The sequence below is a fragment of the Durio zibethinus genome, chromosome 1 (assembly GCF_047325235.1).
Source record: "Durio zibethinus cultivar Kanyao isolate XHJ-2024 chromosome 1, ASM4732523v1, whole genome shotgun sequence".
In the NCBI taxonomy this organism is placed as follows: domain Eukaryota; kingdom Viridiplantae; phylum Streptophyta; class Magnoliopsida; order Malvales; family Malvaceae; genus Durio; species Durio zibethinus.
Window position 1 is genome coordinate 30900581 of NC_143162.1, and position 72089 is coordinate 30972669.

The window sequence follows — 72089 nt, forward strand, 5'->3', positions numbered from 1 at the left end:
AAACAAAAAATTACAATCACATAATTAAAATTCATAAATACTAGGAAAAAAATTTCAAATATCCACACTTCACTAAGATTCATTTTTGCAATTAAACATTGTAAACTAATATAAAATATAAGAATGAACATATTGATTTTACGATTCAATTCAACAGTCCAATTCTTCAATTCAAGATTAGTAAATATGTATTTAAGAATGCAAATCACTGTAAGAGTATACAGTATCAATCCTAAAAATTGTGAATCATCAACGATCCATTAAGTCACAAGATCACTCTAAAATCTATCTAAATCTATCAATATGAAGTGGTCTACGACTGACCCTAAACCATTGCTGACCTCTAATCTTATCATTATAATATTTAATTTTTATTTTATCTTGATTTTCCATCCCATCAAATCCTCTAATGCGTTTGTGTAAAATATGCAGCCTTAGCAAACAAATATTACGCCGGCGTACTTTATTCTTGGATGCTGACTATACACACCACCATAAACGCTTGCGACTCGAGTGGGGGATTCAATTTATTGTAGCATTGAAATTTCAAAATTATTATTACAAAAACCAAAACCACAAAAAAAAAAAAAAAAACAAAAATTGAAAACATAAGATAAACGATTGAGGATTCGAGATGCTTTCATGTCATCGAAAAAGTAAGCATACGGCAATTATTAAATTACTACGAATGCAGGGCTGCTTTTAACTTTGCTTCAATCCGAAGAAAACAAAGTTAAAAAGAAACAAAGCCTAACAGACACACGAAAACGACAGAAAAAAAACCAAGAAAGTTGCCTCTTTAACAACGTTTGAAGATCAAAATTCTATGGTTTTGAATAAAAAACAATTTTTTCTGCGCCGCCACAAGATTGCGATAAACATATTAATAATCTTTTATAAAATAATGGATGTCTAGATCTTGCATGTGGGGCAAAGACTTTTTCACAAATGAAAAAAATATATTTATAAAATATTATATTTTCTTAGATAAATTTTTTAATACAGTTAAGGGATGTCTCCCAATTAATTTTATTTGGATATTTTTAAGTGATTTTGCTATACAATGCTCTTCAGTCTTCATAAATATCGAGCAGATCAACATTAGTTAATAAAAAATATGTATCCCTAAATCTCTTTATAAATCAGAAAGTTTTAGATAAATTTTTTAGTTTTGTTAATGAGTGTTTTACAAACATTTTAATTATTGCATTTAAAATAAAAAATAATTTATAAATAATATCACAAATAATCTTTAAAAATATTTTAAAGACACTTTATAGAAAAATCTCTTTTTTTTTTTTAATGAATTGAGATAAAAATACAAAAAAATTAGACCGGCACATAAAAAATGGTGATAGCAACAATTGGGGGAGGTTTTGGTGTGGAGTTGAGATACATTGAACTTTGTCAGGAGTGAAAAATTTAGTACCACATGCCGACATATTCGTTTGTTGTGGGCGCCGCCATCAAAGCACAGAACAGCACAGCCGAAATTGTCTCCGTTGCTACCGCGTGTGTTTGTCTTTTAATTCTTACTCGTTAATCTTTGTGCACGTTGCCCACAAGAACAAAATTAAAATCCAAATATGTGCTAGTTTTTCTCTTTTTTTTTTTTCTTTTTTGGTTTCATTTTGATATACTGAATCACTCAGATCTGAGTGTGTATAAATAGGCAAGCGATGCAAATTTTAATTAATATCAATGTTGGAAGAGAAAAGTTTAGACTTCGTCTGTTAAATGTTTTTATTTTTTTGTAAAAATATAAAATTTGAATATAAAACTTGTAAATTGGAGACTTAACCAAGTAGTAAGGGAGAGTGGAGTTTTAAGTACTATAATTTCTTGCAAAATTTGACTCTAAATATTTGGTACAACCATTTATACTCTTTTATATAAAAATATTCCGTAATAGTAAAAACACAGAAGTTGATCATAAGCCACTATTTGAAATTGGAGTTGAATCATCACATCTTCAAAAACATTGTAATTTTGGTGATAATTAAAAGCAATAAATTATGCAAAAAAAAAAAAAGAAAAAATGTAAAAGGATTAAAATATTGGAAAGTTTTTCTTACCCATTGTGAACTGATTAATTGAAAAACTTTAGCATATTCTCAAACTATGGACCAATTGTTGAAACCATTTTTGACAAATTGGCGGCTTAGAAATTTAGAGAAATTCCTAGTCAAAACAATTGAAAAATAACAATACTAAAAACGGGTTCATTTCATCTGGACAAGATGACAAAATGCTTTGATCTTCTTTTCAAGCAAAAATAAAATAATTTCATAGAAGAATATTAAAAAATAGAAATAAATTAAAAGTCAAGCCAACCCACTTGTCTTATTGATCAAAAAGTTGAGATTAGATGATTTATGAGCAAAATTCTTGCTTTCAGACCTGATTAAAGTTATTATTCTTTACCTTAATTTATAAATTATGATTATGCCCTACTAATTAAAATTCTTAGAAAATTGACAAAGTATACGCCTTCAACTCCAAAAAAGAAAAATAATTAGTCTTAAGTTGTTTCACATCAAAAATTGATATGGTGCCAAAGGGGATTGACTTAGCGGTTAAGTTCGTTTGCCTCGTTATGAGACAGATTCAATTGGACACTTTAGCTATTTTTTTTTTCAAATATAGTCAATGAAATTTTTTTTATATGCATATCTTATCTTGACAGAAAAAAAGCTAATATAGATGAGAGCTTGTTAATTTGTCCAATTGAGCATGGTCCCATGCAACTATAGCTAGGAGGCATCTTATGCCTTAAGAAATTTTAGTTGGTTTCGCCAAGTTCAAAAATGAAAGCCACCACTCTAAAACTACTTTTGTGTAGCATCTCTACCTAACCCAATTTCGTTTTTACTTTTTGTTTTGTTAATAAAGTCACGTTAGAGATAAAAATAATAATTTTGATGTGTGAAAAAAGAAAAGGAAACTGAAGAGCGCATATGACAAGAGTTTTATATATTTTAGAGAAATTTTACTGTTTCATTTTTTTTTACTCTTTGATTACTCAAATGATTTTGGATAACAATTAACGATTTTGTGAGTGTTTATTTTATGTAAATAATTAAAACTGTCAAACTTCTTTTTATTTTCTTTTTTGTAATTTACCAAACATACAAAAAATATAAAATCACTTCATCTTTCAAAATATGAGAAGATATATTATATTTCTTGAAAGTCATGCATTTAAGATTAATATTAATAAATAGACTTAATCCCTTTAAATATAGAATATTCTTCCACTCAATTAAGAAGAAATTAAAGGAGGAGAAAGAAAGAATTTAAAAGCATGGAAGTCCTAAAGTTAAAGGAATTTGTTAATGAAATTTGGATTTAAATTTATTCGATTAAATTTGATTAATATATAAAAATAAATATAATTTTTATATTTGATAAAATTTTGATTATTTATATTCGAATTCGAAATATTTTATCAATTAAAATAATTAAAATATATTAAAATATAAAATTTTGATTAAGCTTATAAATAATTTGAGTTAGATATAAAAATATTTAAATTCGATTCGATTAATAAATTAAATTATTTGAATTCAAATTTAATTTAATAATAATCGAATCAAATTTAAATTTTATTTAAATTAAATTTAAATAATTTATGAATATTAATGTATTATTTATATATCTAATAGGAACAACACATAGGACATAGCCCTGAACTTCTAGATTCAACGTTGTCCTCTTTGGCCAATAAAAAAAAAAAAAGGGAAGCTCCAACGAAAAGCAAGGAATTTTCCGTTGTTTGTGTTCAATGGTCCTATATTCAAATGTTTTTGTGCGAATTTAGTTTAATCATATATTTAATTCATTTAGTTATATTTTAATTGTTAATTAATGGAAAAAACTTATATATATATATATAAATAAAATATTTGATTATATTTTTTTATTTATAATTTTATATAAAAAAAACTTGATTTAACTGTTGTTACTTTTTTTTATTTTTTTATTCATGAAAATTATTTCATTCACTATCACTTTAAAATTTTTAAATTTTATAAATAAAATTCAATAAATAAAATTAATAAAAACAATAAACTTTAGATTCAAAAGATATATAAAATTCAAATATTAGACCTTAATCATTTTCAAACTAAAGTCATTGAAAAGGCTCTCGAGATATATATAAGAAAACATTCAACAGCATCATTAATTAAATTAAATTAAATTGATTTACATGAAATATTTTAATTTTATTAATTTTTTTCAAAAATCAAGAAATTCAAAATAAAGTAACAAAATTCAAAATAAAATTGAAGTCCAATGAAAGTTATTTTTATTTTTATTCACCTTTTCCCATCTTCTCACGACGTTCTTTTATGGTAAAATAATAAAGAAACTTTAATGTACAATGAATAAATGAAAAAGTATATACACATGCAACTGAAAAAAAAAAAGTAAAAGAAATATATATAAAAACAAAGGAATATGCCGAAACTTTACTTTTTTGGAGAGCACTGAGATCTACCTTCTGAAAAAAATAATAATAATAATAATAAAAAGATAGGCAAACTGATTTATCGCAACATATTTGTATTTTTTAAATCTTGTATTTAATAATATGATTTTGGTTTAGACAAAAATATCATATGGTAGATAAAAATTTAATGCAATTCTGGTAACTATAAAGTTAGTTGAGGCTCGTGTTGTGGTGTCTGATAGAGCTCATCCATAACAATAAAGAAAGAATAAAAAATTGTAACACCATTAGACATTAAGATAATCAAGTACAAAAAACAATGAATCTAAATCAAACAGTGAGCACTAAGTGATTAATCGAAATCAATAAAATGATATTTATTCAATTTATTGGATTTTAATATTAATTGATTAAAAAATATTTATTTGATTAATTTGTTCTATTATCGATATTCAAAATAGATAATTAAATAAATCAAATTAATCGATCTTACTAATTTATTTATAATACAATTTTATGTATAACAAATAAAACATAATTTATATAATATTTTCTAATTATATAATATAAAATATCATTTATAAATAATATAAATATAAAATAATTTTTATATAATAATAATATATTTTTTGAATAATTAACCGATCTGATATAAGATTATTTCAGTTATTTCAATTAATTACTTTTAATTAATTTGATTTGATATTTTGATTGGATAGATTATTTTTAAAAAAAATCAGTTAATTTAATTTTTGAAATTTAAAAACCGAACCATCAGTCTGACCAAATGCTCTCATATACTTACCACTTAGCGTTGTTGGTGTGCTCTACATTTGTCCTTTTTACCAAATTGATCGCTAGTTTATCAACCCACCAATACCAACCTGCCATCTCACACGACAAAAGGACATTCACGACACCACTTAGCGTTGTTGGTTGTGTTGTCCTTTTTACTAAATTGATCGCTACTTTATCAACCCACCAATACCAACCTGCCATCTCACACGACAAAAGGACATTCAGACGCCAGGTGTCTAATTAGTGTCTTCAAAGTCAAGGTCACCTTTCTGTCGTGCCTGACGTGGGGACCGATCATCTAGCTATCCGGAAAGTTAGCCACCCGGTCCCAAGCAACTGACGAGACGGTGCTGACTACCATGGCGTGTTATATTTCTATTGGTCCGTCGCAAGGATTTAGCATCTTCGACTGTGACACAGAATTGAGTTTTCTTGCAACGGCCACCGAAAGTAAAGGTGATATAGCCACGTCGAAAAACCACTAACTCCACGATTGTAAGCAATTTATTTATTTAGTAATTTGGCAGAAGAGAGATTGTTTTATTATAAGAGCGTGGAAAAGTTGAGAAATAGGGTGGTTTCAGCGTTTGCCTAGCAACTTCGTTTATCCTTATCCAGGTAAACCGTTGACACGTCAAAGTTTGAAATGATGTCCTAAAGTTTTGCATTTTGGGTCTCCCCTTTATCTCCGTTTTCTCGTGGGGAGTTTAGTCCTTCGTCTACAAGCACGCTGAGCCACTGCCAGCTCACACCTCTTAGTTTTTTTTTGGCCCTTTCCCCGTCATTCAGTGATTGGAAATTTTGCCAACTAGTATTTACAGTTAGGGACGAGAAAAAAAATAGAAAAAAATGAAAAAATTATTTTTATTGTTTTTTTATGAAACTTAAAAAATAATAAAAAATCAAAACCAATCTAAATAAAATTATTAATTTAAGTGAAATAATTTGTTTCACGTTTAGAATGATTAAATTTGAAAAGAAAAAATAATGTAAATCTATCCATCTTTATTTCCCTCCTATTTCTCTATAACCACACAAAGAAAAGAATAATACTAATAATTAAATACTTTTAATTGGAGTTTATAGGCACCTATTAATCGGATAAAATTAATTATATTAATTTTTTTTGTTTCTTTTGCATTTAAGAATACCAAATGATGTATTAATTACTCTTCTTTTTTTGTTTATGGTCTTTTTTTTTTTTTACTACAATAAGAATATATACTATAAATTGCTGATTTTAGATTAGTCGAACTCAAGTTGTGTTGTTAAAGAAACCACCTAAATCAAGCTGGTGACCTGGTTGTTCAACCTTTTCATTAAGTATTTAGCTAAACAACTTTGTTGTCATGTTAATTAGGAATGATCTCCAAGTCAACATTAAATAATGCTTTTTATTACAGATGCAAAGTTTCACGTGTTGTAAGGATAAACATGATTCATGCTGCTCCTGTTCACATGTCATTCTACTTTAAATACATGCATCCACTTTTATCCTTTTTTTTTTTTTTTTTGAAGACTTTACTACATTATATTAATATATAATGAGAAAGTTATTCATTATTTAGTTTTTAAATAATCCTAATTTTAATTAAAATTATTAGAGATATTTAGTGATCTAAAAGGTATCGTAATCTTTTTACTTATTAGAAGCCTTTAGCAAACAATTAAGGATAATCCCGATATTTATGTCAAGTCGATCTAACACCTTCAATGCCATATTAGTTCGACATTGTCTTTATTGTCCTATAATGATCTTTCATTGCTTATCTATAAATATAAAATTCCATACAAACATTGAGACAAGTCCAATCTCCCCTTATTCCTCCTTATTATTTTCCTTTCGACCTTATCTATTTTAACTTGTGCGTCAAAATGCAAACGCAAGGAACACTTCCTGCCTTTGCCTCAACTGTCCTTATCTTCTGTTTTTTTAAAAATACCTTAAAGTCTGAGCTCAGCATAGACATTTGGCTAGGTAAGAAACCTTTCCATCCATTAGCAGAGCACGAGATAACATCACTAAGAAAAAGAACCTTAGAGGAAGGAAAGATAGCCATCATGGCTGAAACAGAAACGTATAATAGTCAACACTTAGAACGACCTCCCCACCAAAGACAAACCTGACCATGGAACAATTCTAGGCCTTGATTGAATAAATCCAGACCCTTAAATAGATGTTGCAAATCATAACCACCACAAGTTTCAAAAATGCCCTACTTAATCACCCCTAGCTGAGGAGCGGCAATAAAACAACCAAGTTATGCAGAGCTAGAAGCCTCTTTGACATCCAAAGTAAATGAGCATAACACTCCAATCCACCATTACCCCAGCCATAAACCAACACATGCCATAACTTAAAAATCTAAAACAGATGAACCCTGAACCATAACCAAATAAGGACTGAGAAGCTCGGACGCAAGCCATGGAGAAAAAACTAAAAACAAAATTAGTGGCATTCATGGACGAGCTCAAGTTCCTAAAGATCTCACCTTTATCAAAGAAATTGATAGAGCCATACCTCAAAAAAGATTTAAAATGTCGACTTTGAAAATCTACGATGGTATTTCTAACCCCTTCAATCACTTGAAACTTTATAAGATTAACATGATGATGTAGGCATAAATGAAGCTTTAATGTGTAAAGGCCTAACTACCACTCTGAAGGGTGCAACTCGATCCTAGTACAACAACATGGAATCAAGGTCAATTACAACATTCAAAGAACTCAGTCACTTTTTTTTATATAGATTTGTGAGTAGTTAAAAAATGAAAAAGATAAATCTGAGTTTGATGTCGATCCACCAAGGTCGTAATGAATCTTTGAAGAGCTATGTCACGCGTTTCAATGTGAAAGCTCTACAACTTAAAGACCTAAAGTAAATAGTTGTTGTAGCTACCTTAACGAGTGGACTCAATGATAAAGAGTACCACCTAAAGTTAACATTGCTACTAAAACCACCTAAAACTCTAGTCGATGTCCTACTGATGGCTGAAAAATATATAAATATCAAAGTTATAATGAAAAATAACTAAAGTGAGAGAGGCTCATCCTTTTTCCTAAATGGTTGAGGAGAGATAAGCTCATGCCCTCTCATCGATCATAAGAAAAGCAAAGATTTCTATAATCTTCCCTAAAAAAAGAGACAACATAGGGCTAGAAACCTTAGTGGAAAAAGGAACTACATTGCACTGAATACCTCTCGATAGAAAATTTTGATGCCAATTGAAAAAATCCAAACTTCATATGGCTAAAGCTATTGAGATAGAACACAATGAGAGATCTGACCAAAAAAATACTTTTCATAGAGACATAGGTCATAATATTGAAGATTGCATCTACCTGAAAGATGAGATCAAAGCTCTAATAAGGAAAAAATAGTTGAGGAGATTTGTAAAACAGTAAAAACACAGCCAACCTTGAACAGACTATAGATAAAACCGAAAAGAGTCCACCCATGGTAGAAAAAGAAGGCCAAAAAATGGAAAAATAAAAGTCTAATGAGACAAGCTAATTTAAGAAGAGGTCTGAACTAATAATAATAGGTCGATCGTATGGATTATTAATGTGATCATCAAAGATAGCTCTACCTCGATTAAAAAAATGTTCAATCCAGGCATGGTCATGACTGTAGGCACCTCAGCAAAGAGAAAAAAAGATTAAAAGGATAAACTGATCTCATTCATTTTAAAAGAGTTAAAAAATCTAACACTCATATAATGATGCCATAGTAATCATGATTGTAGATACAGCTATGTAGTCAAGAAAATCATGTTCAATAGTGAAAGCTTGACCAACGTCATGTACTATGGCACTATGAAAAAGATGAAAATTGGTTAAGATCAGTTATAGATGATCACCACAACATTAGTAAGATTTAGGAATAAATAGGTACTGATGAAAGAAACCATTAAGCCATTGATTTCATTAAGGATAAAATCGAAGACCATCACTTTAATCATAAAATTTATGGTTGTCGTTGTCCCATCAGCTTATAATATGATATTGGGCCAACTTAACCAATCTATTATGTGACTTATAGGCTCAACGCTCTATCTAAAAGTAAAATTTTTAACACCCAATGAGGTTAGAGAGGTCATTGGAGACCAGTTTATGACACAACAGTATTATGTCACAACAATGAAAGAAAATACTGGGAAGCAAATTGAGGGTTCAATAGAAAATAAAAGCACTAAGGAAGGGCATACAACGAAAGTAGACAAAAAGTAAAAAGTCATAAGTAAGAACATAGAACGTAAAACTGATCTGACAAAAAAGTGCTATTAAGCCACTTTGAACTCTTAACTTCTAACCAAAAAAAATATTTTATTTTATTTTTAAAATTTTTTTAGGTAATACTGAAGATGATTGAGCTCTTAAGTTGGCGTGAATAACTAAATATCATTTAGATCGATCTAATATACTTATCAAAATATAGTATGAAATGAAAAATACATACCAATTTCACTATTTATATAGTTAGCAAGTCATCAACAACATACTAATTATCATGTCAAGATCTATTTTTAAAAGAAATGATCCCGACCTAACCGAACAAAAAGAGATAATTGATCAAAGATTGGACTCGAATGAAAACCAACCTAAGCCTATTATGGTTCTTGTAGTAATTCCATTTTTGGATAGCATCAATGAAAAACATATGTAGATTGAAACCAAACTTCAACATAAGGATCAGTTAATTCAACTTCTGAGAAATAATGCTGACTTATTCGTTGGATAACATCCGATATGCCTAGAATTGATACTAAAGTAATGATCCATAAGCTGCATATTAATCTCGAGGTAATGCATATTAATCTCGAGGTAAAATTAATTCGACAAAAGATAAGAACCTTTACCTCAAAAAGATAAAAGGTCATCAAGTAAGAGGTCGACAAATTACTATAAACATGTTTTATCAGAGAAGTTTACTACTTTGAATGGATAGCCAATGTAGTCATGGTAAAAAAGCATAGTGAAAAATAAATGATATGCATTGATTTTACCAACCTAAAGAAAGTATGCCTAAAAAATTACTTTTCTCTCCCTAGCATAGATCAGCTAATGGATGATAGTGACAAGCATGACCTCTTCAGCTTTATAGATGCCTATTTTGATTATAATCAAATCAAAATGCTAAAGGATAGTAAGGAAAAGATAATCTTTATTATCGAAAAAGACCTTTACTGTTACAAAGTAATGCCTTTCAGATTAAAAAATATAGTGATGACTTATTAAAGGCTGGTAAATAAGGTGTTTAAAAACCAAATTAATCATAACTTGAAAGCATATATAAACGACATGATAGTCAAAAATAAAATCTTGATTGAGCATTTAAAAGACCTTAGAAAGACTTTTAACACCTTAAAAAAGTATAATATTAGGCTTAACCTGAACAAATGTGCCTTCGGGGTCACGTCGAGTAAGTCTCTCAATTACATGATCAATAAAAAAAAGGTAGAGGTGAATCCAAAAAAGGATCAAGCAATTTAAAACATGAAGCCACTGACCTTCGTAAAATAAGTATAAAGGTTAATTGACAAAATAGCCACCTTGGGTCGATTTATATTTAAGTCGATAGAACGATGTCTATCATTTTTTAAAATTTTAAAAAATGTCTCTAACTTCATATGGATCCCTTATTGTCAAAAAGCCTTTAAAAAACTTAAAGAGTTCTTATCCTTTTTGAGAAAATCTTGTACTTATACTTAGCCACCATGAACTAAGCCATTAATTCGATTTTGGTCCAAGAAGAAAAAGGGAAGCAAATATCGATGTATTTTATGAGTAAACTATTAACAGGGCAAAAAATTAATTACAGTGGTATATCAAAATTAACTTACATGGTTGTCACTTTGGCTATAAAACTCAGGCCATATTTCTAAGCCCATATGATCTATGTATTGACCAACCAACCATTTTGACAAGACTTACAAAAATTATAAATGTTAGGGAGGTTAATCAAATAGACAATAGAGCTCAGCGAATTCAACTTACATATCCTACCTAAATTGGCCTTGAAATCTTAGGTGCTAGCAAACTTCGTTGTTAAGTTCACCTTGGTATGTATTAAATATGACCCAAGAAAAAAAAACCCCAGACAAAAAAAATTAGAAGCTTTATGTTGATGAGTCAGCCATAAATCACAACAGTGGAGTCGACTTTATTTTAATAGCCTAAAAAGACTACAATATCCATATGCCTTAAGATTTAAGTTCATAGGATCTAATAATGAAGTAGAATATAAGGCATTGATAGCTAGTTTAAAGTTAGCAACCGAGTTGAATGTTCAACATATAACCACATATAACAACTTTCAACTAATAGTTGGCCAAATAAATATGGAGTTCGAAACTTGAGAAGTCAAAATTCAAAAATATCTAGATAAAACATTGGCCTTAGTGGTTGGCTTCAATAATACCAAGGTAGGGAAAATACCAAGGTCAAAAAATTTGGTGGTGGACTCCTTGTTTAAGTTAGCTTTATGAATAACAACTGAAAACTCGAACTAAGTCTTAGTAGAAAAACTTACATAAAAAAGCACTAAAAATAATCTTGTAGGACAGATTACAAAAAAAAAAATGGATGACATCGATTAAGGTATATCTAACCATGGAAACACTACTCAAAGATAGGATTCGAGTTAAAGCATTAATAAATAAGGCTCATCGATACACAATGATCAAAGAAAAATTATACAGAAGGTCTTTTAGCATGCCTCATCTAAGATGCATTGGTGAGGAAAAGGTAGACTACATCTTACGAGAAATTCATGAAAAAATATGTGGTAACCACCTCAGACCTTAGCCATTAGCCTACGAAATGCTTAGACAAGCCTATTACAGACCCACCATCAGAAGGGATGCAACTAAGCTAATCAAAAAATATGATAAATGTTAAAGGTTTACTCACATACAATATCTCTCATCAATCAAGCTTACCCTTATTATTAACCCATGGCTCTTCATTCAATGGGAAATGGATGTCCAATGATCATTCACCCTAGCCATAGTTCAAAGAAAATTTGTCTTAGTGGTAGTGGATTACTTTACGAAATGACTTGAAACCAAGTTCTTGGCCACTACACAAAAGCCCAAGTCAAGAAATTTGTATGAAAGAATATAGTCTATAGATTCGGCTTACCTTAGTTCATAATAACGGATAATGGAAAATAATTCAAAAACTCAAAGTTTGAGAAGTAGTGCTTAAACCTTCATATTGACTTGAAATTCACATCGATCGCCCACTCTCAGTCTAATGAATAAGCCAAAATAACGAACAAGATAATATTGAAAGCCTTGAAGAAGTTATTGGATGCAACAAATAGGAAGTGGGCTAATAAACTACTAGGAATGCTATAAGCTCTAAGGACGATCACAAATGTACTAACGGATGAAACCTCGTTTCACCTAGTATTTGGAATAGAGGCTGTGTTACCTGTTAAGATCAATCTTTCAGGTTTAAAAATAGAATTAAGGTAAAAAAAAATGAAAAAGCACTAAAGGTCGACCTAGACCTTATTAAAGAGTAGAGAGACATAGCCCTGACATGGATAGCAACTTATCAGCAAAAGGTATCTAACTATTATAACAAAAAGATTTAACATAAACACATCAAAAAATACGATCTGGTGCTTAAAAAAGTTAAAGCTTCAGGAGTAGATGATTGAGGTGGCAAGTTAGCCCTAGCCTAGAAAGAACCATATGTAGTTAAAAAGATTGTTTGTGACGCGACTTATAAACTATAAGATATGAATGGCAATGTCATCCCAAGGATATAGAATGTGAATAACTTGAAAGTTTATTATCAATAGCTCAAACTAAGTCTAGCTCACACTTGTATTTTGTACTCAAATGTATAAATCAAATTATGATTACACTAAGCTCATTGTCAGATCAACCTAACAAGATCCAACCTAAAACTTGGGTGGATTGTCAAGTTAATTTAATTTGAGGTACTCTTAAGCTAAGCGATTGAGTAAATCTTCAACCCGTTTTACCAAGCTTAAAGTGTGAACTTGATTAACCAAGTAAATTCGTAAAGTTCATATTATCATGATTAATCAAGCTTAAAGTGGATGTGAATAAAGAAAAAACAAAAATGCAAATGAATTGAAATTTGAGCTAAGCTAAACAAAATCTACATTTCATTTCTCATTGATCAGTACAAAGTTCTCGATAAAAAATTCCTATCTGAGATCACCATAAAAATCGACCTCATACATTAACAATTCTAAAATAAAAAATTTTACAAAAGTTATAAAAGTTAAAAAGAAAAATAATCATGTATCAATGACATCAGCAACAGCAGTAATGGTAACCTCATTAGTAAAAATAGTAGTAATGACCTCAGCCTCTTCAACTTCTTCCCTCTCGTACTTAGTCCCTAGAGTTACCTCAAGCTCAACATCCATGACCTCATCATCATCTTCCTTTTTTCTCGACCCAATGTGAAAGTGGCATCGATCTGATATTGTTGATTTCAATATAACAAAGATGTCGAGCTCATTTATTATCTCTTACGTCTCAACCTCAACAGCAACCCTTATATCTGACTCACCATCTTTATTTATTTTTTATTTTTTAAAGCAAAAAAAAATAGCTTTCAATTTATTGAGTTTAAGAAATAGATAAATATTTTTTAATTGGACCAAGCTATTATGTAGTATCAGCTATTATCACGGGGGTACTTTTTAAAGGAAAAAAATTCTCAAAATAAAAGCAGAGTGAAAAGAATGTTTAGATGTTAACAAAGACTAATGAAACCTACTAGGTACAATATAAAGTTAGAGTGAGCTGAATGATAGTAAAATCATAAGAATTAAAAATAAAAACAAATAAAGAATAAAGTGGGAACCTCAAATCGATCACAAAGGGATCCTAATATACATATAACATATGTGGTTATAGTTTATCAGTGATTTTATTTGAAAAGTTTAGCATTAATATGCTATGCCTCTTTCTGGAAAAAAAAAAAAGTTATCTCCAGAGCGTGGATATGATAAACTAAACACATATTAGGATAGTCTTCAAGATTAACCCTATCCTTTAATTTTCTCACCATATCTTTAAGAATCATATCAAGGCCACAATGAGTATATACAAGAACCTCGATTAAATCATCTTGCTCTATAAGATCTCCCTCTTCGTCATCATTTTTTCTAATCGAGGTGTTCTCTTCCCCTTGTTCCTTCTCAGAACCCTCCTCATTATTAGAGTCTTCACCACTAGAAAACTCTAACTCTTGAGCAGAAATAGGATTTTGAGGTTAAACCATGGTTAAGAGTAACTTGACTCTAAGAAAATAAGGACGAGGTAAAAAACTTTTAAAAGAAAAAGTAATCTCAACAAGAGTTGATCGAAATTGAATAAAAGTGACAACGAGAGTAGCAATTGGTGGAAGAGCAAAAGTAAAGAAAAATTGATGAAACTAAGCTCTAAAAAGGGAAACAATGAAAAATGAAGGAAGATCAACCATAAAAGATGGACCCATATGAGAGAGGGAGAAAAAATGGATTTTATAGGTCAAAATCTATCTAAGCACATAGTTTTTTTGTGCTCATGACCCGTTTTCCTTTTACCTGAGCATTGTCTTTATTATGCTACTATCTTTTCTTAGAAATCAAATTGAACCAAAAAGGCCATCCTTTGGTAATCACAACCTCTAATAACTGGCAAAATTAGGTTGTCATCATTTTGCTCGAGCTAACCTCTTATAGGTTCTACCCTGAAACTTTTCACCTCTTCAAAACTTAAACTAGAAGATATAATTAAGCGTACGTATTGAAAAAAGCATAAAAAGAACAATTTTAAGCCAACAAGCTTTGAGATCAAAAAATTTAGATCGAACTAAGAGTAAAGAAAGTAAAAAGTGTAAAACGAAAGCCCCTATTGCCCTTTATAAAGCCATGTCACATATCATATAAATAGCAAAGACTACGTTATGTGTTAGAGCAAAGATGGAAATATGTTTTTTCAATTTTTCTTTTTTAAGTTTTCCCATTCAAACTACCTGTCTCTTTATTTAATGTCATCAAATTAATCAAATTGATCAAATCGAATGAACCCCAAGTCAGACCAACCAAACTGGACATCTCTTTGGGACAGATTAAACTCTCAGTTCATCATCAGAGTTTAAAGTAATGAATCAAATCCAAACTCTTGAAATAAAACACAAGTCCCACGTTGACTAGACGAACTCTAATAATAATTTTAGATCATCCCAAACAATTAGCACGTTGGTAATCTACAAACCAACTATGCACTCAACCCAAGACATACGCCTAAGATCAGACCTCCATAAGGTCAAACCATAGCTTAGGGCTAGTTGTCTCCTAATATTAATCCCTTCTATGACGTCGACTTTGAAAAATCAAATTTCACGTCACTGTCTTTTGCCTATTTATCTTTTACCAACTGCGTTAATCATATATCCGGTAGTCTGATACTCAGATTGTTTGATGGGGGGTTAAATTACTAGGGGCATCTAATGGTCAAAAATGTATAATATTCTTTTTCTCTATTAGAAGTTTTCAGTAGACAAACAGGGATAATTTTAAAATTTGTGTCAACTTGACATGTTAAGTCAATCCGATACACCTAATGCCACATCAGTTCAGCACTGTCCTTATTGTCCTCTAATGGTCCCTTATCGTTTATCTATAAATATGAAAATTCGGACAAACATTGAAACAAGTCCAATCTACCTCTATTTCTCCTTATTACTTTACTTCCAACCTTATCTATTTTGACTTGAGTGTCAGAGTGCAAACACAAAGAATACTCCATGCCTTTGTCTCTAACCATCCTTATCTTTTATCTTTCCAAAAATACCCTGAGGTCTAAATTTGACACAAACAAAAATGTTTCAAGTATAAAATCTAAATGAAAACCTGGAGATAATATTAAAATATTCAAATAATTAGATTTAAACAACATTAATGTATGAAGTTGTATTTTGGAATGCATTTCAAGATAAAATCAATCAAATTTGAAGAAAAATAAGAGAGAAAACAAAAGAAAGCAAAAGTAAAGGGTAAATTTCATCATAAATCATTCAACTTATATTCAAATCTCATTTTAATTATTAAACTTTAATTTGTATTATCCAAGTCATTAAAGTTTATTAAGTATATCAAAATTGGTCATCCTAATAGATTATATCCAAATTTGACAAAAAAATGACACGACTGTCATATTGTCAACCACATTAGCTAATTAAACCCATATAATTTTATTAAAGGTTATTAAATTTGTGTCGACTTGTTATGCCAGGTCGATCTGACATATCTAGTGCCACATTAGCTCAACTTTGTCCTTATTGTCCCCTAATGGTCTCTTATCGCTTATTTATAAATATGAAGGTCCAGACAAATATTGAGGCAAGTCCAATCTACCTCTATTTCTCCTTATTACTTTCATTCCGACCTTATATATTCTGACTTGAATATCATAGTGCAAACGTAAGGAATACTTCCTATCTTTACCTCTAACCATCTTTGTTTTCTGTCTTTCCAAGAACACCCTAAGGTTTAAGCTCGGCATAAACAAAAATGTTTCAAGTATAAAATCTAAGTGGAAACTTGGAGATAATATTAAAATATTCAAATAATTAGTTTAAACAACATTAATGTATGAGGTTGTATTTTGGAATGCATTTCAAGAGTAACATCAATCAAATTTGAAGAGAAATAAGAGAGAAAATAAAAGAAAGCAAAAGTAACGAGTAAATTCCATCATAAATCATTCAACTTATATTCAAATCACATTTTAATTATTAAACTTTAATTTGTACTATCCAAATCATTAAAGTTTATTAAGCATATCAAAATTGGTCATCCTAATAGATTCTATCCAAATTTTGACAGAAAAATGACATGACTATCATATTATCAACCACATCAGCTAATTAAACCCATATAATTTCATTAAAAGTTATTAAATTTTCACCCAATTTCTAAATAGGTCATAGAATTTTAATTTGTCACTACCAAGTCACTAAAATTTATAAATATACCGAATTTGATCATTCTAATAAATTTCATCCAAAATAAAAATTAGATAAAATCTAAATATTAAACTCAACCAAATAACAGCCAAATTTTCTATGTAATCAAAAATTTTCTCATAACCTATAGAAAATCAAAAGAAAAAAATAATTAAATAGACCTAGAGCAAATAAAACTTTAATAAATATTTTTTTCATAAAGTATTACTACTTTTATTTAAATTAAAAACCATAAATATTTAAATAAAAAAAGTCCTTACAATTTAATTAAGTATTATTCATTAAATATTTACTTCATGAATGTAAAAAATTCTGATTGTTACAATTTTATTAATATTTATTTTAATTAAATATTTTAACTATTTAATAAAGAATGCTTTAATTAAATTTAAGGATCTTTTTCTTTTATTTAAATATTTATACTATTTAATTTAAATAAAAACAATAATACTTCAAAAAACAAATATTTATTAAAGGCCTATCTATTCTGAGTTTACTTAACTTTTTTCATTTGATTTTATATGGGGTATGAGAGGATTTTTTGTTATATAAAAAATCTAGATATTATAATTTTTTTCTTGTGATTTTATGTGGGTAAGATATTATTTTTTGTTATATAGAAAATCCGGATATTATTTGTTTGAATTTAATATTTAAATTTTATTTAACTTTTTAGTTTGGATGAAGTTTATTTATGTATTTTTTGTTGAGGGGTTAAATTTATTAAAATAACCAAATTTGGTATACTTAATAAATTTTATTAATCTTATAATAACTTATAATAACAAATTAAAATTCAATAATTTATTTAAAAATTTGATGAAAGTTTAATGATGTTTCATAAAATTATATAAGTTTAGTTAATTATATGGTAGATAAAGTAGTAGCTATTTTTCTATCAAAATTTGAATGAAAACTATTAGAATAATCAATTTTGATATACTTGTCATAACGTCTAGATCCGGGGATCTATCGCTAGACATTGACTTTAGGGAGTCGCCACTAATCTTTTTTGTCTAGGTGCGATTGGCCACCTAAAGAATCAGTCCTTTTAGGGAACACCTAAGCTTAAGGGTCCCTAAAAGAATAGGTTCAGGTCTGCTAACCAGAACAGGGTTCGGGAGTTCGGTTACGTGTGAGGAAGGTTATAGCACCCTCACAACGCCCATCAAAAGATGGTACCAGCTTAAATTTGTGTTATCCAAAAGCCTTAAAATTTCACCAAGTAATTAATTATTGAAAATTATTCTCAATTGACTCTAATACTTTTAGCAGAAAATTGAGAACATTCCCTCACCTCAGGAGTATGCAAGAAAAACTATTGTTTCACTTACAGAGGCTCCGTCGTCGGATTATTTAAAAGAAAAAAAATAAAATCAAAATTAAGATAGAAAGGAAGGAAAGAATGATTTTTTTTTGTAGGGAAAATTGATATTTTCAACTTTTCCCCAAAAATATTTTTTGAAAATTTTGATTTTCAAGGAAAATTGATACTTTCAACTTTTCCTCAAAAACCCTTTTTTTGAAAATTTATTTCTAAGGAAAATTGATACTTTCAACTTTTCCCCAAAAATATTTTTTTTGAAATTTTGATTTTCAAAGAAAATTGATACTTTCAACTTTTCCCCAAAAATACCTTTTTTTGGAAATTTATTTTTCTTTTAAGGAAAATTGATACTTTCAACTTTTCCCTAAAAATATTTTTTTTTTGGAAATTTATTTTTCTTTTAAGGAAAATTTATACTTTCAACTTTTCCCTAAAAATATTTTTTGGAAATTTATTCTTAAGGAAAATTGATACTTTCAACTTTTCCCTAAAAATATATTTTTTTTAAATTTATTTCTGAGGAAAATTGATACTTTCTACTTTCAACTTTTCCCCAAAAATATTTTTTGGAAATTTATTTATAAGGAAAATTGATACTTTCAACTTTTCCCTAAAAATATATTTTTTTGGAATTTTTTATTTTTTATTTGAAGAAAATAAAATAATAAAAAATAAATAAAAAGAATATTACATAAACCTAATCTAATAAATAAAAAATAAAATAAACAAACAAACAAAGAAATAAAAAAAATCAAAAAAAAAAAAAACCTGGAGCGGCTCGGATAGCGGCTCGGCTCGGCTCGGCTTGGCTCAAGGAAGAGAAAACGGCTCGGAGGAGCGGCTTGGCGGCTTGGATCGGCTCGGCTCGGCTCGGAGGGGGCTGGCACGCGCGGGTCAGAAAGCGGGTCGACGCCCGGGTCGGGTCGGGTTCGACAAAACGCGCGGATCCTCTGGGTTACTTAAGGCCAAAATGACGTCGTTTTGGGAGGGTATAAAAGGCAATCCCCTTCGTTTTTTCGGTAGAACGCTCCTCCCTCTCTCTCTCTTCTTCCCTTTTTCTCTCCCTTCTCTCTAAAAACTGAAGAACACCGGTGCCGGATTCTGGAAATTTTCGCCGGAATCTGGAAATTTCGCCGGAAGTTGGCAGGAAGATAGCCGGTTTCTGGGATTCTTCGTCGGAAACTGGGTAGGTCACCGGAAACTTCAAAGTTGGCCGGAATTGTAGCCGAAAAATTCAAGTTTCGCCGGAATTTTCGCCGGAATCTGGAAATTTCCCAGAAATTTCCAGAAAAATTTTTCGCCAAAATTTCTAGAAAAAATTCTCCTCACTCTCAGAACACTCCTAAACCTTTCCTAGCTTCCTATACGCCTTTTTCTCTCAAATCAGTAGCTTTGCTCACTGTTTTCTCTCTGTTTTGCATTCTGTTCCAGAGTCCCTTTTATAGGGATTGATCAGGAGTTCCTGATCAATCCCAATTCCTCTTTGGACGGGAATTCAGTCTTTGAATCCAACTGGACTCTTCTGATTGAATTCCCCTCCAGAGTGGGATTCTTCAACTTTGAATCTTAGCCATCCAGAATTAAAATCAAAATAAATAAATAAAAAAAATACTAGATAATCAAAAGATATGATAGTATAAAAATAAAATTAAAAAAAAAATAATATCAGATAATTCAGAAAAAAAAATCAGATAAAATTAACAGATAATAAAAAAAAATAACATAAGATAAACCCAAAAATATATTACAAATAATAATAATAATAATAATAATAATAATAATAATAATAATAATAATAAATATATAACTATATACATACAATACATATAAATATAATCTAAATAAAAATAAATACACAAAGATATACATAATAATAATAATAATAATAATAATAATAATAATAAAATACATAAAATACAAAAGAGGAAAAAGAAAAGAAAAAAAAAATACAGGATTGAAATGGGCCTTACCCATTTGGGCCAGGCTCAATTGATCTGGGCCCGGACCCAATTGGGTGTCTACAGCTGCCCCTCTTTGCACATTTTCTGTGAAACAGAAATTGCGCAAAGACGTAAACACCCAATCAAGACTCAACTCAACATTTTTATTTTTTGATTTTTTTTTTTTTAAAATTTTTGTTTTTTGTTTTCTGTTTTTTGTTTTTTGTTTTTTTTTTATTTTTGTTTTTTTGTTTTTTTTTTGTTTTTTTTTTTTGTTTTTTGTTTTTTGTTTTTTGTTTTTGCCGAAGTTCCTCTAAACAGAGGCACCACGACTTTGGAAAAATAAATTGCTCCTCTCAACAGAGGTACCACGACTTTGGAAAAATAAATTGCTCCTCTAAACAGAGGCACCACGACTTTGGAAAAGTAAATTGCTCCTCTAAACAGAGGCACCACGACTTTGAAAAGTAAATTGCTCCTCTAAACAGAGGCACCACGACTTTGGAAAGTAAATTGCTCCTCTAAATAGAGGCAACGAACTTTGAAAAGTAAATACTCCTAGACAATCATGTCCGAAGGAGTTGAAAGTTGTGTTTGAGGGAATTTCAGGAGATCATGCCTAAAGGTCTTATAAATCAATCCTGATACCAAGAGACATCCTATTTCAAGGATTAGGAACTTACCTGACAAGTTTCTTTTCCATCTTGCAAAATATCTTCATATTTATCTTCTCCATATGGGATGTTGGAACACCCCTGCTTCTTGAATTTGTACACTATACTTTCTTGAAAGTAGTGTATGCTATGCAAATGCATATGAATTTCAATGTATGCTATGCAAATGTTGGCCAATTAATTCCTGTTCAATGTATGGTACTCAAGTTTCTCAAGCTCTTTTTTTTTTTTCTTGGGTGTCAAGCCCTTTGATTCCTCAAGGATCCAATTGCACTGCTCTTCTAAGATCGAACCAGTGTAGCTCTTAATTATTTCTTTCACTCAAATTCTTCCTTGTTCTGTTTTTCAATACTTTGGAATAAGCTTCATCAATCGATCATCACTTGACCATCATTCAATGAATTTCTCAGCACTAACAAATTTCAAAACAAGTTTCATCCATCATCACTGGGTCATTACTCATAGGTGTCTCAGCATTAACCATTCCAAAACAGACTTTGTCCAGTGATTGTTCTCATCATTCAATCATAACTTGCAAGTCATATTGATCAATTCATCCTCGTACTCATCACTTGATTGTATCACTGCCCCATTTCTTCATCATATATCCTTCTAAATCATCTCCTCCAGGTTTCTACCATTTTTTCATTTTGTCTCCACCATCATCTTAGATTTCTTTTCAAATGAATGCAAGACTCTTTTAAGCACATATTCATTCATTCATTATCATTTCAAATCCTGACAAATACAATGCAATCAAGCATTTTCTCAATTCATTCTATAGGTGTAATGATAAGAGAACACAAGGTGAATTATGGTAAAGATAAATAATGAAGATCTGTTTTGGTACAAAACAAATGGGAAACGAAATAAATTGGATACATGTCATTGGGGTGAATGGTATGTCCAAATGATGAATATTCAGACAATTTTCAACATTAATCTAGGATTCTTTTTCAAAAACTCATTCATTTACTGTTGAAGTCATCTTGAGCTTGGCAAACTCTGCCCCAGTCTTTGAGGGATCTTCAGATGTCTTTGATCTTTCATTCATGTGAGCCATTTGACTTAATTTTTTTCTACTACGATCACCCTTTCAGGTTTTCAATTTGAATCTCTTTTTTTTCATTTTCTCATTTTTTTTTCTTTTTTTTTTCTCATTTTTTCTTTTTTTTTTCTTTTTTTTTTTCATCATCTTTTTTTCATCCATTGTTGATATCTTTCATACGTCCAACTTTAGAGCATGATTTCATTGCTTCCTCGTGAGCATACCTTTGTTCAACATATGATCATTCAAGTTGAGTATTCACACTTGATCTAAATGGACTTTTCAAGGCTGTAATGTAGGCCAAGGTGAAGGGTAAAAAAAAAATGGATATAATAGGCTCAAAACATATATTAAAAAGGTTCAAAACCAATGGATCATTTGATACAACTTGGCATTTTGCCCCACATCATTTCACTGCTTTTTCTTTCCTCGCACAAAGGATCTCATTACTTTGCCCCAAATCATGTGTGGCATTTATTTTTCTTTTTGCTTTTCTTTCTCTTTTCATCTTCGAGACCTTTTGTGGTGTTTTTTTTTCTTTTTTTTTTCAAAATTTACCCTCCAGTGTAGAGGGTGATCCTTGGTTGGGGTTCTTAAAAAAAAATGATGATTGGCTCAAAGGGGTAGCAATAAATGGTTTTTCCAATGGTAAAAGAAAAATGGTCATTTTTCATCTCAATTGTGAATACCTTTCTTGAACATCATCTATTGAACAAAGCTCATGAACTTGTATAAAATATTGCACCCCTTCAAGATATATCTATTTCATCTCTGGTGATGGCTTACCCTCTTTATTTTCGCTCAAATCATCTCCTCTGTAAATGAGTTCTCAAAATTAAATCCCAGAATTATTGTTATCATTGTCTAAATATTCATCATCTGAAATCTAAGAAAGGGAGTATAAAGTTATGAAAGGTAACAAAGCATGGAGTAATGGTCATGTGAAAGAGAAAAATGTAATGAAATGCATTGACTTGCCTTTATTAAAATGATAACAAGTGAAGTCATATTGCAAAAAAAAAGTCTAACATTGTTTGAAAAGAAATCCCAAAATGACGAAAAAAACCTTCAAGCAGCCTTATCTCCATTGACATCTTGCCCCTCAATTCATTGTGAATCTCCGGATCCTTTCTGTTCTTGACTTTCGCTCAGTACACTAACATTAGGTGCTGTTGCTTTTCCTTGATCAAAACTTACCATTCCATCATTGATCAACCGTTGCACCTTATACTTTAAAGCAGTGCAATTTTCAGTAGAATGGCCAGTAATTCCATAATGGTAGTCACAACGGGCTGTAGGATCATACCACTTTGGATAGGGTGGTTTAAGTGGTTCCACATGGCTGGGGGCAATCAAGTGGCTATTATAGAGTTCTCGATATAACTCTGTATAAGTCATAGGGATTGGATCAAATACAGGTTTTTCTCGAGTAGTTCTTTGTTCTCGTGAACCACTTGCTGGGTGAGTAGGACGAATTTGGGTTCTTACAGGAGCTTGAATGTTAAGGTGGTAAGTGGATGAATAAGATGGTTGTGGGGCTAGCTGGTAGGGGTAGGATGATGCATTATTCACAGCGGGATAGTATGGAGAGTAGCCTTGGGATGGATAGGGTTGATAACCCCTGAATTGTTGTCTATCAAAGCTCACAGCTTGAGCTTCAGTTTCTTTCTTTTCTGATGCCTTCTTGGTTTCTCCTCCTTTTAACTTGCCATTTTTTATGGCACTTTCAATAATTTCTCCAGAGATTACCATGTCAGCAAAATTCTTTGTTGCATTCCCTATCATCTTTTCATAATAGGGAGGTTTTAAAGTGCTAACAAACAGCACTGTGGTCTCTTTCTCTGTCAGTGGAGGTTGTACCTGTGAAGCTATATCTCTCCATCTTTGGGCGTACTCTTTAAAAGACTCGTTTGACTTTTTCTCCAGATTCTGCAAAGACAAACGATCAGGAGCCAAATCGATAATGTGTCGATATTGACTGATGAAGTCATGTGCCATATCACTCCAAGAGCGAATACGAGTCCTATCCAACTGAACATACCATCTGGCGGCAGAGCCAGTAAGACTGTCCTGAAAAACATGCATCAAGAGTTTTTCATCATGTGCATGAGCTGCCATCTTCCTGCAATACATGGTGATGTGGGTTTTGGGGCACTTGGTACCATCATATTTTTTAAATTTTGGTACTTTGAACTTATAAGGAATAACCACATCAGGGACTAGGCAGAGCCCAGCAGCATCTACTGACCCATAAAAGCTAAATCCTTCCACAGCCCTTAGCCTCTGCTCTAGCATACTAATCTTGGAACTTTCTTCAGCTTTCACCTTCATTTTTTCCTTCTCCTTCTCTTTTAGATCATCTAGGTTAGGAATTGGTTCTGCTATTTTTTCAGTGAAGACAGGATTTATACAGCTATTATACTGCCCCGGGTTGAAAGCTGATGGCATTTCAGAATATGGTGGGACCTCTTGAGCAAGCTGGGCCTGAGGTGGGCCAAAACCTAGAGGGTACAAAGGGTCAGCCACATCTTGCTGGCTTGTATTTCCTTCAACTCCTTTTCCTTTGTTCATGTTATTAAGAGCCTCCAAAATCTTGCTTAGTTCACTTTCAATCTTCTCCTGAGCTTTTTCTAGCTTTTCAAATCTATGAGAACTTTCTTCCTCCATTTGCCTTGCTCTGGATCTTGTGTTGTATGGATGAGCAGGGTTCTCGCTAGACGGAGCTATCCTTGGATCTTGAGTACCATATTTATGATTAGAAATGTTATGCTATGCTTTATATATGATGCTTTGATACACAAATGAAATGTACATTTTTTTGAATGAAATCTAGTATGAAATGAATGCAAATGATTATGTTAAAACATGATCATGAAAATAATACAGATGCATACAATCAGACAAACAACATAGTTAGTTCCATGGATGAAATGAAAGTGATGCTGATGCACAGTGTTACATATGATAAAAATAATACACAAAGTTAAGCAATCAAAATGATTAGATAAACACCCTTTTGTGTCTTAATTTCAGGGTATATCTATCATTGGGTAGAAAGGGCTCTATCCTAGGTGTAGGCACTCTTAAGGTTCACTACATGTGGTTTTAAAGTCAGAGTCTAAAGGTCCTCAAATTGTTCCTTACATCCTTGTCCATCACAGACTAGTAAGGCACCCTAATCCTCACCCATTACAGGCTACAAGCGAAAAAGGTTCAATTTGAGTGGGAGTATTTCGCTAGCCACTACGGAGGCATTAGACCTCACGAAAGTAATAGGTACTTTACTCCCTCCTAAAGGGACAGAGCTCGGGTGTAGAGCTCATGTTATGCACATGCACATGAATGACATAATTAACAGGTAAATAAAACATGAATGAATAATACACATATATACAAAAAGGTTCAATTTTATTAGGCTTTTGGATAACACAGATTATTTGCTGGCCTGACTCTCAAGGTCCCCAGTGGAGTCGTCAAGCTGTCATAACGTCTAGATCCGGGGATCTATCGCTAGATATTGACTTTAGGGAGTCGCCACCAATCTTTTTTGTCTAGGTGCGATTGGCCACCTAAAGAATCTGTCCTTTTAGGGAACACCTAAGCTTAAGGGTCCCTAAAAGAATAGGTTCAGGTCTGCTAACCAGAACAGGGTTCGGGAGTTCGGTTACGTGTGAGGAAGGTTATAGCACCCTCACAACGCCCATCAAAAGATGGTACCAGCTTAAATTTGTGTTATCCAAAAGCCTTAAAATTTCACCAAGTAATTAATTATTGAAAATTATTCTCAATTGACTCTAATACTTTTAGCAGAAAATTGAGAACATTCCCTCACCTCAGGAGTATGCAAGAAAAACTACTGTTTCACTTACAGAGGCTCCGTCGTCGGATTATTTAAAAGAAAAAAAATAAAATCAAAATTAAGATAGAAAGGAAGGAAAGAATGATTTTTTTTTGTAGGGAAAATTGATATTTTCAACTTTTCCCCAAAAATATTTTTTGAAAATTTTGATTTTCAAGGAAAATTGATACTTTCAACTTTTCCTCAAAAACCCTTTTTTTGAAAATTTATTTCTAAGGAAAATTGATACTTTCAACCTTTCCCCAAAAATATTTTTTTTGAAATTTTGATTTTCAAAGAAAATTGATACTTTCAACTTTTCCCCAAAAATACTTTTTTTTGGAAATTTATTTTTCTTTTAAGGAAAATTGATACTTTCAACTTTTCCCTAAAAATATTTTTTGGAAATTTATTCTTAAGGAAAATTGATACTTTCAACTTTTTCCTAAAAATATTTTTTTTTTGGAAATTTATTTTTCTTTTAAGGAAAATTGATACTTTCAACTTTTCCCTAAAAATATTTTTTGGAAATTTATTCTTAAGGAAAATTGATACTTTCAACTTTTCCCTAAAAATATATTTTTTTTAAATTTATTTCTGAGAAAAATTGATACTTTCAACTTTTCCCCAAAAATATTTTTTGGAAATTTATTTCTAAGAAAAATTGATACTTTCAACTTTTCCCTAAAAATATATTTTTTTGGAATTTTTTATTTTTTATTTGAAGAAAATAAAATAATAAAAAATAAATAAAAAGAATATTACATAAACCTAATCTAATAAATAAAAAATAAAATAAACAAATAAACAAAGAAATCAAAAAAAAATCAAAAAAAAAAAAACCTGGAGCGGCTCGGATAGCGGCTCGGCTCGGCTCGGCTCAAGGAAGAGAAAACGGCTCGGGGGAGCGGCTTGGCGGCTTGGATCGGCTCGGCTCGGCTCGGAGGGGGCTGGCACGCGCGGGTCAGAAAGCGGGTCGACGCTCGGGTCGGGTCGGGTTCGGCAAAACGCGCGGATCTTCTGGGTTACTTAAGGCCAAAACGACGTCGTTTTGGGAGGGTATAAAAGGCAATCCCCTTCGTTTTTTCGGCAGAACGCTCCTCTCTCTCTCTCTTCTTCCCTTTTTCTCTCCCTTCTCTCTAAAAACTGAAGAACACCGGTGCCAGATTCTGGAAATTTTCGCCGGAATCTGGAAATTTCGCCGGAAGTTGGCCGGAAGATGGCCGGTTTCTGGGATTATTCGCCGGAAACTTCAAAGTTGGCCGGAATTGTAGCCGAAAAATTCAAGTTTCGCCGAAATTTTCGCCGGAATCTGGAAATTTCCCAGAAATTTCCAGAAAAATTTTTCGCCAAAATTTCTAGAAAAAATTCTCCTCACTCTCAGAACACTCCTAAACCTTTCCTAGCTTCCTATACGCCTTTTTCTCTCAAATCAGTAGCTTTGCTCACTGTTTTCTCTCTGTTTTGCATTCTGTTCCAGAGTCCCTTTTATAGGGATTGATCAGGAGTTCCTGATCAATCCCAATTCCTCTTTGGACGGGAATTCAGTCTTTGAATCCAACTGGACTCTTCTGATTGAATTCCCCTCCAGAGTGGGATTCTTCAACTTTGAATCTTAGCCATCCAGAATTAAAATCAAAATAAATAAATAAAAAAAATACTAGATAATCAAAAGATATGATAGTATAAAAATAAAATAAAAAAAAAATAATATCAGATAATTCAGAAAAAAAAATCAGATAAAATTAACAGATAATAAAAAAAAATAACATAAGATAAACCCAAAAATATATTACAAAAAATAATAATAATAATAATAATAATAATAATAATAATAAATATATAACTATATACATACAATACATATAAATCTAATCTAAATAAAAATAAATACACAAAGATATACATAATAATAATAATAATAATAATAATAATAATAAAATACATAAAATACAAAAGAGGAAAAAGAAAAGAAAAAAAAAATACAGAATTGAAATGGGCCTTACCCATTTGGGCCAGGCTCAATTGATCTGGGCCCGGACCCAATTGGGTGTCTACAATACTTACAAACTTTATTAACTTAAATGAAATAAATTAAATTTCAATGAATGGAAAAGAATTTGATTATAAATTAAGTGACTTATTATGAAATTTTCTGGAAATAGTAAAGAGAATAAAGAAGGGATAAAATAGAAAATATATTTTTGGCTTAATTTTCTTTTTTTATACTAATTGGATAAATACTTGTACATTTTGAAATAATTTATAGACGCTAATGATACGATAATTAAGACATTGGTGATATGATCATTAAAATATAATAATTTTTTAAAAATAAATTGTTTATATTATATTTCATATCATATATAATATTATATTATAACATACATAAAAATTTAATAAGATTTATTTATATGTATGTTTAGGTGGATAACTTATATTATTGACACATAAGATATTTTTAAATAACTTTATTAAATCAATTATTTAATTTTTAAAAAATTTAAAATTTTACATTTATCAAAATCTTTCCAAATATAGAAAATTTATCTTAATTTAAATCTAATAAAATATATATTTTCATATTTCGCTCTTATCTAATTCAAATAATTTTTAAAGGTTAAATTCTTAATAATTATACACCGTCTAAATTAATATTCGTATAAATTTAAATTAATAAAATTTATGACTAAATCACTGTTATTTATTAATTTTTATCTTTATTTTTTTATAATTTAAAATAAAAAAAATATTTTATCTCAATTTAAAATTACACACATATCTAAATTTAAAATTATAATAAATTATTTTATCTTAATTTAAAATTAAATTTGGATAAACTAAATTTTTAAAACTTTAGATTTTTTTTAATTAAATAATTATTAAATATATATTTATAATTTTTTCTCATAATCTTTTTTTTATCGTAAAAATTTGACAAGATAAAATTTTAAACTTAAATATGAAAAAATCTTTCATAATATATCGAATGTGTAAATATTAGTTTTTATATTAAAATAATATATACTTTTAAAAAATTTATGTAATTGTAAATAAAAAATTAACTTTCTCATTGATATTTATATATAATTTTACTTTCATAATCTAAAACTTTCATAATACTTATTTAGATTTTTTCATAATAATTTATATATAGATAATTATTTTAATTTTAAACTACAAATTATAAATGGTTATGATATTTTTATTTATTTATATATAATATAAAAATTAATATAAATTAAAATTTTATACTATAAAAAATATAATAAAAAAATTCCGTGCCTGGCGCGGGTAAAGAAAACGAGTATATCTATAAAATACTAAACTTTTTTCAGATTTATCACATTAAAAATCTAATCTAATACTATAATTATATTTTTATTTTAGTAATAGTATTTCCGTTGATCACGTCCAACTTTACACAGTTCAAACACACTGAAACACTTGCAGCAGAGTATGCTTCCGAGTCACAGTAGCTACTGATGGTGATGACCGCACGAGAGCTGACGTGTAATCCTTATCCACCGTTAAACTGTCGGCTCAAATGTTAATAAAACCAAACAAAATTAGAATAATAAAAAAGTTTATTTTGAATATAAAATTGTTTTTAATAAAATATAAAGAAAAATGGAGAAAAAACCACGCCGACTCCACACGAATCCGGAGGACCATTTGGGATTCTTGTGTGTGTTCAGATTGGGGGCACCTCAGTCCAAAACAAATGTCGTAAGCAGTGACAAAATCACCCGCATTTGGGCAGTCGACACGCACGCACTTCACTTCCATGTCCTCCACGTGTCTCTTTCAACCCTCTCTCCAAAAAAGCCAACGAAAACCTTATCACCCACGTGGAATCCAGAAGTAGCCACCGTCTCTTCCCACCACGTGTCCCGTCCCTCTTTCTATAAATTTCTCGCTCCCCGTTGAGTTCTAAGTTTCAAGCGCCGTCACCGCATAGAAAGGGGAAAAATAAGAAAGCTAAAGGAAAAAAATCGGTGAGGGTGAAAGTATCTGAAAGTTAGAAAGGTAGAAAATGACCGCAACACAGCTGCAATTACCACCAGGCTTTCGGTTCCATCCGTCGGATGAGGAGCTCGTGAAGCACTATCTCTGCTGTAAATGTGCGTCGCAGCAAATCTCCGTCCCTATTATCGCCGAAATCGACCTTTACAAATTCGATCCATGGGACCTTCCTGGTAAACTGTCTTACTTTATTACTACTGTCTTTAATCTCTCTAAAACCTTTTCACTTTTTAATGCGTATTCATTTGTTTTGTGTTTTGGTTTGAATTTACAGATTTGGCGTTGTACGGAGAGAAAGAGTGGTATTTCTTTTCACCGAGGGACCGGAAATATCCCAACGGTTCAAGGCCGAACCGGGCTGCTGGGTCCGGGTATTGGAAGGCAACCGGAGCTGATAAGCCGATTGGGCAACCGAAACCGCTCGGTATTAAGAAGGCTTTGGTGTTTTATGCTGGGAAAGCACCTAAAGGAGAGAAAACTAATTGGATTATGCACGAGTATCGCTTAGCTGACGTGGACCGGTCGGCTCGCAAAAAGAACAGCTTAAGGGTATAAAAACTTCTCCTTACTGGTTCAAAATATTAGTGGGGTAAACCGGAGATTGTCTCATGATAGATGGTAGACTAGGACATAGAGGTCGAAATGACCCTTTTGTCCATGTCTTGAAATTGCCAGCTGGATTATCCCGCCCATCGTTTTTATTATTATTTCTATTTTCAGAATTGGCGGCCATAGAAAAGGCGTGATCCGTGAAGTGACTAGTCTAAGGACCGGTTTACCTTGTCCGATCTTATGATTCAGAAAAGATATTTTCAATCAAGTGGTGGATATGCATCGTTGTTTCAGATTTGGTGGAGTTTCACCGAATCAGGGGACCCACATGATAAAAAAGTGGTCCTATACAGTGCGGTCCATTGAATGCATTTGCACCTCACACACATTCAATAATCACCCCACGACATTCGTAACAGATTTTAGTTTTTCCCTAGCGACCGTGAATCTGTGGGCCGAACATTGTTGTCACGGTCGACCGAACCATTATTACTTTCCAATTATTGAAAATATTCCTTCTTATCTCGACAAAAGATGACGGTGCTTTTTTTTTTTTTTCTTTTTTGCAGTTAGACGATTGGGTGCTGTGCCGGATTTACAATAAGAAAGGTGCCATCGAGAAGCAACCACCGCAAGGAAGCGTTACGATGAAAGCTACCGTCATGGAGATTGTGGACAAGAAGCCGGATATTGTGGCTCTTGGCATGGGGACGTGTGGGCTGCCTAAGGCTCCGACAGCGACGGTTAACGATTGCGTGTACTTCGACACGTCGGAGTCGGTCCCGCGGCTTCACACGGACTCAAGCTGTTCGGAACATGTGGTGTCTCCCGAGTTCACGTGCGAGGTTCAAAGCGAACCCAAATGGAATGACTGGGGAACTACCAACAACAATTCCCTTGAGTTTCCTTATAATTACATGGATGCATCTGTGGATACCGGGTTTGCTTCCCAGTTCGAGAGTAATAATCTTCTGTCGCCGCTCCAGGATATGTTCATGTACCTGCAGAAGCCGTTCTAAGAGAACAGTGGGTTTAAAATTGAAACGGTGACGGTGAAATGCGTTTGGCGTATCAATCGGTAACAGGAGACTGAGAGTCGATGAGTGTGCCGGGGGAGCGTGCGCGTAGATGATAACATAATTATTAAAAAAAAAAAATTGAAATTGGTAGTTAGAATGGGATTGCTGTTAAGTGAGGACTTTGGGGAATTATAGCTGGCGATCGGACGGTGGAAGTTGGATTTTATGCAATGTAGAACTTAGATTATTTTAGCATGGCATGCGTACGGGTAATCTGTAATCACGTGTTTACGAGGGTGTGTACATGATTTAAAAAAAAAAAGAAAATCAAACAAGTTTTCTGGGAGAGCCCTAGGGCTTTCCACATAATTCTTGTATTTTGTAGTAGAAAAAATTTTCCCTATTTTTCTCTCGAAGGCTTTAGTTTGTTAATTGTGAAATTAACCATATAACCAATTGGCATCCTAGTGATTAATACATGTTTGTGTTTTAATTTTGAAGTTTATGGCATTGGATTTTTTGCTTTATTTGTTATCTAGCCTTTTTAATACTCATTCTATTGTTTCTGTTTTTTCCATATAAATGAATTTAACAGATTATTAAAATTTTTAAAATATATATTTAAGTTCTGTAATACTCTATTAACTGGATATCAATTTCCATAATTTTGTTAGGCAATAGTCATTTTCAAAAAAAAAAAAAAAAGTAGGCAATAGTCATTTTCAAAAAAAAGGAAAAAAAAAAAGCACTTCGAAATATTAAATTACAAAGAAATTATTTTCTCATGGACCACCTTCTTTAACTAAAATATCATTTTTTTTTATTTTTTTTCTTTATGTTGAAAAATTCTATAATTCATATATCAACAATATTTTATTTATATATTTAATAGCTGAAACCTCTCAGATAGTAGCATAGATCTAATAATAAGAAAGCAAACTAGATCAAGATACTTCGATGGAAAATTATTGAATTGAAAAATGAATTAATAAAAAATATCACTACTTAGAAATGATAGTCATAAAATATCCATTTTTCGTATACCTCATAATATCACACTTTTCATTTACATTTTAGGCATTATGGAACAGTTGACAAATAAATGAAAATGTCCCCAACTTAGTAATGTTGTCCAAGGATCTTTGGGCCTCCCATTGAAGCGTTACTCTCCAATGTCCTTCGGTCATTCTAAATGAAGCAGAGCAATTGTGGCTCCTAGGCCCTTAAAAAGAAGCCTTAGTTCATAATGGACCATGAGAGAGGAAACCTTAGAATTTCTCATCTCACCCCAAACAATTTTTGGGCTTCCTACCACTAAAATTAAAAGGAGCCTCTTCAGTATGGACCAAGATAAAGTCCAGCCTGTGAAGTGTCCAAGAAATATTGTATCCAAAATGAAATCTATGACTGAAAGAAAATGAAATCCAACTTTTGAATTTGGTATAAAAGGGGCATAATTGGATATAAGAAAAAGAATTAGTGTTTGAATTTAAATCTCAAACAACTAAAAAAATTAATTTTCGAATTCAACACAACATTTGATTTATTGATAAATAATATATATATGTTTATGTCCTATACGATTTCTACCTTCTTTATATTATAAAAAGAAAAAGTACGAGTAAGTGCCGAATTCCAAAGTCCCTAAATTTTCACAAATGAACTTGAGACGTCTTCCCCACAAATCAAACACAGAAAAAACCTGTCCGGACACATAACGAAACGCCATGTAAATTATTTACAAGAAGATGCAATCAAACATTCATTCCCCTGTGGCTAACAAACAAGTTGGTCCCTGGCAGGTACAAATAGGGTAAAGATAAAGAGAAAAGAAAGCCCATGCATCTTATCAAACTTTCAATCACCTCAACTTTGTCTACACTCCCTGGTTTATGTTTTGCAATGTTGGTTTTGCAAATATGATATTCAGCATTAGAGATTTGTCACTTCCCTGCCATCCCCCATGTGATTGATAAACAAAAATGTCTTCAGAGCCATAAACAAGCAAAGATTTAACAAGGCAGGATATGATGCTGTCGGTAGGATGACTCAACTGACACCCTCTTTCAATTATTCACTCAATTATTCACAAGGTTGAATGTTTATTCGGTACCATAAGATAATGGGTAACTCTTGCATGCTTACAGGCGGGGTTTTAAATAAGAAATTTTATATGTGAATCTGGTTGAACCGCTGAACAAGCTTTTAAAATCGTTAATCAGTCTGATCCGGTTATTGAAACCTGTCCAAAATATAAGAATGTTTGAATAACTATAGAAATTAATAGGATAAACAACTCATATCAACTAATATATATGAAATCAATTACATTATTTTAGGTAGTCAATGCAAAACATCAATGCATAGTTTTAATAATCCTGAGAAAAAACTTCCTAGTTGTAAGAAATTTCACCAGGTAACAGTGTCAGAAAAAACAAAAAAAAAAGGGGGGGTGGGGTGGTCGATAGGTACTCTTAACTCTTGCAATAAGTTAGAATCGGAGTGTTATAATTTCCATGCATGTATATTTTTTCTTGGCACATGAAAGGGATGTGGTTTGTCTTGTTCAAATACATGATCCCCATCTTTCTGTCACTCAAACAGTATGGCCAAGGCTCCACATCTTTGTTAATTACTCTTTCTTATATACCATACGTCCTTTCAAGTGGTTAAAGAAGCGTTAGGTTGCTAGTTGTTACACTCACACTTCATTCAATTCTAACCTCCCTTTGTGAAATTATTTACTAGCTACTACTTTTTTTTTCTCCATTTACTGTTCTCCTTCTCTCTATTACTTAACCTGCTTTTTCCTTGTCTCTTAGATGCTCCACTAATTTGAGCGTCGAATCGTACTCCGAATTTTTTATTCCGGCGCTTCCTCACATTTTTCTCCTTGACAGGTTCAGTAAGTTCACCAACTCAGTTTCCAGCAAGTCTTACTCTCCCCAAATCCAAATATATCTCAACAACATGTAAAAGTAAAGGAAAGATATTTAAAGTAATGGATAATTATTGTAATTATTGTTTCAAGAACACAAAAAATTATTAAAGTTTTGATATTTGATTTATTTATAAATTGTTGGCTGTCTTTACTCTGAAAACAATCTCAAATGATAAATGTAATTAAGATAAATTAGAAATGTTTTAGAATTAACTGGTTGTTTTCTTATATCAAATAGTTCGGCAGATAAAACCATGAGTCTTGACTAACAGAACTCTAACGAGACATACAGGATTTTCCAAGGTAAATTACAGTTGAAAGTATTAATAATTTAATATTTCATCGTAGAAAAGGAAAATCAACTTTCAATATCTTCCGATTTATGAAATGAGATGTCCATGATAGCCTTCCGCTTCTTGGTCTAATATCAAAAAAACTTTAAGAAAAATATGAAAATTTGGGTTCGAACCAAGCTACCCCTTTTCCCTTTCCATATAATAGGGCGTTGCCCTCTTTTGAACCAAAAAAAAAAAATGTCCATGATAATGTTAATATTTCATGTACCAATCCATGACTAACCAAAAAAAAAAAGTAGTTGAGAATGGAAATGAAGTTTTATTATAAAGAAATCATGCCTTTTTTATCTGTAAAATTAGATCAAATGTTACACCAATACAAGGTTAAGTATTGCTAAATATTTCATTGTTTTAACAGTTCTTCTTTCATGTACCCTCCTCTGATTCAAACCCAAAGGACATTAATGTCCTCCTCATTTCTTTCTTCCAGCCTTGAGATGCCAAGCTTTTCCCAGTGTGCGAGAAAAGTTTAAGATTCTTGCCATTGATTCTTACAGAAATTTTATAGTTTGACGAGGAAAATGGAAAGGTAACATTTTCTCGTAAAATATTTAGATGAAGGTATTTTATTTCAGAATCAGATCATGCTACAGATCTCAACGAAAACTTATAATGAATCTACAGATCACTTGTTAAAGAGATTGTTGACAGTGAAAATCAAACTTATTAACTCAACTTTACTCAATGATAAAGATAAAGTAACGTCTCTACATATAAGTACAATGTACAAAGCAATTTGTTTATAAATAAAAGATGCCAACTGCTGGCACTCTCTTGATCCGTGCACATGCTGTGCTCCATATAAAAATACAGATCCAAGGAAAATTTCTGGCTTCACAGGTATAATATATAACGTCAGACAGTGAAAAAGGGGTTATTTTACTATCTTTGCTGTTTGCATCGATCTTTCTCTCCAATTTCCATGTACATCCAGATCAAAAGCTGCTTGCTGCAGCCATTACAATATTACTTTGATCCAAATATATAGTTCAATATCATGATCCAAGCCCCATTGACCAATTCTTAATTCCCTTTTTCCCTCTTAAGAAAATGATAAGCGGTACAAGTAACAATCGAGCCAGTTCAGATTGGATCTAGTGCTTCAAATTTCATCTAGTTTGGCTCTTGGATTTTTTTTTTTTTTTTTGGATCTAATAAGAAATGATAGAATGTAAATTCTACATTTCTCGCATCATAAATGGATTGTCGGTCTCTTATTTACTTGTCAAATTTTATCCTCTCAATATCAAGAAAATGACACTCAAAGTTGTGAAACAACTTAAATTTATATCTGCTTGATGTATTTGAAAATTTTTTGGACGAAGACGACAGGATATTATTTATATATTAAAGATGTTGTTACAAAAAAATAGTAGAGTAGATTAAACAAATTGATAATTATCACTGCTACATTTATCAAAATACAACAAAAGTGAGAGAAAATTGAAAGTTTTAGTGTAAAATTTTGCAATTTTGTTAGTAACTGCTCTTACAAAATCCTGTCGATAGCTTTTGATAGTCATGGATAATCAACTCCTGAAGTGATGATAGATTCTGCATCATGCTAAAAAGTTGAACAGAAGTTAGAGAAAAAATTTCTACAATTAAATTCAATAATTCAAGTTGAGAAGCAACATGGATTCGTATGTGAATGGTTTATAATTTAGTAATACTATTATTGGTAACGCCAAGATAAACAAAGAATCCAACCACAAATTTGTTATTACCACCAAACCTACCTAACCAGGATTGTTCAAAAAAAGGAGAAGGGGAGGGAGTCGAGATCAGATGAGAATAGGATAAGGACAAGTGACAGGTGATCCTGGCCTAGGGCTTGATGAAATTGTTAGACATATTATTAATTGTGGTAATCAAAATAATAGTGAGGACCCATTTGAAATTTGACCAAATGTGTGGTTTAACATCCACCAATATACCATATTTTATTAATAATATTGGAACATAGATAATAAATGCTATATATACAGATATGATATAGATACAATGGTCATCAAACATGTCCCGACACTGTTCACTGTTCAAAAAAAATCAAGATTTTGATTGCAACGTGCTCAGTTTTGATGTTTTATATATATTTAAACTAGAAATGTAGATGACAGACATGCAAATGCCCTTTTCTTTTCTTTAATTTTGTTTTGTTTTTGTTTCTTTTGTTTTTCTCACTGATCCCTAAGACTAATAAAAACAAATTGCACCGAAGAGTTGTTTCTTCTGCTGCAATGGCTTGCTGTCCGGACCTGCTCTGTCCAAAATTAAGGAATTTTTATTTACATCCCTAAAATTATTTTCTATACTCAATTACTAGTTACACCACAAATTCAAAATCTAAAACTTAATTTTTACTCGTTACATCCCTTAACCACATTTCTTAACTTTCCCTCAACACCCTTCACACCCATTTCCCCAATTTTTTATGCATTTCCAATTCAATCTAACTTCTCAAACCATAACCCCAAAAATTACCCTAAAATTACAAATTTTAGAGTGAATCGAGTCATCAAACTTCAATTTAAAAATAAGTTGTCTTTGATTTTGTTAAATTTTGATTAGATGTTGAATAAATTAAAATATAAAATGAGATACTACGTGTGAAATCATAAATTTCCAAAATGCAAATTTGAAAGCTTTTAAATTTATATTTCTAGAAATTTGTAGAAGGTTTTAGAGATACGGATTTCAAAGCTTGAAAAAGTTTTCAGAAATGTAAATTCAAAGACTTTAAAAAATGTACAAATAAAATTTATAAAAATACAAATTTAAAATATTTTTTAAAGTTTTTGAAAATGTAAATCTAAAAGCTTGAAGAGAATAAGTAAATATGGGTCTTGAGGATTGAAAGATAATTTATCAAAGGTTAATTAAGTGATTTCATATAAAAGCTATTTTTAAATAAAAAAACGGTTCTAGAGATTGGGATGTATCTATAAGGACTCAAATTATTGTAGATGTACATATCTTATATTTTATTTATTTACATGGAACTAATTATTTTTATATCTCATGAATAAAATCTAAAGTAATAAGGGGAGAAAAAGGGATTAACAAAATTATAACAATGTTTAATTCAATAATTAATTTTTTATGTCTTTTTTATTCTTATGAAGTAATTAAAAGAAAGAAAAAATTTTAATTTCGGATTTCAATTTTTTTTAAAGTAATAATTGTTTATTCATAAATTGGAGCTTAATTCGAATACGATTCACTCACTTCTTTGAAGATATAAATTTTTTATTTAATTCTCAACCTTGTAAATTTTTTTTAGTCTACCTTTAAAAAAAAAAAAAAAACTTGTTCAATTGAACTTAAATTATTGTTTTTCTCTTCAATTTTACTAATGAGAGTTTTCTTACATCAATTATAACTTAATTGAACTCTATTATTGACATCTTGTTTTTTTAAAGAACATCGAGAGTATGTCACTCAAAAGAAAAAGATTAGATTTAATAATTTGTATATTTATATCTTATAAAATATTAATAATTTATATATTTTTATTTTGTTTTATGCAAAAATTATATATCATAATTTATATTAATACGAAAATATAAAATATATTTTTTAATTTTATTAAATTTATTTATAATTTTTATTAAAATTTTAAATTATATTATTTTTATATATTTTATTTATATCGTTTTTGTATTATATCACCATATAATATTTTTGTCAAATCTAAAAAGACTAACACTAGGAGTTAATAATTTTGTGATTTGAATAAGAGAAGAACTTCAATTCTACTTTATTAGTGCCCTCAATTGCAAAAAATGTTTGATCCAAATCAAATTACAATGATGGCTATCAATTTTAATTCTAAAAATTATAATTAACAATGTGACTTAATCTCAACCACTTGAGGAGTGGGTTCAATGGTGGAGACCAATTACCAATCCTATTAATGTTCAACAAATTCCATTATTATGTTTAGAATTTATAGATTATGAAGCTCAAGCTTCTACCATAAACGAAATTTAAAACAAATTACTATAGTAACATCTTTCTCAATGTGACTATCTTGACATGTTCAAATATTGAAGGAGATACCATCTTATTAAATTTCACTACTAGTATTTAAAAAAAAATTCATACTTTAGTGGTAAATTTTAGACACAGATTTATTTACACAATCTTTTACCTCATCCGATTGTCGCGGGAAGTGAATTTATTTATGGGAGAGTACTGCTGTCCTTTTGTACAGAATATGACAGTTATTTTCTTACTGTATCTGACTTACTCCACCAGACAGAATGACAGTTAAGAAAGGTAAACCTGAACATCTCCCTTGTCCAAAGGTAACTAATTTTTAAAAAAAAAAAAAATAAACAAACAAGCATTAGTGAATTATAAAAAAAAAAAAAACAAACACTTAGAAGGTTACTACTAAATTTTAATTTTTTACTACATAAAAAAAATTAAACTTGTAATATAACAAGTAACCTATCGTATTTCACTTCTCCCACTTTATTAATTTACACAAAATCATGTTATTAGTAAACTAATGGAACATTAAACAAACAGGTTAAGAATAAATTTGATTTATATTTGTTTAATAAAATTTAGTAAATTGTGTCGAAAATTAAATAAATAAATTACAAATATGTAGAAATTTGTTAATATTTTTAACGGAATAATTTTAAATAGATTCAATATTTATATTTATTTATTAAATTTACTAAAATATTATACACAATAAAAAAATTTAATTAAAAAATATATCACAAATATAGTAAAATTGGTATTTCCCTTTACATTCTAAACTCATCCAATAAAAAATAGAATTAGCAAAAATAAAATAAAATTAAAAAAATAAAAGGAAAAGACCCATACTTTCTTTCCCTTTGCTTTGCTTTTGGTGTCAATTTTTTCACTCTCTCTTTCTCTTTCTCTCAACTCTTTCTGATGCCTTCGTTTCTGTGACTCTGTGTTTGCATTTGGGTAGCCAAAGCTTTCATTTGGGCTTCTTTCTCATTCACTTTTTTCTAAGGCAGTTGTACTACTTTTTTTTCTTGGGTTTTCTTTTTTTTTTTTCATTTTATTAATGTTTTTTAAATTTATGATAGTAAAAAAAGGACACTTGTTCTTCTTTGCCCTAGATTCTGTTAAATCCTCATTGTGATCTGATCTTCGAACTCTGTCTCAATTTCCTTTTTCTCATCACATATCCATTGAATAATAGTATTCTTTTTCATCTTCTTTAATTCAACATTCATTTATAATATTCAAGATCTGAATTTTTTTAACTCTTTTTCAAATTTTGGAGTTTGGGTTTTTTATTTTGATACTTAGGATTTAGGAAACAAAAAGGCAAAAACTTGTACTTTCTTTTGAAGTGTGAGTTAGCCTTGTAGCATTGCTTCCATTTCTGCGTTTTAGTTATTTTGGGGGCAAAATTGAGTTAAATGGTGAGGAGTTAAAGAGGTGATGCTGCTGCTTGGGCTGAGAAGGTGGGTTTGGGTTTAGTAATAAGGAGAGCGAGTTCTTCGGCATTTGCATTTTCAGCAAAGGTAACTTTTTTTTTGTTTGTGTAAAGGTATCATTTTGACAGCTAATTGTGGGTTTAGCTTTATTTTACTTCTTTCGGAACATATGGATTTGGATTATATTTGGTTATGTACTTATGTCTCGTCTGTTAAGTTTTCATATCTAGAAAATTGAGAATTAGCTGGAATTGTCCTTTTTTTTCATTAAAGGAAAATACCCTTTTTTCTCCTCCTTATTGATATTGTAATCATAGAGTTTTGGAGTGGAGTAGTGAAATTGAACATTTCGTATACCACAATAGAATGAGCTTATTGCAAAAGGAAATATAGGAGAAATAAACTGGAATGAACATTTTGTGTCCTATATATGAAATCTTTCTGGCTTTCATCCACGGATCCAGCGTTCTTTTAGTTGAATATTTGTTTGTTGATTCTGCAGGAGGCCGAGGAGCAAGCTAAAGTGGCTTTTGTTGGTAATGTCAAAGTCTCCCTGCTCTGAACCACGAGATTGTGGACCCTCATCTTCATCTAAGCCTAGGTGAGTTAATGTGGGTGGTGAGTTTACTAAAGATATTCGAATGAAAAACAAAGAAATGAATGTAACAAGCAAATTGCAGAAATCATCTATATAGTCTTAATTATAAGAAAGATCAGATAGTCAGTTTTTCATATATTCTGACAATTCTGAGTGGTTTGGGATTTATTGTTTGTTCTGATTTTGTTAATGCTAATTGTGGACAAACGAATCGGCTTTATATATTCAGGGAATCAAATGGAATCACTGGAGTGGGTGATTCCGATGATACGGTGGCTATGGTTGCTCGTTTTATTGAGCAACTACATGCCAACATGTCTTCACCCACTGAGAAAGAACTTATCACAGCCCGTGTGTTGGGTATTGCCAGAGCAAGAAAGGAGGCAAGAACACTTATTGGTTCTCATGGCCAAGCAATGCCATTGTTTATATCCATTCTCAGGAGTGGCACCCCTTTAGCAAAATTCAATGTTGCTGCAACTCTGACTGTGTTATGCAAAGATGAGGACTTACGGCTGAAGGTGCTTCTAGGTGGATGCATTCCACCATTACTCTCGCTTTTGAAGTCTGAATCAACTGAGGCCAGGAAGGCAGCAGCAGAGGCAATATTTGAAGTTTCCTCTGGTGGTCTTTCAGATGATCATGTTGGTATGAAAATATTTGTTACTGAAGGTGTAGTGCCAACTTTATGGGAACAACTCAGTCCAACAAACAAGCAGAACAAAGTGGTAGAAGGGTTTGTTACTGGAGCTTTGAGGAACCTTTGTGGTGAGAAGGATGGCTATTGGAGAGCAACACTTAAGGCTGGAGGAGTAGATATCATTGTTGGCCTTCTCTCTTCTGATAATGCTGCTGCTCAATCCAATGCAGCTTCCCTCTTGGCCCGATTGATGTTGGCTTTCAGTGATAGCATCCCAAAAGTTATAGATTCTGGAGCTGTTAAAGCCCTACTTCGGCTTGTAGGTCAGAATAATGATACTTCTGTCCGCTCAAGTGCTGCAGATGCTTTGGAAGCTCTATCTTCAAAGTCAAGTGCAGCAAAGATGGCAGTTGTAGATGCAAATGGTGTTCCTATTCTCATTGGGGCTGTTGTTGCTCCTTCTAAAGAGTGCATGCAAGGAGAGCATGCCCAGGCTCTGCAGGCGCATGCAACACATGCTTTAGCTAATATTTTTGGAGGGATGTCTGATTTGATACTGTATCTTGGAGAACTATCACAATCTTCTCGCTTAGCTGCACCAGTTCCTGACATAGTAGGAGCACTTGCTTATGCTCTAATGGTGTTTGAGACTTCTGGTCTTGATGAGGAACCCTTTAACGTAGCAAGGATAGAGAATGTATTAGTTATGTTACTCAAGCCTCGTGACAGTAAGCTAGTCCAAGATCGTGTCCTTGAGGCCATGGCAAGCTTGTATGGTAACACCTATCTCTCAAAATGGCTCAATCATGCAGATGCAAAAAGGGTGCTTATTGGACTCATAACAATGGCTGCTGCCGATGTCCAAGAGCATCTAATACTTTCTTTAACCAGCTTATGCTGTGACAAAGTTGGCGTTTGGGAAGCTATTGGCAACCGAGAAGGGATTCAGTTGCTCATATCATTGTTGGGCTTATCCAGTGAACAGCACCAAGAGTATGCAGTACAGTTGCTGGCCATCTTGACTGATCAGGTTGACGACAGCAAGTGGGCCATTACCGCTGCCGGAGGGATTCCTCCATTGGTGCAGTTACTGGAGATGGGATCTCAGAAGGCAAGGGAGGATGCAGCGCATATTCTATGGAATTTATGCTGTCACAGTGAAGACATTCGTGCCTGTGTTGAAAGTGCAGGTGCAGTACCAGCATTCTTATGGCTTTTAAAAAGTGGTGGACGAAAAGGGCAAGAAGCATCAGCTAAGGCTCTTACAAAGCTTGTTCGGATAGCTGATTCTGCCACTATTAATCAGTTACTAGCTTTGCTCCTGGGAGAAACTCTAATCTCTAAGGCCCATATAATTAGAGTTTTGGGCCATGTACTCTCATTGGCATCTCATGAGGATCTTGTGCATAAGGGATCTGCAGCTAACAAAGGACTGAAATCTCTTGTCCAGGTTCTCAACTCCTCAAATGAAGAAACTCAAGAGTATGCAGCTTCTGTCCTGGCGGATCTATTTAGCACAAGACAAGATATATGTGATAGTCTTGCAACTGATGAAATTGTGCATCCTTGCATGAAGCTTTTGACTAGCAAGACTCAAGTTGTTGCAACACAATCAGCTCGAGCATTAGGTGCTCTATCTCGCCCAACCAAGTCTAAAGCTGCTAATAAGATGGCTTACATTGCGGCAAAAGATGTCAAGCCTCTAATTAAATTAGCAAAAACTTCTCTCATTGGTGCAGCTGAAACTGCTGTTGCTGCCTTGGCCAATCTTCTCTCTGACTCCCATATTGCTGCAGAAGCACTGGCTGAAGATGTTGTTTCGGCTTTGACAAGAGTGCTGGGAGATGGAACTTCAGAAGGTAAGAAGAATGCATCAAGGGCACTTCATCAATTACTCAAGCATTTTCCAGTAGGTGACGTGCTCATAGGAAATTCTCAGTGTCGTTTTGCTGTTCTTGCACTTGTTGATTCCTTAAATGCAATGGATATGGACACCAATGATGCTGCAGATGCTCTAGATGTAATTGCACTCTTGTCTAGAACAAAAAAGGGCGTGAATTTAGCTTATCCACCATGGTCTACCCTTGCTGAGGCTTCATCAAGTTTAAAGCCTATTGTGCGATGCCTTGCCGAGGGGCCTCCTCCACTTCAAGATAAGTCCATAGAAATTTTGTCTAGGCTTTGTGGGGAACAACCAGTTGTTCTCAGTGATCTGTTGGTTGCAAGATCAAGATCTATTGGTTCACTAGCCGATAGAACAATGAATTCTGCCAGTTTGGAAGTCAGAGTTGGAGGGGCTGCACTTCTAACATGTACTGCAAAACAACACAAAAAGCAATCATTGGATGTACTTGATCAGTCTGGTTATTTAAAATCTCTAATAGAAGCTTTAGTGGATATGGCAAAGAGGAATTCAAGATGTTTAGAAATTGAGGTTAGAGCCCCCAGAGATATTATTGAAAGAACTGTATTCCAGGAATGTGAGGAGTTTGATGTTCCTGATCCTGCCAGTATATTGGGTGGAACCGTTGCTTTGTGGTTATTATCGATGCTGTCTTCCTGTCTTTCAAAAAACAGAATTACCATAATGGAAGCTGGTGGACTCGAGGTGCTCTCCGACAAGCTTGCAAGTTATGCTTCCAATTCTCAGGTATGGCTCTCTCTCTCTCTCTCTCTCTCTCTCTCTCTCTCTCTCTCTCTCTCTCTCATGACAAAAAGCAGAATCTACTGCTCTGTAGTAGATGCTGAACAACCTCTTCTTTTGCTCTCTTACATTCTTTGCTATAGGATGCACACTATTACAACTTCTGGAGCTCTTTTCATGATTAATTATTTGATTTCAGAAAAGGACTTCCAAGATAAATTTTAGTCTCTCTAACATAACTTTAATTATGTGTCTTTGATAATTTAGAAATTATTTAGTCAATAATAAGAGGGAAAGTGTGAGAGATGTTAACTCTAGGTTGGGTTTCCTTTTCACTTTTCAGGTCATGCTCCTTAATATTAATCTGGCATATAACTACTCTTATGAACAAAATGTCTGCGAGCTTAATACTTGCACTGCCTTTTAATAGATTTTTGGTTGCACTCTATTCTTGTTATATGCAGTACAGATTTCTTTAAGAGGAGCTTATTCAAGTGTTGCTTATATGTCTTATATACAAGGATGAGGTATATTTTTGCTAGTGAAATATGCCACTGCTATAGATGCATATAACTAAACTGACAAAGGTATCTCCTGGAAATTGATTGATGAGACTGACAAAGAGTGATGAAGAATATAATTTTGACATGATTGTGGAGTGAAAGTGGAAACATGTGTTTTGAATAGATGAAATATAATATAAATTTCCATATTCTTGGAATCATTGCTTAATTTTGTTTTTGTTGATATGATATTCCATCGTGCATGTTGGTACATATGATTCCTTACTGAAGATTTTGGCATCTGAGCTGAAAACTGTGTTTATTTACAGGCAGAATTTGAGGATACAGAAGGTATATGGATTAGCGCCCTGCTTCTGGCTATTTTGTTTCAAGATGCAAATGTTGTTTTGTCTCCTGCAACCATGCGCATCATACCTTCACTTGCTCTTCTACTGAGATCTGAAGAAATTATTGACAGATATTTTGCTGCTCAGGCTATGGCTAGTCTAGTTTGTAATGGAAGCAAGGGAATAAATCTTGTCATTGCAAATTCAGGTGCTGTTGCTGGGTTGATAACATTGATTGGCTACATGGAATCAGATATGCCCAATTTAGTTACTTTGACTGAAGAATTTTCTCTGGTACAGAATCCTGGTCAAGTTGTTCTAGAACATCTTTTTGAAATTGAAGATGTGAGAGTTGGCTCTACTGCTCGGAAATCTATCCCACTTTTAGTGGATCTCCTGAGACCAATACCTGATAGGCCTGGAGCCCCTCCAATTGCTGTTCAACTCTTAACACGCATTGCAGATGGAAGTGATAACAATAAATTAATCATGGGTGAAGCTGGAGCTCTTGATGCTTTAACAAAGTATTTGTCTTTGAGCCCTCAAGACTCAACAGAGGCTGATATATGTGAATTACTCAGAATATTATTTGGCAATCAGGATCTTATTCGATACGAAGTGTCACTTAGCTCCTTGAATCAACTTATAGCTGTTTTGCGCCTGGGTTCAAAGAATGCTAGATTCAGTGCTGCAAGGGCTCTCAATCAAATTTTTTATGCTGAAAATGTTAGACATTCTGAACTAGCCAAGCAGGCTTTACAACCTCTGGTTGACATGCTTTGTGCTGCATCAGAGAGTGAGCAAGAGGCTGCCCTTGTTGCCTTGATCAAATTAACTTCAGGAAATACTTCAAAAGCAACTATAATGACTGATGTGGTAGGAAACCCACTTGATAGTCTACACAAAATCTTATCTTCTGCTTCATCTTTGGAATTGAAAAGAAATGCTGCCCAACTTTGTTTTGTTCTCTTCGGAAATACTAAATTTAGAGCAAATCCTATAGCTTCCGAATGCATACAGCCCCTTATTTCTCTTATGCAGTCTGATACTAGTACAGCTGTGGAGTCTGGAGTCTGTGCTTTTGAGAGATTGTTAGATGATGAGCAGCAGGTGGAGCTTGCAGCAGCATATGACATCGTGGATCTCCTCGTTGGCTTGATTTCTGGGAGAAACCATCAGCTTATTGAGGCCAGCATATGTGCACTCATAAAGTTGGGTAAAGACCGCACGCCACGCAAATTAGACATGGTCAAGGCTGGCGTTATTGATAATTGTCTTGAGGTACTGCCTCTTGCATCCGGTTCATTGTGCTCCTCAATTGCAGAGTTATTCCGTATTTTGACAAATAGTAATGCAATTGCTAGAAGTTCAGATGCTGCAAAAATAGTAGAGCCTCTTTTCATGGTTTTACTTCGTCCAGATTTCAGTTTGTGGGGACAACACAGTGCCTTGCAAGCACTTGTAAATATCTTGGAGAAGCCACAAAGCCTTGCTACCCTGAAATTGACTCCCAGTCAAGTCATTGAGCCTCTGATTTCATTTCTGGAATCACCATCGCAAGCTATCCAGCAGCTTGGAACAGAATTATTGACTCATCTTCTTGCACAGGAACATTTTCAACAAGACATCACAACAAAAAGTGCAGTTGTGCCACTGGTGCAGCTTGCAGGAATTGGAATATTGAATCTGCAGCAAACAGCAATTAAAGCTTTGGAAAAGATCTCTGCAAGTTGGCCAAAGGCAGTTGCTGATGCTGGAGGTATTTTTGAGCTTGCAAAGGTCATCATTCAAGATGATCCTCAGCCTCCTCATGCTCTCTGGGAATCAGCTGCTTTGGTTCTCTCTAATGTTCTGCGTTTCAATGCTGAGTACTATTTTAAAGTTCCTTTAATAGTTCTGGTCAAAATGTTGCACTCCACACTGGAGAGCACCATTACTGTGGCTCTTAATGCCTTAATTGTCCATGAAAGGAGTGATCCTTCAAGTGTTGAACAGATGACAGAAGCTGGAGCTATAGATGCATTGTTGGATCTACTAAGATGTCACCGGTGTGAAGAAGCTTCTGGAACACTGCTTGAAGCTTTATTTAACAATGTAAGGGTACGAGAGATGAAGGTTTCTAAGTACGCCATTGCACCCTTAGCACAGTATCTGTTAGACCCACAGACAAGATCAGAGTCTGGCAGGCTTCTTGCAACTTTAGCTCTTGGAGACCTATCCCAGCACGAAGGACATGCTAGAGCCAGTGATTCTGTTTCTGCATGTCGTGCGCTCGTAAGCTTGCTTGAGGATCAGTCAACAGAAGACATGAAAATGGTTGCTATTTGTGCATTGCAGAACTTTGTCGTGCGGAGTAGAACTAATAGGCGAGCTGTTGCTGAAGCAGGTGGCATATTAGTAATTCAGGAGCTTTTGCTTTCTCCTAATGCAGAAGTTGCTGCGCAGGCAGCACTGCTGATCAAATTCTTATTTTCTAATCACACACTTCAAGAATATGTATCAAATGAGCTCATCAGATCTTTGACAGGTGATATAACATTGCAACGGATTTTTGTTTTTATAATTTTTTGGTTTCAATTCAAAGTTTCTAGATGCATCATTAAATCTTTTCTTCTGCTAGTTGAAATTAATGTTATTAAGAGAAAGTAAAACGAGGAACATTCCAAATATTTGCTTGAAACTAAGCTCGCTTCATTTTTGTCTGAAGTTTTGTCCACGTGATATATGACTAGCATTTTACACTTCAAGAACTTCTGGCCAACAAGCAATATCTAGCTTAAGTTTTTACTTTTCTCTTTGTACAAGTTATTGTCTCTCCCTCTCCCTGTCTTTTGGTTCTCAACATTAATATGGAAATGCATGATCACTGTTGTGCAGCTGCCTTAGAGAGAGAATTGTGGTCTGCTGCAACTATTAATGAAGAAGTCTTGAAAACATTAAATGTGATATTCGCCAACTTTCCTAAGCTTCATATTTCTGAAGCAGCTACCCTGTGTATTCCCCATCTCGTAGGAGCACTAAAGTCTGGGAGTGAGGGTGCCCAGGAATCTGTATTGGACACCCTCTGCTTGTTTAAAGATTCTTGGTCAACCATGCCAATTGAAATTGCAAAATCTCAGTCTATGATCGCAGCTGAAGCAATTCCTATTTTGCAAATGCTGATGAAAACCTGTCCTCCAAATTTCCATGAGAGAGCAGACAGCCTATTGCACTGCTTACCAGGGTGTTTGACTGTTACCATCAAGCGTGGTAACAACCTAAAGCAAGCCATGGGAGCCACAAATGCGTTTTGCCGATTGACAATAGGCAATGGTCCTCCCCGGCAAACCAAGGTAAGAGTTCTATTTACAAGTCATTGGAAAATAAACTATTTATATCCTACCCATAGATTGGTCTATGGCCATGTGAAATGCTCTTGTTCTTTAATCTTGGAAATTTTCCATGCCTTAGTCCTTTTCTTTTCTAATTTAGTTATGGTGATGCATTTTGCATTAATTGCCATATGCCAGTGTATAGAAAATATTGGTTTTGGAATATTATCATTTCGTATTTTATTCAATGGCTCTTGGGTTTGCCACATTATAGGGCATTTATGGCATGCATGACTTCATCACCTTGTTGGGATTTTCTAGTTTCTCTTTGTTCAAAAAAATTGAAGTCTGCAGGTATAGATTTAACAAGAAAATCAGTGCTTAGCATTTCATTTATTGATCACAATATTTTTTAAAACATTTATGCTGATGAAGAATTTGTTAACAAGTCTAGAATTTCATTCTATTTGCAAAATTTTCTGACCTGCACCATGATTCTAATTCTATATCAGACACTTCTTATGTGATGGAAAAATAAAGGGTATATAATTGTACCCTTGCTGATTATATATTATTTTATTACTATCAATGGCCACACTTTAACACAAGTGGTTTTGTACTATAATTAGGTTGTGAGCCACAGTACTTCTCCAGAGTGGAAGGAAGGCTTTACATGGGCTTTTGATGTGCCCCCAAAAGGACAAAAACTTCATATCATCTGCAAAAGCAAAAATACTTTTGGGAAGGTAAATGAGATTTCCAATGATATGCTGGATTTTATGGTTCAGTTGTTGCAATCCTCAATGAAGAGCTACTTGATGCTTAGATGAACAATTTTCTTTTTGTGGTGACAAAAGTGCTAATAGTTATATTTCATATCTCTCTCATGAAAGGTATTACTTTCTGATTTCTGATCGAGATGCTGGCTTTTTCAGACAACTCTAGGAAGAGTGACTATTCAAATCGACAAAGTCGTGACCGAGGGAGTATACAGTGGTTTATTCAGCCTGAATCATGATAGCAACAAAGACGGGTCTTCCAGAACGCTTGAAATTGAGATCATCTGGTCCAACGGGATGTCAAATGATGATAGCATATAAAGATGATGTCTTTACAAGCAACCACAACGAAATCAGGTGCAGAAATTTACAGGAGACAGATAATTATTAATATTATCAGATAGAGGGAGGAGTTTGGGTTTGCTTGTGTAAGTATTATATATCAATCCATCGAAGGTCCAGTTTTGTAGTTAATGCTTAAGATGTAAAGTATAAAATGTTTATTAATTTGAGGAGATGAAAGAGAATCAGAGAGGTCCCCTAAGTGTAGGGATTGTAAAAGCTGTTTAGAAGTTTTTGTACAGATCAGTCTTAAGGGACTAGGAAGTAAGTCATGTTAGAGGAAAATGACATTGCAAAAATGTGATGAAATTGGGCCTTTTTTTTTTGGCACCAAGGCTTTGCTCAGTCAAAAGTATGAAAATGGGTAAAGATAGAAAATTGATTAATCTAATGGTTAAACTAAAAGTAAAAAAGTAATTATGAATTTTAACTATTAGATTAATAACCTTTCTATCGTCACCTCTTTTCATCCTTCTTTTCAAACAAAGCCCCAAGTGTTGCCTTATGAAGTGGCTGTATTTTGTGCTTATATTTGTTTTATCTTGCCGCCTACAAATAATCCACTGTTTGGGTCTCACTGATCCTATCTCTTGCTTTTCAAGGATACTTTACCTTTTTTTTCTTGCTTTCATTTTCTGTCCAATCATTACTTGTTTCAGAAGTGCAGTTAAGGGAATAAGCCTTCCATTCTATCCATCCACTCTTCCATTCTTTGACCAGATGCATAATTAGCAAGCCTAAAACCTTGCATATGATAACTAATGAATAATGATGCTTTGTACTTTCCAAAAGTCATTGGCTATTTGTATTCTTTAATAGGATCACATCATGAACATGTGGGAGAAGGCATTTTGCCAAGTGCCAACTATTATCTAATACTTACTATATTTGATTATACCAAAAACCCAAACGTTTGGTATTTGTCAGGCCAAAATCATACAAAAAGAACATGCTGGTACCCCGCAGAAATACCAAGCCTCAACAAACAGCTACTTTGCCGCCGCCGCAACAAGTGCAGATCTAGCTCGTGTGAAAGTAGCAATGAGTGATCCCAGCTGTAATTTATCATTGCACCCAAAACTCATTCGATAACTGCAAATGGTAAACATACCAACGGATGCCATTAGCTACTACCTGATACCACCCACAATCCACACTCTATATTTACAATGACAGCTAGGTTGGAGAGAACTAGAATTTACTGAATTACATCCGTTTGCAAATATGAATATCCACACAGAAATATAATTTCTTTCAGGATTCCTGAACTATCTACTAGTCAATTATTCTTCAATCTATTATCTAATTACCGGAGTATTATTTTTGTATTTATGTTGGCAAGCAAAGTTCTTTCAATACTTTGGCCCCAATTAAAACATTCAACTTGGCCACCAAAAAAACCAAACTTCCAACAGACAACAAATGGTTTTGAGTAAAGGAAATGGGAGATCTAAAATGTGGTGGCCAACAACAACAACATCAATAATAATAATGATAATAGCTCTAAAACAAAATTCTCATTTGGTTAAGCATACTGTAATTGAAAGCCCAAATAAAGCAATTCATAAGACTTAGAAAGAATAGTCCTATGCTATATATTAAGTAAATGCTAAAAATATAGTGCTGATTGCACCAAATAGTCTTGTCTTCATTTTTTTTTCTTTCTTCTTTTATAAGGTTTCTCTGATACATTCATGTATTTACATCTCAATATCTTTGTTTTATTTTATCACTTAAAGCATCAACCATTTACCAATTATTAATGTGTGTGTGAGTGTGTGTGTGTGTGTGTGAGAGAGAGAGAGAGAGAGAGAGCGGATAAGTACTTACTCTATGTCAGCCAAGTCGTTAATTAACTGAACTCGAACATCTGAGGGCATTTTAATCTTAAAAACAAACCTGTTAAAAAGGAGTAATGCATAATTATCAACCGGTAAAAATTCCGAGAGCAGCCATTTAAAAGTTAAAACAGACATGGCACTTACATTGTCACTTCCCTTACAATATCGATCAAGGCCAATCCTTTCCTTGTCTTCATTTCAGATATTCCTACAGAGAGTTAATCACAAAATAAAAAATGGTTTTTTAAAGAATAAAAAGGAAATCTACAGACTAGAATTGTAATAATTCTATAACAAACCGAGAAATTGAGATGAGTACGTGTGAAACTCTCCATAAATGATTCATTCAGAAGCCAGTAAGATATTTGCTCAATGTCTTTAGGCAATGGATTTCCAGTACAGAGATACACAGCTTCTTCTGTAATCTGCTGAGAAGCCATGTGTGTTGACTGCATACAGCAAAAAAAATTATTAACAAAGCAACTCTTGTTGCACATTCATGAATAACGCTAACAACACCAGAAATAATAGGCATCTTAATCTCCGAAATCCCCCTCAACAAGGATAATAAAGTACATCCTATTCTTGCTCAAGAGCATTTGGTTCGATAATAAGTGGATGTATCCCCTTGCTCAAGAGCTTGGTTTAAATCCCCTTCCCCAATCAAAAATTAAAAAAAAAAAAAAGTACATTTTATTCATTAACATCAGTATTGACATCACCTCAAAACACAAACACATAACTTGACACATCAAGCATAACTTAGACAAGGCTACACCACCTAAGAACAATGAAAGATCATATAATCAAGTAATACAACTTCTGTAACAAAGCAAAGAACAGATCGATACCAACCTGTTGTTTTACTGACTTACATTTCTAAAACAATTACTATTATCATACACCAATGGATGCAAAAAGCAATACAAGAGTAGGAGGTCTAAAAACCTGCAAAATGTTTAAAGCCTTTCTCATGTCACCATTGCTAAGCCGTACAAGTGCCGCCAAGCCACTATCAGGTGCATCAAGCCTGATCCAATAAGGCACAAATGTTAACAGTATTCTGGTGTAAGATTCAAAGATGTGGTCCAAAAAACAAAAGGAAAACCCAAATGACAACTACTAAGGCATTAATTTTTTACTTTTTACGATTCTAAGACAAGGTTGGAACTGATTTGAGCCAAGCTAGGCTTTAAAACATTCAGCATACAATGGTTACATATTTATGCATGCTTGAGCCAAACCTGAAAACGTACACTCCAGACTCAAACTGGGTTATTTAGGAAGAAAAAAAAAGCTCAAGCCAAGCTGAGCCAAACTCCTGCAGCTCATGCAGGCAAATTTGCAAATCAAAAGTTCTAGCTCGATTTGGAGCAAAAAAAAAAAATTGAAAGCTTTAGAATATGATCAGTTTGCAACTAAAAAAAAAGCAGGAAGACAATCTACTTGTAGGCTGACAAATCAACAGAGTTGATAAGGTTAGTGTTGGATTCATTTATCAAATGGGAATTGATCCAGGCTCAAACTGGGTTATTTAGGGGGAAAAAGCCAAATTCCTGCAGCTCGTAGGCAACTCAGCTCATCTGCAGCCCTAGAACCAAATAACAATTAAGATGCAAATCAAAATTTTCTGATAAAAAAAAAGCATTATAGGTAAAAACTATAAGCAACAGTCACCTTTCATTCTAGTTAGTTCCTATATTATGGATTTTTTAGATGATTATCACCACTATAGAAATTCACTCCCACCCCCTTAACCACATAGAAAAACACTTAGATTAGAAACATTTCGCTGATCCACTCCAACCCAATGTTGGAAACCAAATAAATGAATGAGAAAAACAAACAAAAAACTTGCCCTTCAGCTTCTATAACATGTTTAAGTCGCTCAGAGACGTGAATAGGATCAAGAGGTGCAAATCGGAACCGGGTACATCTGGACTGTAGTGCCGGAATGATCTTGTTGACATGATTGCAGATCAGCGCAAACCTAGCATTCTTTGTGTATTTCTCAATAACTGCAGACAATCAATGAAAATATAGGCATTAAGAAGGTAAAATAACTTGTCCATGAGATTAGTTGGTCAGGAATAATTTATACCTCTACGCAGGGCAAATTGTGCATCCTTTGTCATCGCATCTGCCTCATCAAGTAAAATCAACTTCACTGATGACTTCGCACTGTGAAAACCTCCATGTCAAACATCAATAAGTTACCTTTGCAAAGCATTTATTCAAGTCTGAAGATGATAAAGTTCAGATAGCAAACACAGACAGTCATAAAGATATAAATGACTGTTAAATGCCATACCATTATCCAGAACACACTTTGAAGAATCACACTCCCTCTCTTTGGAACACATTCAAATCATTCTAAGATTCTATATTAAAATCAAAGCACAGAGACAATCATGAAAAAAGTAGTCGCAAACGCCCAAAAGAATATCGCAGGAATGCAAGATAACAGCTGGATTGAATCAACAACTGCAAGCAATTTATGCAGTGCCATATCTAAGGGCAGATGGCAGTTGTAAAACTAATTCACTATAAGCAGTAACGAAGTAAATTAATTGAGCACCAAAAAAAAAATAATTTACCCAAATGAGAAGCTTTGAGTGCTAGCAAAATCTTGAATCTGTTGCCTAACAACATCAATTCCTCTATCATCTGAAGCATTCAGCTCCAGAATCATATTATGATACTGTGCTCCGTAAAGCTTCCGTGCCACTGCCAGTATAGTGGAAGTTTTGCCTGTTCCGGGAGGACCATACAACAGAAGATGCGGCAATCGGTTCTCGCTCGTAAGCCTATCAACTAATTTACACCAAAAAAAGAAAAAAAAAAACGAGTAAATAATTTGTTATAAGACATTGCGGATGCAATTTCTTTAAATTTAGTAACCTGGCAGACTGCTTTGATTAACCTAAAAATTACTAATTTACAATTAAAAAGGAAAATGAAAGAGAATAACTACGAAATGTTTGAAATCTCGAATAATTTGTTCCTCCATTTCCTGAAATTCCTTTCTTTTTCACACCTATGATTAAATTGAAACTGAAAAAAAAAAAAAAAGACAAGCAAATTAAGGGGGAACATATTACAAAAACCCTAGAGGGGGAGAGGAAGGAATTACTGGTGTCAACAATGTCGCGGTGAGCAGCGACGTCGGCTAGGGACTGAGGGCGGTACTTCTCGACCCAGGGAGTGGCTTTGGCATCGGTGGCTGCGACGTCGCTTTTGCCCTTGTTTTGCTTATGAGAGTGGTTTTGTTTCTGGTGATTGTCGTCTTCATCGATGTCCATCAATGAAATTACTTCCGCCATTGTCGTTGAGTTTTGGGTTATTTTATCTTGTTACAGTCGTTCAATCTCCACCGCTAGCTACGGCCGAGGAGAGTCAGAGGGTTTACACCTCACTGCGAATTTTTTATGAGTGTGATGGCGCCAACCCTGTTTTCGAAACGCGCTTCTTTTTGCTGTAGGGTTCGCCCGCTTTTATTTTCATTTTTCTTCCATTTATTTTTTCTTTTGCATTTTAACCCTAAAACTCTTAACTACGCAGTATACAGGAACTTCTAGGGGCAGCCGTTGTTGTCACCGCCCCCTAACACTCCCTCGTACATGAAGCCACGTTCCCACATTTTTCAACTAAAAACCGGCTACCGATTATTCAAGTCATCTCTGTCTTTTTTCTCTTTTTTTTTTTTTTTCGTAGTTCCAATTTTCAAGTCACATCTAAAAAGTTATCTAAAGACTAAAATGTATTTCGAGTGTTCCCAAAATATATCAACGTCATTGTTTTTGAGATAGTTTTGAATTAAACAAAATATATATACGCTATATTTTTTTCTTGTGATCAGTTTTATTTAATTAATTTTAATCTTTTTTAAATTTTCAGTATGTTTCAATTGCTTTTTTTTTACTCAAAATAAATTTTAAATTTAATTCTATGGTTAAAGTATTCAAGCAAATTTGTTATAAAAAATGAAAAAAAAAAAAACTAGACAATCATTATACTCTTAAATTATATTATTCATAATAATTAATTTTATGTAATCCAAAAATGTATGTTGTTTTATTGCACTAAAAAATTGCTTGTAATAAAAGAATTAAAATTTGACACACCTCTAAATTTTTTTTTAAATTAAAAAGATAAGTTAAATAAGTTTTTTTATGTAAAAATGGGTAATTTTGTAATTTTGTGAATAAAATATAAAAAAATTACTGTCCAAATTTCATATTTATTTAAATATTTTTTAACTTTGTTTATAATTTTCTCAACTAAAGTTAATATAATTTTACTCATGACACTAAATTTAGTAAAAGATTTTAATAATAATAGTTTTTTTAACTAATTTTTATAAGTAAATACTATGACAAGTGATTGAATAGAAAGGGTGTTATAATTTAGAATGAATTTCAATCAAAATATGATCTTGTTATTATTTTTTTTTTCTTGCTTTTAAAACTATGATTACATTTTACACTTGTTATTTAGTTAGGTTGTCAATGGTAATTTCAATCACAATTGAGGGAAAAACAAATTGTGATAGCATTGAGGTAGCACTATTTTGAATGATATAAAATTTAAAATGCTATAACATTACAAGTAGATACATAATAATATTTTAAAATTATTTATTTTTAAATTTTGTGCCTTCCACAAATGCAAATGTAATGCAAATGTTGCAAATACATAAAAAGAGATAAAAATTTATAATTAAGTAAAATATATAATATAAATAGAATTGTAGAAGTAAAATTAAAGGAAAAAAATACTATTATTATTGTATTTTTCGTGAGTTTAGCCTAACTTCATGCTCTTTCCATCAGCAATACAATCAAAATCAAAGTCATTTATGTTTTCGGAACAAATATTGTTGGAGATTGGATGAGACCACAAAATTGAAAAGACATGAAAATGTTTTGTCCTCGTCTTTCTAAATCAATGTAAGTCAATTTTACTGTCAATTATAAAGGGCAGTACATAACTTGTAATAAGTTATCGGTTTTGAGTTTAAAAGATGAAGAGACGGCGACTTCTTTTATAATCGAGGGTTGAATGGCAATGGCGGCTGTGGCTGCCCCTAGCATTTCCCCGCAGTGTATAAGTGTAAAAGCCTCTTTTTTTTTTTTTTTTAATTCATAGTAGTGGATAAAATCGTTCAAATAATAGTATCAAACGATTTTTTTTGCGATAATCATATCATCTCGTAGAAGTCCTGCACTGCACTGCACAGATCTCCAATAACCAAAAGATTTTTCATCGGCTCAAAAAAATTTTCACATCCATACTTTTTATGAATAAAAAATAAATTAACTTCTATTCAAATTTTAATAGCCTCGGCAAACTATATTCATAGTGTATATGTCATCCATAATAAATTTAAATATTTTTAACATGATATGTGTTATAATATATAAATTTATAGACTTATTACTATATATAAATTTAAAAAATCATCACTAATTTTTTTTGTTTAAGTGTGATTAATCACTTAATTGAATTTATTTAATTTTTTTAAAAAAAATCAATTTTAACTTAGATATCTTTAAATTGTAGATTTAGTTTATAAAATTTTATTTAGATTTAAGAATGCAGTTACACGTGTGAAATGTTATAACATTCTCACAGTATCTATCCAAAAGATAATACCAATTTGATTTCAAGTTATTCAAACTTTAAAATATATTTATAATTTATCAAATAGCTTAATTATTAGAAATTGATCTTAAAATTACTATAATAGTTTGGTGGTAGTTTAAGATAATTTCATCACATAATGAGTATCTATAAAAATTAATGTCTTACTTTGAAGAGACTTTGTAGTCGAATTTATTTAATTTTTTGTAAAAATATTTTTATGATTGTGAGATTTAGAACTTTGATATCGAAAATTCTTATAATATATTGCTAAAGTTTAGAAAAGATTTTCTCACCTAAAAATTTACATAGAGATTGCTATTTGCAATGCTCTTACTTTTTCATTATGGAGGATTTACAATCCATTTTTTATAAAAATAATTTATCTTCAAAAATATCTTCTAATATATTGGTAAGATTTGTTTGTTAAAGATTATCCTTCAATATATTTGTAGGATTTTATAAAAATTATTTTTTTCACAAAAATTTAGGTTATAAAATTCTCCAATAGTTTGATATAATTTATAAAAAAAAAAATTTAAAATCCATGAAAAATCTTCCAATAATTTAGTAAAACTCATGAATTTATTTAAAAAATATTTTTTATTCTGAAAAAAATCAATTAAAAATTAAAAAAAAATCAAAGGATTTTATGCGACTTGGCTCTGCTGTAGATAGGAAAACTGGCTAGAGTGGCTTGAAACTTAGCTCAGCTTGGCTTAAAAAATGGCTATTGAAAAACCAGTGCGACTAGGGTTATACATGTGTCAAATCCAAATATGGGAAAACATGCAGATCTTGAACACCCTTTTACCAAAACAACATTGTTTAGTAATAAGTATAAAGCTTAAAAATTTTCAATTTGCCTAGAATCCTTTTGGTCACTCTTTTTCTATACTTTTTTCTCTATTTCCTCTCTTTATAGTAGAAGAACACCGACCACCAAATTCTAAAAATCACGTTGGAATTTGAAGTTTTTGCTGAAATCTCATTGGAAACTTCTAATGCTACCAAAAAATTTAACTATTTTCTAAAAAAATCCAAAAATATTTTAGAGAAAAAAATACAAACCCAAAAATCCAAAAATTTCTAAAATCTAAAACTTTAACAATCCCTATAATTAATTAAAACCCATAAACAATTAAAACCTAAAAACAAAACTCTAAGCAAATTCAAAAATACCCAAAAACTCAAAAACTTGAATACAAACCTAGAAATTCAAACTAATTGCCCAGCAAATTCCCCAAGCCCATAAATTTAAAATTTCTAAAAACAAAATCAAATTAGAATCCTAGGACAAAATTCCAAAAACTTCAAAAGACTTCAAAGACCAACACCTAATTCAAAAGAACCCAGAGTCAAAATTTTGAACTCAATCCCAAAAATTCTTAAACCATATTCCTAAGAACCAAGAACAAACCTAGAGAATTTTTAAATAGCTCTTCTTGCTAATTGCTTTTAGTTTTCTTGCTTGATTCCCCTTGTATAGTTTCTACATGTCTTTTTGTGTGTTGCTAATTGGGTCATTATAGAGATTGAATCCTTTTTAATTTGAAAAATCCATCAATTCAAATGGATTTTTATTTCTTTGTGATTTAACTTGTTTTTATTTTTCTATTAATTAATTATGTGATTAAGCTTCAAAATTTTCCCAAAATCATCGAATCATTAATTCCCAAATCCAAGATCTTCACCCGTTTTTCTTTTGTTCAAACTTTCCATTTTTTTTGTTGCTTTCTAACATTTTTTTTTTTTACTTTGGCTTTTTTTTTTACTTTTTTAACCTTTGACTTGGACTCCAACTTTGACCAACATTAAAAATAAAATCACAATTAAAACAAAAATCCAAAAATCAAAATTTAAATAAACATTAAAATTGTGGCCTTTTATCCTTTTGGCCCTGAGGTTTCCAATAGACGCTTAATTTATAGTCGAAAGCCCATTTAAATTTTTGAAAAATTTTTAGACAAAATGAGATATCTACAACTACCCCTCTTTATGTATTTTCTATGAAACAAGAATCATACAAAGATCGAAAGACATCAAATTTGTTCGGGTTAAAGAAAAATTAAAAATTAAAACATTCTTAGCTTGAAATCCAAATATTCATAAAAATTTAAAGATTCGCAAAACATAAAGATTCACAACAACTCAGATTCACAAGAATGAAAATTTTGTAAGATTTTTAGATTCGTAAGAATTTTAAACTCATAAAAACTCAAATTCGTAATAATTTAAATATTTGTATGAATTGAAAGATTTGTAAGCATTTCAGATTTGCAAGAATTTTAGTTTTGTAAGAACTTTTAGATTGAAAAGAATTTTCAGATTCGCAAGAGATTCAATTTCATAAAAATTTAAAGATTCGTAAGAATTTCATATTCGCAAAAATTTTAGTTTCATAAAAACTTTCAAATTCACAAGAATTTTCATATTCGTAAGAAATTCAGGTTCATTAGAATTTTAAATTCGTAAGTTTTCAAATTCGTAAAAATGAAAGATTTGTAAGAACTTAGATTTACAAGAATGAAAAATTCACAAGATTTTCATATTCGCAAAAATAGAAGATTTGCAAAAAATTTTCAAATTCACAAGAATTTTCAAATTCATAAAAATTTCAAATTTGCAAGAATTTTAGGTTTGCAAGAATTCAAAGATTCGTAAAACTTTTAGATTCATAAGAATTTCATATTCACAATTGTAATTTTTAAGAATCCACTTCCAAAATCTCTAAATTCTATACAAGATTCAAATATTTGCATTCAAACGATTTTTGTTGGTGATTCACATCCAAAATTTAAAGTGTCACATTTCAAAAAATTCATGAATTCACATCAAATATTTCAAGACTCACATTCAAAATTCAATGATTCTCATTCAAAAATTTTAGAGATTCATAATAAAAAGTTAAAGATTTTCATTCAAAAAACTTAGGAATTCACATCCAAAATTTCAAAGATTCACATTCGAAAAACCTTTAGTGTCTCGCAGTTAAAATTTCAAAGGTTCTCATTCTAAAAACTTTATGACTTCACATCCAAAATTTTAAAGATTCTCATTTGAAAAATTTTAAGGTTTCACATCCAAATTTTCAAACATTCACATTCGATAAATTTTAGAGATTCACAATTATATTTTCAAATATTCTCATTTAAAACACTTTAATGATTATGCCCAGAAGTTTTATAAATCATGATTATTTTTGAAAAAAACTTCTTTAAACAAATGTTCTATAACTTTAAAATTTTGGAATGTTTTCCTTGTAAAAAAAAAAATCTCATTATGAAAGATCTTCCTTATTCGAAATTCAAAAGTCAAACATTTTCTTCTAACAAAGTAAAAATTCTTGTATGTAATGATAATAATGCAAATACCTTATAAATAATGCAAATGTAACAATCCAGATTCTTACTAAATGATGCAAATGCATGTCTTAAATAATAATGCAGATGTCATACCATAATTTAAATGTTCACTACATGAAGTAAATCAATACCCCAACCATGATGCAAATAGAATTATAAAAAAAAAAATTCAAATATTTACCAAATTATGCACATGTACTTGTTTAATATATGTAATACAGATGTCACTAAATCAATACTATGAAATTTCAATTGTGGTAGTAAGGTTTTTAAAACTTTACCATATTATATATTCCTTCTTAGCCTCTTAATACTAACAATTTCAAAATAAATTTTGTCAACTAATCCATGTTATTTTTCTCATCCAGTAATAACTCACAGGTTATATTACCCATTTACCATCTTCAAATCATCTTCTTAGGTTTTTTTCACTTTTATCATCTTGGATTTCTTTCAAAGGAATGGAAAAATCTTTTATGGACATTATCATTCACTCATATATCATCATTTTAATTCATGACAAATACGATTTAATCATACTTCTCAATTCATTCAAGGGATGCACATTTAGTAAAGAACAAGAAAAATGGTATTTAATATCGAAAAGAAGGTTGGTCAATAATAAATCAAAAATGAATAAAAGTAAAATACTATGACTATTTAAATGGGATATTAACAACCAAATAATGATTGTTTAGACAATTTTGAATTTTAACTCATAATTTTCTCTAAAAAACACATTCCATTGACATTTTTTATCTTTGAGCCAAACATTACCTATGTCTTTATGATCTTTAAATGAAACTGTTTTTTCAAGTTTTCACTTAAAACACCCTTTAGGGTTTTTAGTTTAAGTTTTCTTTTTTATTTCTCTCTTTTTGCTTTGCTTTTTTACTTGCACATCTTTTTCTCATCTTGTCCTCATATTTCTCTTTTCCCTTAATTCATCAGTGACATTTTAATCAAAATTCCAAACAACCTAATTGCAAACTTGCCTTAGTTCAATTCTTGATTTTTCAATTTGAGCATTCACATTTGGTCAAAATAGACTTTTTAAGGTACGTAATATAGGTTACAGTAGGGGGTTATGAAAGAAATGAATAAAATTTGCCCAAAATGTATTTGAATGGTAATCAAACCAATGATCATTTCTTTTCATGTAAAGTACCTTGACATTTTATCCTATCAATTTCTTCTTTTCTCTTTTTTGTTTATTCTTTCCCTTTTTTTCTTTTTTTTGTATTTTTATCATATTTTAATAAAGATTTAAGCATAAAAAGGCTTTACCCTTGAGATCATTAATGATCTTCACTTTTCAAGCTTCTTAAACTTGGTCTTTAGTGTGAGGGTGATTCTTGATTATGGTTTCTTAAAATAAAATTTCAACAGGCTAAAGGTAGAAGAAAGATAACTATTTCTCATCTCAAATATAAATACTCTCAATGAAAAATATTTATTAAAAAAAATAAAGATCACGTACTACATCATTTTTTTTCAATGAGCAAAAATTTTTGTCAGTTTTTTCTTCTTTTATTCAGTAATCTCAATAGATTAATAATCTTAACTTATCAATTATATCAACATGAATAATACTTTCAAGATTGAATCTTGAATTATTGTCATGATTGTTTGAACATTCATTAGTTGAAATCAGGGAATAGATATAAGAAAAAATATGAGAAGGTAAAAGTATAATGGTGATTCACATGAAAAAAAAATATCCTGAAAATGCATAATATATACGTTTTATTAAAATGATGAAAATAAAATGAAATCCTAGTACGTAAAAGAGATTATTATTCTAAAAAATACCAAAATGACAAGCATTTTCAATCGATTTTTTCGTATCCTTCTCAAAATTATGCCTTTGGGTGATTGGGTAAAAGATCTTTATTGGTATTCAACTCCTTTGATTCGTTAAAGCTCACTATGCTTGCTCGAATTAAATTTTGCACCTTGTGCTTAAAGGTAAGATATGTTTCTATGCAATAACTCACATTCTCATATGGTAATCACACATGGTATTAACATTATACCATCTGATATAGGGTAGCTTCAGTAGTTCCAAATGAATTGGGGATACCAGATCATTATTATCAAACCACTTACTTGGTTGTTAGGCCTTGAACTGGTGTACAACAGGACTAGACCCATATACAAGGGTTTGAAAGCTTGGTTGGTAAGTGAATGGGTAAATTGGTTGTGGAATAGGTTGGTAAAATACTTGTGTAATACTATTGATAATGGTGTAGTAAGCAGCATGTTGTGGATATGAAGTATAGCTTCTAAATTGTTGTCCCTTAAAACTTACAGCTTGGGTTTCAACTTTTTTTTTCTTAGGCATCCAAACTTTTTAGGCATTGATTGTACCTCTTTTTTCAAGCTTGACACTCTTGATGGCATTTTTAATAATTTTTCTTGAGATCATTATGTTAATAAAGCTTTTTATTGTGTTATTTATTATTTTCTCATAATAGGATATTCACAATGTGCTAACAAACAATACTATAATCTCTTTCTCAATCAAGAGTGGTTGAACTTGAGCATCATATTCCTCTACTGTTGGACATATTCTTTGAAGGATTATGTTGCCTTCTTATCCATGTTTTGTAAAGAAAAACAATCAAGAGTTAAGTTAATGATACGATGATACTGATTAGTAAATACCCGAATAAGCTCTTTTCAAGAGTGAACACGAGTTTGGTCTAGCTGTACATACCATATTACAGTTGAACCAGTAAAACTATCTTAAAACACATTCATTAATAATTTTTAATCATTGGTGTAGGCAATCATCTTTTGACAGTATATAGTGACATATATGATCAGACACTTAGTATCATTATACTTCTTAAACTCAGAAACCTTGAACTTTGGTAAGATTATAACATTTAGACCAAGCAAAGGCCAACTGCATCTATAGAACCATAGAAATTAATTCATTTCACAGCTTAAAATCTCTCATCGAGCATGTTTATCTTTTAATCAACTTTTAAATCCTTTAAACCTTCAACTACCTTTAATTTCATATTCTCATTCTCTTTTGAGTTATCTAGGTTAGGGACTAGGATTAGACCCGATCCAATTGCCTTTTTCATGAAAACAAGATTAACAAAACTTTGAAATTGCCCTTGAGTGGACACTAAAGGCATCTCAGGATAGGTATGTCTTATATGAAATGTAAATTATTGTAGAGGAATGCCTTAGATGGACTGGGCTAGACATGAGCCATAATTAAAAGGACACAGAGGGTTAACAACATCCTACAATGGATGGTCTTTAAAATTAATATATTTTTTCAGCCTTTCCTTTGTTTAGCTTGTGTAGTGCTTCAAGGATTTTGCTCAACTCCCCTTTGATTTTTTCTTGAGCCTTTTCTAATTTTTCAACATGACTTACATTTTCTTACTTCACTTATCTGACACGAGCTTGGGTGTTATACTATTGGTGAGTTGATTAAGCTATCCTTGAAACTTATGTATCACAATTTTAAAAATTAATGAACTATTCATGCACTAATTTAAGCAAAAACTAACTATTAATGGATGCAATGCATGGGAGAAAATATTTGCCCCTTCAAAAATTTTTAATAAAAAGAACTTTTAGAATTCCATAAAATTAGACTAGATATTTAACTAGTCTTTAAAGCTTATGTTGAAAATAACTTTAAAGCAGGTATTTTATATAGTCTTTATGCAAAAGAAAACAAGTAAAGAAATTGATTAGTTAACTCCATATAGTAGTAACAAAGAAATAAATCAAATAGCACATATAAAAAAAGCAAACAAAAGAATATGATTTCTAAACTTCGGGTCAATTCTAAAAGGTAAAAGAAACAATGGCTCTACTTATGGGTTAGGCTCTTTGGCTAACTATATGTGGTTTGGGTTAACTCTAAAGGTTTCTATATTGTTCTTCACATAATTATTCATCACAGACTAGTAAGGCACCATAATCCTTACCCATCATAGGGTACCAGTAAAATGGCTCAATTTGAGTGAAAGTATTTCACTAGCCCATATAGAGGCATAAAATCTCACAAAGGCATAAGTACTTTACTCTTTCCTAAAGGACAAAGTTTGGGTATAAAACTCATGTTATGCATATACAAGTGACTGCCATATATGAAAAAAATGATAATAATAAATAAATAAATAAAACACAAACAAGAAAAAAATTTTTAAATTTATTAAGTTAGGCTTGGTTAACAAGAAATCATTTACTGGTTTAACTCTTGAATTTTCCTAGTGGAGTTATCAAATTATCATAATGTATAGATCCGTGAATTTATTGTTAGACATAAATTTAAGGAGTTGCCACTAATTTTTTTTGTTTATATGTGATTAGTCAACTAATTGAATCAATTACATTTGAAAGAGAAATTTCAAGCTTGACAGCTTGACTTAGATATTTTTAAATAGTAGTTTCTAATCTATGAAACTAGATTTAGGTTCGCGAGTGTAGTTACGTGTAAGAAATGTTATAGCACTTTCATAATGCCCATCTAAAAGATGCTACTAGTTTGATTTGGCTAAATACTCAAATTAGAATTAAACGTTTGGGTGGTTGCTCAATTCAAGATTAAACATTTTAATTTGTACAAATAAAGATCAAACATTATCGATTTGTAACAATGTAGGATTTATTTTAACGATAAAAGGAATGTACATCTTACGCGTCGTTATAACACGTAAAAATAATAGAAAACAACTGATTAGGCAAAATAATGCTGATTTGGATTTTTTTTTGGGCAAAAAATGCCTTGAGCAATCATGTCATAAAAACTTATGAAAAATTTATGAGAGGATTATTGAAGGCATTTTTTGCTAATAATGCCTTCAATAACTCATTAAAAAAAATTTCGGGATTATTTAACATTTTTTGGCTAGAAACACCTTCAATAACCACATTTAAAATTTTTTTTAAGATTATTCAAGGTATTTTTTAGCCAAAAAAGCCTTCAATAATCCAAAAAAATTTTTTAATGGGGTTATTAAAGGCATTTCTGGCCAAAAACACCTTTAATAATCCCCTCATAAAATTTTATAATGTGATTGCTCAAGATATTTTTTGCCAAAAATGCATTAAATAATCTCAATTTTTTTTTAATGAGATTATTGAATGTGTTTCTTGCCAAAAACCATATTTTTAATGGAGTTATTAAATACGTTTCTAGTTAAAAACTAAACGCCCTCTAAATCATATTTTCACAACTAATAGCATAAAGCAACAAAATTCACAAGGCGAAATGCTCATTGATATAAAAAGAGTTTTAACAAACATTTATAGACCATTCATAACAATCCTAACGCACTATCAAGCATATAAGTTAAGTTTTCAAAAAAATTTTGAGATTGAAAAAGATTACACAAAACACAAGTGTAAAAAAGAATGAGATAAGCCAAATTATTTTTTAGTTGCCATCTCTACCATGTCTACCACCAATAATTTTATTGCTTTCTTTCAATTTCAACTTTAAAATACTAACTTCTCTCCTTAACTGCATATTCTTTACGATAACATCAACTTCACCAACATTTTCCTTCCACTTTGAAACTTCATATTTCAAACTTTGAACATGACTACATACAAATTTTTCTCTTTTTTTTTAGCTCCAAAATAATCTCTTTTGCTCTTTCAAAAAATTTAGGATCATGTCATAAATGAAATCCACAAACAGTGCTTTACAATCACACCAAAGAAATATTAGTAAACAAATTCCAACAAAAACACCCAAGAAATACCAGTAAATTTACCGATCTACAGTCACACCAAGAAAATATCAAAAAATAAATACCAGTAAAAATATCACAGAAATATAGGTAAAAATATCAAAAAAATACCAGTAAATTTATCGAATAATGTAAGCATCCATAAAATCTTCTACCAGGATTGCTATTCGTCTGTGAAGTCCATCTAACTATCTTCATATTACAGTAACAGAAAATGAGTTCTCTTTTAAAGTCTTATTCTACAGGTAACTAGATGAAATTAACTTATATATGTTTATATCATAAAACCCTTCTCTAGAAACCTTGCAATTTTAATATTTTGAAAACAAATTTAAGGAAAATCAGAGCATGAGAAAAACCCAAAATTTATATCAACCTTGAATTTACATTGCTAGATGAACTAATATTTGAAGAAAATATTGTATTCAGATGTTATTTCAACAAAAAATTTTCTCAATTTATGATGAAAACGATAAGAAACAAGGAGAAAACCCTAAGCTAAAGTTGTCTCACAAACAAAAATAATAAAGAAGAAAGCCAAAAGAATAAAATAAACTTAAAAAACAACCATAATAAACTAAAACTGTCATTACATGTGGATAAATTAATTTCATGTCATATTTTTGTCTGTCATAACTATTACACGTAGGTAATTTAACGGTGCATAAGATGCATTTTTTTTAATAAATTATATATTGTTATAAATCGATAATGTTTAATCCTTATTTGCATGAATTAAAACATTTGATCATGAATTAAGCAACCACCCAAATATTTGATCCTGATTTGAGCATTTAGTTGTTTGATTTCAAGTTATCCAAGCTTTAAAACATCTTTATAATTTACCAAATAGCTTAATTATTGGAAATTGATATTAAAATTCATCCAATAGTTTAGTAGTAATTTAAGATAATTTTCTTACTTTAGAAGTATTTATGGAGACTAGAATTATACTCTAAAGAGGCTCTGTTGTTTGATTCATTTAATTTTTTTGTAAAAAACTTTTATTTGTGATAATGAGATTTAGAACCTTGGTATTGAAAATTATTATCTAAATTCTTCAATATGTTTATAAAATTTTTAAAAAAAATTTTCACATAAGAATTTACATAGAAATTGCTATTCACATTGGTCTTAGAACTTCCATAATCGAAGATTCACAATCTATTTTTTATAAAACTAATTTATTTTCATAAATATCTTTCAATATGTTGATAAGATTTTCTGTCAAAGATTATCCTCCAATATGTTGGTAGGATTTATGAAATTATTTTTTTCGCAAAAATTAGGTTATAAAATTCTTCAATTGTTTGGTAAAATTCATAAAAAGAAAAAAACTTAAATCCATAAAAAAAATCTTTCAATAATTTGGTATGACTCATGAATTTATTTTTAGAAAAAATATTTTTTATTTTGAAAAAATAATCAATTAAAAAATAGATAGATTTTAAATAAAAATAAATTAAAAAATAAAAAATACTATAAGATTTAATGCGACTCGACTAGGAAATGACTCAGCTGCATATAGGAAAATTGGCTAAAGCAGCTTGAAACTTGGCTCAGCTCAGCTCAAGAAATGGCTATTAGGAACTGGGTGCGAATCGGTTAACGAGCAAGTTGAATTCGGATATGGGAAAACATGTAGATCCTGAGCATCCTCATTCCCAAAATGTTGTCGTTTAGTGATAAGTATATAAAGCTCAAAATTTTTTCTTTTACTCAAAACCCTTCTGGTCACTTTCTTTCTAGACTTTTTTTCTTTATTTTCTCTCTCTACAAAAGATGAACACCGACCACCAGATTCTGAAAAATCATGTCGTAATCTAAAATTTTCACCAAAATCTTGTTAGGAATTTCTAATCCCGTCGAAAAATTTAACTATTTTCTTTAAAAAATTCAAAAAATTTCTAGAGAATAAAATATACAAACTTTCAAAATCCAAAACTTTAGCAATCCTTAGAATCAATTAAAACCCCAAAACAGTTAGAATATAAAAAAAAAAAAAAAAAACTCAAAGTAAATTCAAAAATACCCAAAAACCCACAAAACCCAAAAACTTGAATATAAACTAAAAAATTCAAACTAAATGCCCATAATATTCCCCAAACCAGAAATTTAAAATTTTCAAAAATAAAATAAAAATAGAATCCCAGGACAAAATTCCAAAAACTTTCAAAGACTTCAAAAACCAAAACCCAATTTAAAAGAACCTAGAGTCAAAATTTTGAACTCAATCCCAAAAATTCTTAAACCGTATTCCCAAGAACAAATAACCAAATCTTGTAAATTTGTAAACAGCTCTTCTTGGTAATTGCTTTTGTTTTCTTGCTTGATTCCCTTCGTATGATTTTTGTAGGTCTTTTTGTGTGTTGCTAATTGGGTCTTTATAAGGATTGAATCTTTTTTAATTTAGAAAATCAATCAATTCAATTGAATCTTCAGTTCTCTGTGATTTGATTTGATTTTTTTGTGAATTAATTCTATAATTAAACCTCAAAAACTTCCCAAAATCATCAAATCATTAATTCACAAATCTAAGATCTTCACCAGTTTTTCCTTTGTTCAAACTTTCCTTTTTTTTTTTTGTTTTTTGACCTTTTTTTTTTTGTTCTGACATTATTTTTTACTTTTTTAGCCTTTGACTTTAACTTCAACTTTAACCAAAATTAAAAATAAAATCACAATTAAAATTAAAATCCAAAAATCCAAATTAAAATTAAAATTATGGTCTTTTATCCCATTGAGCCTGAAGTTTTCCAATCAAGACCCAATTTATGATTGAAGGCCCATTTAAATTTCGGATAAATTTCTAAGCAAAATGAAATATCTACAATATTTAATAAAAGTATTATTAAAATAGCAATTAACAAATATAATTAACAATAATTTTTAGTTCAAAAAAAATCACATCCTATTATATATATGTATATATTATAGATAAAGATATAATATTATATTATATACTATTATAGATATAGAAATACATTTCAAATAAAGAAAATTGATTTTAAATAAGCTACAACATGCTTGAACATCTTTCAAAATCCAATAACTAATTATTCTAAGAATATAAGTAGAAGAATTATATAGTTAATATATGCATTTCTAACTAAAAATTATACTTGGGGTAGCAACACTTTTTAACCTTCACATTAACTTCCTTTGGATGATAAAAAAAATGAGCAATATTTACTAATAATTTTTCTAGTAAAAAAAATAAGGGGTTACTATGTATCATTAAATATGTACATTTCTACTGAATTAAACATTCGTCTTTTATTCTCCATCCAAATATTTGACTTAATGTTGATGCATGTTTCAATTTACACGAAAAGAAAAGAGTTTAAATCCCCCATTTTCAATAGACATAACAAAGCAAAATGTTTATGCTTGTTGAAAAGATTTGTTTTTGATTTTGCCATATAGAAACAATAATTTGTGAATGTTTAATTGGATAGAACATAATAAAATGGCAATTTGTCTTCGCATGCTTTTATTTCTTATTAGACATATAATTACACATGTGATCTAGGGATATCTTTGATTGCATAAATTGTCATTGCATGAGTTGGTAAAGTTTGAATATTTTACTTATAAAATTTAGAATTTTATTACTAGCAAAAAAATTTTTTTTTATGGACAATCTATTAATCAAAAGAAAGTTTTCTCTTAAACTTGCTATTTACTTGGATTAAAGAAGTCTAGTTTCACTCTAAACTTTTCTTAAAAAAAAGAATACCAATGTAACTTACTTCCAATACCACTGTGTTTTTGTATTTTTCATATGATCTTAGATTACATAATAAAGATAATCAATTTCCATGCAAAAAAAAAAAAAACCAATGTAATCTATTACCAATACTAATGTTTATTTGTATTTTTTTCATATGATCTTAGATTACATAATAAAAATAATCAAATTTCATTAAGGATGACAAAATAAATGATATCTAACAAGTTCTAACCCATCTTGATTTGATAGGATTGGATTTTTTTTTTGATATTAGAAACGAGTTTGGTTTTAAGTTGCACCAACTTAACTTAAGTATATATAAATTTTTTTATTATTTATTTATTTTATATTTATATATTAATAAATTTATTATTTAATACTTTAATTTAAGATAGTAAGTTAATAAAAATATTATATTTATATATAATTAAAATGTGTTTTATATTAAAAATATTTTATAAATATTATATTAAAATAAAATTATTAAATTAATTTTGGATTGATCAATTCTATTTATAAATATATAGATTGAATATAAAAATTAATATTTTTATATTAAATCAATGTCAAGTGTACATATTAAAAGGTCAGAATCAGGATGAGAAAAACCCACCCGATTGACCTGTTTACCATTCCTAATTTTCATCACATAAATCTTGTCATTCTTGATTTGAATTTAAAACTTCTAAATTATACTAATCTTTAAGCTTAAAAATGATTCTTATAATTGTTTATATATATTATGCATGTAGTTATTGATTATGATAAAAGTAAACCCAAACACATAGTAGAATATCCTTAAAAAAAAAACACAAAGTAGAATATGGTTGTATGAAATAAGGCAAGCAACCATTAGTAATTATAGCAGTGCACTAATTTTTTTCCTGCCCACAATAATAAAAAAATATATAAAAAGATATTTTCATATTCACAAATATTTATTTTATTCAAATCATGAAGCGTACATACGTGTTTGAGTTTGACATGAAGTAGTCTCCTCTCATTTAATTTTAAAAATTATGTTATGTAATTTTATTTTTTTTAAAGAATTAACTATATATCATTTTTTAATTTGTAATTAAAGGATAAAGTTTGAATAAAAATATACATTAATTTGGAATAATTATTTTATATTATCTTTTTCTCCATTTATTTAATGAAAAATAATTTTCAAAATATAATTTTCGTAATTTTTTGTATTTAGATAAGAAAACCCAAATAAAAAAGATTTTTGGTCAAAAGGTAAATAGTGCCAATGCTGAGGAAGTTTTTCCAAATTTATAGTCTACAAGATAATTTCCCCCACTCATCTTTTTTATTTTGGTTTGCCAAATCTTTCTTCCCTTGGAGCTCCCTAAGGCCATCTTACAAGCTCGATAGACTCACCCAACTTCAGTAGCCTCATTAAAGCAATTAGAGGTGTTTATAGATGGGATGGAGTTGAGTTAAGGTCGGTTTCATATTTAGTATTAATAATTTATATATTTATTTAGATATAATTTAATCTAAAATTTTAAACTTCAATTTTTTTTTAAGTTTTATTTAAATTAAAAAATAAATTTTAAATTTATTTATTAAATTTAATTTATATAATAAAAATTTTAAAAATATTATTAAATTAAATTTAATGAGATTATATTTAATATATATATATAAATTAAAATATATATATAAAATTAAGTTTAATAAAATATATTTTTTTAACTTTTATATATATGTGAATTGATTTATATATAATTCACATATATATAAAAATTATAAAAATAGTATATGTGAATTTTGGTATGATCGAATTAAACTCAAACTTTAAATAATTTATTCAAGGTTCAACTTAAAATTTAAATAAATCTAAAAATTATATTCAAACTTATTTAATAAATTTTAATTTTTAATCAAAATTTTCTAAAAAATTGAACGAACTATTAAGTTTGAACAGAATAATCTGACCTTTAAACAGGACTAGAAGCAACCATGACAATCTCTTTCGTCCATGCTTTTTTTTTTTTTTTCCTTCAATCACCAAAACCCTCATTTACTTGTAAATTTCTTTATGTAGCTACCAAGAACTGAAAAATGAGATTACAATCCAATAACATCCATATCAAAATGGGGGCAACAACGGAAGCAAAATGAGACAAATTAAATGTCTCGTCGAATAGAGCACCTTAGGCACATGAATCATATGAAGAACACCTCAC

The 72089-nt window shown here is 31.0% G+C and overlaps 3 protein-coding genes and 1 long non-coding RNA gene across 5 annotated transcripts; 2 read left to right on the forward strand and 2 right to left on the reverse strand.

Moving 5' to 3' along the window:
* Positions 1-29400: 29400 nt before the first annotated feature.
* Positions 29401-29876, reverse strand: LOC149520533 (uncharacterized). Its single transcript, XR_016344063.1, has 2 exons — positions 29728-29876; positions 29401-29619 (listed from the first exon to the last, which is right to left on the reverse strand). It is a non-coding gene; the product is annotated as an uncharacterized LOC149520533 (long non-coding RNA).
* Positions 29877-30026: 150 nt separating this feature from the next.
* LOC111312279 (NAC domain-containing protein 2-like) lies at positions 30027-32181 on the forward strand. The gene is made up of 3 exons (XM_022912410.2): positions 30027-30283; positions 30385-30659; positions 31232-32181. Exons 1-3 carry the CDS (start codon positions 30121-30123, stop codon positions 31679-31681), a joined length of 888 nt encoding a protein of 295 aa, XP_022768145.1. The 5' UTR covers positions 30027-30120; the 3' UTR covers positions 31682-32181.
* A 7589-nt stretch (positions 32182-39770) lies between these two features.
* On the forward strand, positions 39771-50106 carry LOC111312280 (protein CELLULOSE SYNTHASE INTERACTIVE 3-like). Its single transcript, XM_022912411.2, has 7 exons — positions 39771-40500; positions 40916-41014; positions 41241-44301; positions 45128-47672; positions 48023-48477; positions 49086-49202; positions 49392-50106. The coding sequence occupies exons 2-7, from the start codon at positions 40953-40955 to the stop codon at positions 49554-49556; spliced, it is 6405 nt and encodes a 2134-aa protein (XP_022768146.2). The 5' UTR covers positions 39771-40500; positions 40916-40952; the 3' UTR covers positions 49557-50106.
* Positions 50107-50303: 197 nt separating this feature from the next.
* LOC111312281 (replication factor C subunit 3-like) lies at positions 50304-54931 on the reverse strand. Of its 2 annotated transcripts, none has more exons than XR_016344065.1 (9): positions 54552-54887; positions 54016-54232; positions 53520-53599; positions 53277-53436; positions 52367-52448; positions 51718-51867; positions 51563-51626; positions 51408-51476; positions 50304-50669 (listed from the first exon to the last, which is right to left on the reverse strand). XR_016344065.1 is itself a non-coding variant. In XM_022912412.2 (9 exons), exons 1-9 carry the CDS (start codon positions 54739-54741, stop codon positions 50567-50569), a joined length of 1095 nt encoding a protein of 364 aa, XP_022768147.2. In that variant the 5' UTR covers positions 54742-54931; the 3' UTR covers positions 50304-50566. The 2 variants fall into 2 exon arrangements, 1 of the variants encoding a protein (XP_022768147.2); XM_022912412.2 differs by having other exon boundaries at positions 51738-51867; positions 54552-54931.
* Between the last annotated feature and the right edge of the window lie 17158 nt (positions 54932-72089).

Coding starts and splice junctions, on each gene's coding strand:
- LOC111312279 (XM_022912410.2), top strand. CDS start 30,121: ATGACCGCAACACAGCTGCAATTACCACCAGGCTTTCGGTTCCATCCG. Junction 30,284..30,384: donor CGATCCATGGGACCTTCCTG/GTAAACTGTCTT, acceptor TTGAATTTACAG/ATTTGGCGTTGTACGGAGAG. Junction 30,660..31,231: donor GCAAAAAGAACAGCTTAAGG/GTATAAAAACTT, acceptor TCTTTTTTGCAG/TTAGACGATTGGGTGCTGTG.
- LOC111312280 (XM_022912411.2), top strand. CDS start 40,953: ATGTCAAAGTCTCCCTGCTCTGAACCACGAGATTGTGGACCCTCATCT. Junction 41,015..41,240: donor TCATCTTCATCTAAGCCTAG/GTGAGTTAATGT, acceptor TTATATATTCAG/GGAATCAAATGGAATCACTG. Junction 49,203..49,391: donor GCAAAAATACTTTTGGGAAG/GTAAATGAGATT, acceptor TGGCTTTTTCAG/ACAACTCTAGGAAGAGTGAC.
- LOC111312281 (XM_022912412.2), bottom strand. CDS start 54,741: ATGGCGGAAGTAATTTCATTGATGGACATCGATGAAGACGACAATCAC. Junction 53,600..54,015: donor ACTCAAAGCTTCTCATTTGG/GTAAATTATTTT, acceptor AGGTTTTCACAG/TGCGAAGTCATCAGTGAAGT. Junction 52,449..53,276: donor CATGTTATAGAAGCTGAAGG/GCAAGTTTTTTG, acceptor TTATTGGATCAG/GCTTGATGCACCTGATAGTG.